General features: G+C 35.7%; 7 protein-coding genes and 1 long non-coding RNA gene across 9 annotated transcripts; 1 reads left to right on the forward strand and 7 right to left on the reverse strand.

Annotated features, from left to right (window-relative positions):
- Positions 1-3,535: 3,535 nt before the first annotated feature.
- LOC124200050 lies at positions 3,536-6,205 on the forward strand. Of its 2 annotated transcripts, none has more exons than XM_046596133.1 (10): positions 3,536-3,832; positions 3,901-4,032; positions 4,100-4,422; positions 4,491-4,676; positions 4,757-4,837; positions 4,902-4,946; positions 5,016-5,189; positions 5,253-5,624; positions 5,688-5,859; positions 5,925-6,205. In XM_046596133.1, the coding sequence occupies exons 3-8, from the start codon at positions 4,242-4,244 to the stop codon at positions 5,330-5,332; spliced, it is 747 nt and encodes a 248-aa protein (XP_046452089.1). In that variant the 5' UTR covers positions 3,536-3,832; positions 3,901-4,032; positions 4,100-4,241; the 3' UTR covers positions 5,333-5,624; positions 5,688-5,859; positions 5,925-6,205. The 2 variants fall into 2 exon arrangements, with proteins under 2 accessions (XP_046452089.1, XP_046452090.1); XM_046596134.1 differs by having other exon boundaries at positions 3,545-3,832; positions 4,757-4,831.
- LOC124200051 lies at positions 4,551-7,147 on the reverse strand. Its single transcript, XR_006877139.1, has 4 exons — positions 7,091-7,147; positions 6,792-6,871; positions 4,761-5,171; positions 4,551-4,680 (listed from the first exon to the last, which is right to left on the reverse strand). It is a non-coding gene; the product is annotated as an uncharacterized LOC124200051 (long non-coding RNA).
- A 3,038-nt stretch (positions 7,148-10,185) lies between these two features.
- Positions 10,186-14,600, reverse strand: LOC124199737 (adhesive plaque matrix protein-like). The gene is made up of 4 exons (XM_046595670.1): positions 14,544-14,600; positions 14,244-14,323; positions 13,539-13,570; positions 10,186-13,383 (listed from the first exon to the last, which is right to left on the reverse strand). Exons 2-4 carry the CDS (start codon positions 14,284-14,286, stop codon positions 10,612-10,614), a joined length of 2,847 nt encoding a protein of 948 aa, XP_046451626.1. The 5' UTR covers positions 14,287-14,323; positions 14,544-14,600; the 3' UTR covers positions 10,186-10,611.
- Positions 14,601-16,709: 2,109 nt separating this feature from the next.
- Positions 16,710-21,115, reverse strand: LOC124199738 (adhesive plaque matrix protein-like). Its single transcript, XM_046595671.1, has 4 exons — positions 21,059-21,115; positions 20,759-20,838; positions 20,054-20,085; positions 16,710-19,898 (listed from the first exon to the last, which is right to left on the reverse strand). The coding sequence occupies exons 2-4, from the start codon at positions 20,799-20,801 to the stop codon at positions 17,136-17,138; spliced, it is 2,838 nt and encodes a 945-aa protein (XP_046451627.1). The 5' UTR covers positions 20,802-20,838; positions 21,059-21,115; the 3' UTR covers positions 16,710-17,135.
- A 6,143-nt stretch (positions 21,116-27,258) lies between these two features.
- On the reverse strand, positions 27,259-31,557 carry LOC124199725 (adhesive plaque matrix protein-like). The gene is made up of 4 exons (XM_046595649.1): positions 31,489-31,557; positions 31,189-31,268; positions 30,484-30,515; positions 27,259-30,328 (listed from the first exon to the last, which is right to left on the reverse strand). The coding sequence occupies exons 2-4, from the start codon at positions 31,229-31,231 to the stop codon at positions 27,566-27,568; spliced, it is 2,838 nt and encodes a 945-aa protein (XP_046451605.1). The 5' UTR covers positions 31,232-31,268; positions 31,489-31,557; the 3' UTR covers positions 27,259-27,565.
- Positions 31,558-33,652: 2,095 nt separating this feature from the next.
- LOC124199749 (adhesive plaque matrix protein-like) lies at positions 33,653-38,064 on the reverse strand. Its single transcript, XM_046595683.1, has 4 exons — positions 37,996-38,064; positions 37,696-37,775; positions 36,991-37,022; positions 33,653-36,835 (listed from the first exon to the last, which is right to left on the reverse strand). The coding sequence occupies exons 2-4, from the start codon at positions 37,736-37,738 to the stop codon at positions 34,073-34,075; spliced, it is 2,838 nt and encodes a 945-aa protein (XP_046451639.1). The 5' UTR covers positions 37,739-37,775; positions 37,996-38,064; the 3' UTR covers positions 33,653-34,072.
- A 2,095-nt stretch (positions 38,065-40,159) lies between these two features.
- On the reverse strand, positions 40,160-44,571 carry LOC124199745 (adhesive plaque matrix protein-like). Its single transcript, XM_046595680.1, has 4 exons — positions 44,503-44,571; positions 44,203-44,282; positions 43,498-43,529; positions 40,160-43,342 (listed from the first exon to the last, which is right to left on the reverse strand). The coding sequence occupies exons 2-4, from the start codon at positions 44,243-44,245 to the stop codon at positions 40,580-40,582; spliced, it is 2,838 nt and encodes a 945-aa protein (XP_046451636.1). The 5' UTR covers positions 44,246-44,282; positions 44,503-44,571; the 3' UTR covers positions 40,160-40,579.
- Positions 44,572-46,666: 2,095 nt separating this feature from the next.
- Positions 46,667-52,760, reverse strand: LOC124199752 (adhesive plaque matrix protein-like). The gene is made up of 4 exons (XM_046595688.1): positions 52,693-52,760; positions 52,444-52,523; positions 50,005-50,036; positions 46,667-49,849 (listed from the first exon to the last, which is right to left on the reverse strand). Exons 2-4 carry the CDS (start codon positions 52,484-52,486, stop codon positions 47,087-47,089), a joined length of 2,838 nt encoding a protein of 945 aa, XP_046451644.1. The 5' UTR covers positions 52,487-52,523; positions 52,693-52,760; the 3' UTR covers positions 46,667-47,086.
- Between the last annotated feature and the right edge of the window lie 239 nt (positions 52,761-52,999).

A 52,999-nucleotide genomic window follows, 5' to 3' on the forward strand; every position in this document is an offset into this window, starting at 1 on the left:
CATGTCAACTTCATGCCTCGCTGACTTTTACTACCCTTGCTATCATCTCTCAACACAGCACGGAGTTTTGATCTTTCGTTTGATTGGCTGCTGACGACGATGATATGTGAGTATTGAACTGTTTGTTATCTTTTTTACAAGACTGATAAATTGTGTTATAGTTTGAATTTGAGTGTTGTCACTCAATATTTTTCGTCTTACTTTTTGTAAGTAGCGTTTTTTTTAATGAAGAGCCTCGACGGGTGTTCTCTTGTGTTAAATTATTAATAGAGTGTTTACACTCAACTTTTTTTCTGTTGGGTACCCACGACGGGTGTTTAATTTATATTTACAGCAGTAATTTTATTTAACATGTAAGTAATAGGATATCATTCTTTATAATTTTAAATTAAGGGACAAGAAGAGTGTGACGAATAGGCGTCAGAAACCATTTCGTAGATAAGGATGTGAATATTTTGGGTAATTTAGAATAGTTATCCAGAGCATGCGGTACGGCAAATATCTTTCCTTTTATACTGTTCACGTTCCAAAGATCTACCGTTTCAGACAACTTAGATCCCAGAAATGTTGAAAATCTCGTAGAATCGTAAGGTATTTTAAAAGCACTTTCTAGACAAGTAAACTTTCTAACGCCGATTCGTAGTACATCGCTATTAGCCTCTTTTAGAATATCAAAACAAACAACAACAGTACTATTCTGCAGCAAAAAAAACATTATTGGGAAATTTGTTTGATATGGTAAAACCGGGAAAAGTTACAGTTTTTTGGGGTTTCTTGCCACGCCCGATCTTAAAGTCTATTACTATACGGCTTTTAGAATTTTTGTTTTTAAATTTAGCTACCTCGAGCTCAAACATTTCCTCGCTGCTGACTATTTTTCCATTGGCGTGTATTGGTAACAAATACAAGAATCTCTCCATTAGTCTATTGCGAATTTGTTCGCAGACTTGGTTATCTTGTCTAACGCCATTCCTGGCAAAAATTTGAAATGATTCAAAAATCCACGCGCTAATTCTTTTTACCCCGACGCCAAAGACACACAAAATCTACGTCGTCCGGAACGTGTAATGTTGCGTGTGTCATGTAGTTTATCGGAATCTTGTTGTCCTTCAGATCTTGAATGTATGATTTAATATCCAGACGCGCTTCTTCCGTGTCTGGCTTTGGAACCGGCGTAATTTGGGATCCGCCTAATAAAATCATTGCTTTTTGCAGCTTCATAATGGTAGTCAGATCTTCCTCTTTCATTATTCCATGGAAGGCAGGGAATTGGTAATACATCAGAAGATTGCGATGTTCATGGTGTTTATACTTCTGGGAAGCAGACAGAGGCCTAAGTTTTCGGTCGAAGTCTGATGGTTTGCATTTCTGAAAAAGAAGTATTCTTTTGTCTATTCGGTGCATTTGGTTTGACGACAGCTTTCCTTCACCTCTTTCAGAACGGAAGCCTTGGATTCTTCTTCCATAACAACCAGCATAAACGGTGTGCATGGGGTCTAATGCAAAACCGCGCACCAAGGGAATTAGTTCGTAAAACGGACTGGGAAAAACGCTGTCTTTGCAGTGGTTGTCTTCGAAGTTGTTCTTTTTATCACTATAATAACTTAAAAAGTCTTCGTCTGTCCGTAATGGGGCGTCAAGGTCTTTAAACTGTATAGATTCAACCACAGTCTCCCCTAGTAACTTGGTTATTGTTTTTTCGCTTCCTTTTTGGATGCACCTTTCGCAACCCCAGTAACCATTACCCTTGCACTTCTTCAGATAGTATCTATAAAAAATATATCATCACATCAGAATTTCCGAGACATTTTATACTACCTCATTGGCGAATCACAACTCATACAGTACAGCGAACAGGTGAATTTTCGGCCAGAAGTTTCAGGGCCATTGTTGTTAGGGTCTAAACGATTTAACTCAGCCACAAAGTCACGACATAAGTCTTCCACTAAAGGCTTTTGCTTCCCATGAAAAAATCCGACTATACATGGCAGTCTAGTTTCTAGTATAATTTCATATTTTTCATCTTCTTTAGAAGCCGATTTGTTGATGGAGTGAATGTAACACAAAATCGGAATAACTTTCCCCTGTAAAGTATTTTTAAACACGAACACACCATCAATGTTACCGGCAATCTTGTAGTGTGGTAATACAGCCGGGACCAAATCCAACTCGTCGATATGACCACGAAGTTTATTTAAAGCTTTTTCAAATTGAAATTTTTCATTGTAGGCTTCAATCTGTAAAATTGATTTTAAATTAATAAAGATTTGATTCATTATTTAATTCGATATTAATTACTTTATCTGTCATTTCTGAGTGAATATATTCTGGATTTTGTTTGTAAATAGAAGCGAACATGATCAGTTCTGCGTTTTTATAGTATAGTCCTGGCGATTTTCCCAATAAAGCGCTCTCTAATCCAAAATGAACATATGTCCCAAAGCCTTCTAAAATTCGCGGAGCAGGCAAAGGAAATGGACGTTTTTTTCTTTTCTTTTTGTTTGTGTTAGTTTGTGATGCTGGTATGTCTTCGCCGAGTGATTTTTCAGAATCTTCTTCACTGGACGATTTTTCAGCATTGTCACTTTCTAACAAAGAATCCTCCTCCTCCTCCGTACCAGAAGAGACGGCTTCAGTCTCATCTCCAGATGAATTTTCAGACACGTAGTGATTAGACATATCATCGTCGGAGTCATCAATAGATGAACTCACAACTGCTTTCGTTGGGCGAAAGCAGTCTTTTGAAAGCAGAGCTTTGCCAGTCCACGGAAGAGAACTGTAGTCCGGCACTGGGTGGTTTTCTTTTAGAAGCGTCAAAAGACTAGTCAAAGCCATTTGCGTTTGATCAGTCAACACAGATCAATGTTGAAGTATGGTTTTCAAGGAAAATTTCGGTTCTGTGTTCGATTTCCCCCGATTAATTAATTTCACAAACAATTAGTACAGATCAAAATTACCTTGTTTCTGTGAGTTAGTTAGAAATGTTACAGTGGAACTGTCTACTTCTCCGGGATCGAGTAAAAGGTCGTCATCAGATTCAGTACTAGAGTTTAGAACATCTGGATTATCTGAATAACTTTCAAAGCGAGCCCGTTTAGTAGTAGGTGACGTAGTATAATCCGAAGAGCTGCAACTAGAACTTTTACTGGCTGTTGAGTAGGTTTCTAACTCCCCACGCGTTTCATCCTTTAAACAGATTCACAATTCTAATAAAATAACATATTTATCATAACAATCAAAAAGTAAATTTTACTTCAGATAAAGGCGTTGAATAACATGACGAATCGCCCCTAGCTTCGTTAAAAGTGTCTAGCTCAACTATTGTCCTTAAATTGAATTTTTTTATCAAATCACTTTTTTTAACTCCTCAAACTGATTGGATGGCACTCCTTGCTGTTGCCACTCTATAATCTTTTTTGCGACACTTACACGAAGTCGTTCTTTGTGATTTCTTGTTAGATCGCAAAATGTTTTTTTGTTTTGAAAATTTATGACTGCTAAAACTTTTTCCACTGTATAGTCACTGATTTGCTTTTTAAAAATTTTGGCTGTGACTCTAGTATCACTCATTGTCAAGCTTGACACTACTAGACTGAAACAAATATAGTTGCCAGACTGTTCAATTGTCAACTTCCCGCCTAAATCCAATCTGTCCCTCTATAGACGTTGTCACATTGACTAAGATGTTACCACATTGAGCCACATAACCGCTTTGTGGCTGTGTCAAAACTTGCACACGCCACCGCTATAACATTCTCCAGCTGTCATGGAGGATTTCGTGTACGTAGCATTCAGATTTCGTCTTTCTCAAATCCGAATCATCTCATTGCAGGTATTAATTTTTGCTCTATGTTTTATGATTGTCGCATATTTCAATTACTGATAACATGTGTGTATTAGACAACAGTTAGAAGTTGGACCTACAAGAAAAACCTAGCTCGTATGGATTCAAATATTCCCTGGAATTGTACTCCTCCACGTTTTATCTCTCGATTGGACTTAGAAATGGATGAAGATGGGCCTTCAACACTGGTAAAATGTTTATTATGTTATGAATGTGTAAATCTTTGTTTAGTGACATCTAACTTTTATACGACAGAATATTGGATTTCCAAAAGATGCTTGGTGTGGAAGTTATGATGGACTGGACTGCGATCAAACTGGCATCCCAAAATCATGGAAGTACTACGTTGTAAAAAAAACTAACCATTGAGGCCGGTGAGAAGATTCCAGAATTCTACATGATTCAACCACCATGGCTGTCTAATTGCAAGAAGTACTTTCTATATCCTGGAATTAATCTTGGAGACCCTCTTAACAATCCCCAAGCTTGGGGGGCTGAGCTGTTCAGCAAAAAAAATTTCCCAACGAGTAACTTTCTTGAATGGAAACTGGAGGCAGTTCTAAATCTACAAGACAAAAGTATGGTGTTTTATTTAAAACGTTTTCATCTACAGTGACATGCAATGATATGTTTTGCTTTATTTTAGAGTCTTATTCCAAAGCTCGTAAAAGGGTAAAAAGATTTACAGCAAATCCCAGCTTATTGTGGGAGGAATCTGGGAGCGAGCTGATTGTCAATGGAACCCGCGACGTTCGGCCAGTCAATTTCAGTGACTATGACTATGAAGTAACGAAGGTTCGTCGGTGGAAAAAAGGAGCGTCAAACAACAGAGGTTTCTATACAATATCTATATTAAGCTTCGCATAAACTTGACTAAATCTTTTTATTTCTATTGCTCAATTGAATAAACAGATACCCGAAACGAAGTCATCAGTGTCGCGGCCACAGCTGATGGATCCAATAACGGGATTAGTGAATTGACAGAAGGTAAAGGTATTATTCTCATTTTTGACGAGAATAATGTTTTGATTTTGACGCATCTTTTCTCATTATGCAGATCCTGAAACAGTCACGACACCTAATCCAGTTAAGGAAAAATCAGGTTAATGTGAACAAACAATTCAAAATACTTATTGACACTTATATTTTCCATTATTTTGATTTGTGACAGATTGTGAAAAATCCATGGCGTACGCTGATGATGATCCTTTTCTCTTGGCTTCAACGTGTCCAGATCCGCCGATGAACATCGTGAATCCACCACCAGTCACCATCAAACATCGTGACCAGTCATCCTCAATAAGCTCGGGCTCGTTGCAATTTTCTTCTGATGATTATAATAAAGGTAATAACACAATGATTATTTAAAAGCATATGTGATTGATCATGATTGTTGATTTTTTTTCAGGATTCAATGCTGGTTATTCCATTTGCAGTTTCTTCTGCCGTGGCAACTGCCACACCTTTTGCCACACCTTGTTCAAATAAAAAGAGAAGGAGGACGACGGATGTCTTTTGTGACGATGATGGTCGATTTAATTTCGAGACTGAATTCCGTGAAATGCAAGATCAATTGAAGCATGTTTATGCATTTGTTAAAAGAATGGAAGCAAAGGAGAACACTACACCCGTATCGAGTTATCACTCGGGTGTAGTGAAGAAGTACTTTGAATCAGTAAATGCGGATGGAAAAATTGTTTCGTTTATACCGTGTGATTCAACCGACTCTCTGCTGTCTTTGAATTCTCTTCTCAATTTTAACGAATTAATGATAAGTTTGGTGAGCAATTTCTTAAATAAAATTCTTTCTTATTTTCTAAAATATTTCGTGTCCATATTCTAGACTTTTGATCTTGTATCCAAATTCCAATCTTCATCAAAGGATATCGACGCATTCCTAAGATCGGTTTATTCTTCCCTCATTAGCGATTGCGCGAGTAATCTTATCCTATGGAAGGCGGATTCGAAACAACCGGGACAGGGGAACCTTTCTAATATCTTGACGGTCTTTGGCGGTAAAGACAATTTCTACTTAAAAAGTAAAACAAATTAATTATACCGTTCTTTTTTTTACTTTCAGTCGCCATCCATTATTTTTCAGACTCGCGCAACCTATCGAGGTTGATAGTGTCCGAGATCATCAACAAGATGCAAAATCTACGAAAAAATGTGGCGGCCAATTATCGAAAAATTAACGGTGTTGGACCACCCAAAAATGAGAAGACCCACGACAAAGAAAATGAGAAGCCGAATTACGTTTTGGGTCAGAATATTACAAAATTAGAAGGTTTGATGAATGCATTTAATTGCCATAAATTCCTATGTAATTGTTACCACCATTTTTATTTGCACGTTAATTGATCCGTTTTGTTCGGTTTTGTTTCATTTCTTTCTTAGTTAATTGACAATAGGGCTCTTTCGGATCTGTTTTATTTTGCCGATTTATCTGGCAACGCAGCATGGCGCCGTCTCTTGGTAGGGCGAGAACAGGGAGAAGAGGGAGAATGGGAGGGAGGAGTGCGTCCTCCCATTCTCCCTCTTCTCCGAGTCCGAAACGTTCGAAACGTTGGTCCCCTTTTTTTCGTACGCCCTCCTCCCTCCCATTGGTCCCATTCTCCCTCTTCTCCCCGTTCTCGCACTACAAAAGTGCACAGCCATGTTGCGTTGCCAGATAAATCGGCAAAAAAAAGATCCCAAAGAGCCCTATAATTGTTCAGAAGTATTTTTATTTAGTCGAATAATAACATAATTGGTCTTGAAATCAATCAATCAAAAGATAATTTTCAACACGAATTTTATAATTTTTAATTTCAAATAATGGAAATTGATTGAAAAATATTTGCCTATTTTTGTTTACTCATCAGAATTTAAATTAGCAAATATTCTTTAATAATTTATTTACTTAAAATTATAATCACTTATTTCGTACTTTAAAAAGGGTTCTTACCTAAAACCAAGATGGTGAAAACCAAAGGTCTGGCCGCGAACATTTTTACAGATTAGTCGAAGATAGATGATTATATAAATCTAAAAATAATTAACAATTAATATTTTACGGTAAAATAATCTGTACATTGACTTGAAAAATAGAAACTAGGCAAACTGAAAAATATCCATCTAAAATCACATTAATTCCTGGAACTTTCAGGAAGCAAATACTATACGATACCGATGTGGATAAACCAATACTTTAAAATAATAGCTGGAAAACAAAGAGTTGTTTTTTTCTACAAAATATAAAATTACCTTTAATTCTCTGTTTTGAACTACTCTTATTACACTGTACTGCTTTGAAGGTGTGGAAGTGATATGATTTCCTATCAACAATTTGAGTGACTCTTATACCACGTGAAATGAAAGTTTTCGTTTTAGTTGCGAACATTACGCAATACAAAAACCAAAGGGCTGGACTCCAACAAATTCACATGAATCGATGACTGCCGCAAGGTCCACCTGAAAAAGTTACTTGTTAAGTACAATGACATCCACTTCGTAAAGTATAATTTAGTATCAACTAACTTTTTTGTCCTCAGTGTATCATTCTTTCTTTTTGGGCCTAAACTACGCTGTTTTTAAATTATATTTAGTGACTTTAATTATTTTACGCCTTCCCAATTAAATGACCATAAATCATTTTAAGGAATTTACGAAAGAATTTCTATATCTATTTTGTAGCTTGAAGAGTAAATGTGCACTTCAATTGTTAATACGCAGAAACCTGTTTAGCCTGTTCGGTATAGAATTATTGTTAGAGGTCATAAAAAGAGGGTGTTTTTATGTAAAATATATTTATTCTCTTTTACCCAAGAAGGAAATTTTTTATTTGACGAGAGAAAGTTGACGAAAAGATTCGTGGTTTCAATGTTTTTCCTTGATGGCAGGCAGAGAGTTGAATTGGAAAAGCTAGCCTTTCCGTAGTTGACAACGCCCAAATAATTATTTTAATGAAAACTTTTGAAAATTATTTTGGTGTTCATAAAAAACTGGATAAATTAGCTATCTAAGGTTCTTCTTATTATCTAACTGGCGCAATATTTCATAAAATGCGCCTCATGATTATGTTGTCTTCTATTATCAATTATTAATCGAAGATAGAGACTTATTTCATGCACAAAATTAATTCTATGTGTTTTTATGTCATGTAAAAATTACCAATGTCGCAGGCACTGATGCATAATTCATCCTCGAAATTTAATTTTTTTCTTGGTTTCTGTTTTCTTTGTTGAGTTAGTTTTCGCCTAGTTTCTCGCCGTCTACTTCAAATTAACATTTTCATTGTCCTCTTCATCGTAGTTCTGATATTTTACAATATAAATAAATGCTGTTCCCTACTTGGAGAAATCTGCTAGATTCTCCAATTTAGATTATTCCAAAAGTTATCACAATTGGCTCCATAGGTTTGGCCCTTCTCGAATCTGTCGGCTTTTATTGCCGTGGATCCGTAGTAAATTCATTAAACCACATAGGCGTTCTCCAAAGATCGATTTTAATAGTCTCTTACTGATTCAAATAAATTTATAGCTGAATGAGAGCTTTGCGGTTTTGGTAGTGGTAGCGTAACTTTCTTCTTGTTGGAGAATGTAACTCGTTCATGTCTTATTGACAAGAAAATGGTATATGTGAGGGAGTTTGGTTCTGATTTTTTTTTACCTTATTGAATGTGATTGTTTCATAACCCTGTGAAAAACTGCAAAAGCAATGACGCAATTTTCAAACTAAACTGTTTTTCATTCTCCAAAATTTGTTTGGGTTTTATAGTTTCCGCATTGAACTTTGTAATATTTACATTGAAAACTATCAAACACCCATTTTGCTGATGTATTTTGGTAAAAAATCGAGTTTAGTTTTGATTCTGAATTAAAACAATGCAAACGGGGAAAACAACAGCAGAGTGCTTATCTAGTTGAATTTATTTCTATAAAATTTGGGAAGGTTTAGAAATACTTGTTTAGCCTCTCCAAGAAAGGATATATTTACACGCAAACACTTACAGTACTTACCTATAAAGTTTGAGAACGCGTGAGAGAACCTTATGGAATTAGGCAATTTTCTCGGCGCTCCCAAAAATGGAATTTCGTCGGAGAGAAAGATAAAGTTTTCATCTTCAAATAAATCACAGTTTAGAATCGCTTGTTAAACAAGTGAAGTTTGAAAATTCATCGCGGTACAATGTAACCCCTACTGTGATGGCCTTTAAGTTAAAAACGGTCAAAACTAGAAGGATGGGATGAGTTTTAAAATTGCTTTCTCTTATAACTCTTCCACTTCTACTATTATTTGATACCTATAATTAGTAAATCGTATAACTTTAAAGCATCTGTTCAAATGCCTAGAATAATATTTTCCTGAAAAATATTGAAAAAGCAAGATAAAAACAACTGGTGCATATAGTAAATACAGTCCCCTCCATAAGTATGGGATCACCCCGCGCCGTTCCATAAGGCGGCGTGTATTTTTCTAGTTGGTTTTTCGGGTGGTAAAAAGTGAAAAAATGACATAAATTCACAAAACTTGGAATTTATGTCATTTTACCTCTTTTGTTTTGTCTGAATTGTTTTTCAGATTTTTTCGTTCATGGGATAGGCCTCTAAAAGTGGCTCCGAAAGTATCGGATCACTCCGACGCCAACCATGTTATCTTATGACCCGAACTTGTTTTTCACATAGCTTTTTATATATTTAATTTTTAAGAAGGAATTTTTATTTTCAAACCGTGTATACACTACCCTTTCATAATTATCTATTTATCCCTTATATAATTATCTATCAGCTGGCGTAGGCAGGAAAATTAGTGTCGTTTTTATACGCCCCTTAAGTAAAAAAGGTAGCAGAGCGCCAGTGGTGTATAGAAACCACACTAATTTTCCTGCCTACGCCAGCTGATAGAGGTTGTAAACCGTAAATGACGTCTTCTGCAGTCTCTGATTTCAGAAACTCGGGAAACGAATAAATCTGGGAAAATTCGAAAAAAATTCGGATCATTATGCAAAACTCACAGTTAGTTTATGAAAGGGTAGTGTATACACGGTTTGAAAATAAAAATTCCTTCTTAAAAATTAAATATATAAAAAGCTATGTGAAAAACAAGTTCGGGTCATAAGATAACATGGTTGGCGTCGGAGTGATCCGATACTTTCGGAGCCACTTTTAGAGGCCTATCCCATGAACGAAAAAATCTGAAAAAAATTCAGACAAAACAAAAGAGGTAAAATGACATAAATTCCAAGTTTTGTGAATTAATGTCATTTTTTCACTTTTTACCACCCGAAAAACCAACTAGAAAAATACACGCCGCCTTATGGAACGGCGCGGGGTGATCCCATACTTATGGAGGGGACTGTATGTAGTGTAAAATATTTGTATTTAAAATCTGAAACAATGTACATCGATGCAGTGAAATTTATAAGTATACATTTTGAGATTCCTCTTGAAAAATTGCATAACATATACAAAATGAGACAGTTTTCCTTTAAAAATAAACTTTTGTGTGGCTGCTGATGCTATTTAGAACTTTTAATTTAAAATATTTCTGAATATTCGCCTGGCGAAAGCCAGATTGGCGTTGTTCCCAAGTCACATTAAACTATTGTAGATTTTAAATAGATCAGCTGCGCATCAACATCATTTTTTGCATAAAAATAGTACACACAAATATGTAGAGAAAATTAAGTAAGTAAAATCACTTTTGGTTAATATAAGGAACACAAGAAACACCTTTATTTTGTAATATATCTGTCTTTTTTACCGTATTATCTCTGTGATAGTGATTCAGTTGTATGCCTCAAAATCACGCTCTTCTTTAGTATTAGTTGACCGGTAATCTTCATCAGATTTTGTTAAAGTTTTGCTGACTGCAGAGTTCGGATATTGTTTGTTTTCATATTTATCCTCGTCGTTTTGTTGTTCGCCAGAGGAGATCACAAAAAGTTTCTCGTTTAAATCGTAGAGACCTGTTGCTTTGGAGCAATCGAATTCATACCACCAAACACAGACGAAATGTTCCTGACTAAAAATAGTTCCGTTTGGACAGAGGAAGCTCCATTGACGATCCCCTAAACAAATATGGAAAACTTGACAACGGGCAGATACATCGGCATAATAGCCTGGCAGACGTTGCTCTGAACAATTAAATTGATTGTTTGGAAGTTCAGAAAAGATGGGATAATCGGTTCCAGGCTCTCCCGGAATCGCAGAGTAATCTCCCTCACTTTCAGATCCATCGTGGTCGCCAGTTTTATAGTTCTCTGCGATAGCTGCAAAAGATTTGGATGAGTCAGCTTTTTCGTTTGGTTTAGAGTTGTAAGTGGAAAGATAATCAGCAGGTGATTCAATGGGTTGGGTTTTATAATTTGACTTATTTCCCGTGCTGATTGTTGGATAATTTGTGGAACTTGAGCTTTTTTCAATAGACGAATACTCAGTCAAAACTGGGTTGGCTGAAGATGGCCTAACATCAACTGATAGATACTGGTCTGTACTGGTACCAGATTGATAACTAGGGGAATTTCCTTGCTTCTGATAGGAATTCTCATGTTCCACTGGGTCGGAAATGACATAAACTCGATCGTTTGACTTATCCACAGAACTTGGACCAGTATTGGCATAACTAACATAAGGTGTTTCACCAGGAACAAGCACTGAAGTTGGTTTCGTGTTGTAAGCCTTAGCAGGATATTGATTACTGTCGCTTTGTCCTTGAGTAGTTGAAATTGGACTCTGCTCATAAGAAGTAGGGCTGGTGTATCCCCTTTGTGTTAAATGTGTAGATGTCGCCAATGAGGAATGGGTGGTGGATTCCTCATACCTAGATGTAGTACTGTAATAGGATGTTGTTCTCTCTTGGGGAGGAATTTTATATGTTTTAGTTGTGGTTTTGGTTGTAGACTCAGTTGAGTATTTCAACGGCGCCGTGGCCTTAGTCAAAAGAACTGATGGTGACTCGGTTTGAGGATAAGACTTTAATTCTTGTGTGGAATACGGCGATTTGGTCACTGGAGAAATAGACGCAGACTTTGGTTGGTAAGGTTTTGAAGTAGGAACGTAATTTGGAACATTTTGTTTCTTAGTATCTTCGGTATGTGGTAAAAGAGACTCGATTTCTCTGTAGAATCCTGGGGCAGAATAACCTGGAATTTTCAACGGTTTGCTTTCACTGGTGTTAGATTCTTTATTCTTTTTGTAAGGTTCACTTGAGGGTTTTTCTTCCGAGCTAAAAGAAGGAAGACTCGGGGAATTAAATTTCTTCTTATTTTCAGTGTCCGGAGAAGAATCAACTTCCTTGTGGGAGAGGGAGGCAGAAGGAACTGAAACCTTTGGTTCACTTTCGTCCACATGCGACACTTGTGATAGCTTTTTGTCATAAGATTCTTTTGAAGGTTTTTGTTCCTGTGTGCCATGAGAACTACTTGAAACGTAAGATGGGGCATCAAGTTTCTTCTTTTCTTCGTAATCTGACAGAGACTCGGCTTTCTTGTAGGACTGAGGAATAGGATAAACTGTTGTTTTCGATTTTTCTTTCTCTACATTTGAAACATCATGTGGTTTACTCGTTGAAGGTTTATCTCTCACGGTTTTGTATTGTGGTGTGGAATAAAGAGATTTGGGGATATCTTCTTTCTTCTTGTTTTCGGTAGCGGGCGAAGATTTCACATATTTCGATGATGGGGTTTCAGAATAACCTGAATACTTTAACTTGATTTTGTCCACATTATATTCTTTCTTTTCAGTATAAGAATGTTCTTTCTGTGCATAAGATTCACTTACTTCAGCTGCGGAGGATGGTGTTGTAATCTCTGATTTTGTGGGTGTCTTCAAATAAATTTCGGTTGATGGGTAGGCTTTTGTTTCCTTATAGGTAGAAGAAACAGTAGGTTTTGAAATGGATGGTTGGGTCGTCTGGTATTTTAACGTTTCTCCTTTTGAATATGAATTATGTTCTGGATAGCTCGCAGAATCAGATACGTACGCAGATGCATAAATCGTTGATTTTAAAGGGGAAATGTAGACTGGAACGGTTTCTAGCAACTTGACAACAGAGACATTAGAAACTGCAGACTGAGATTGACTTTTGTGGTGTTGATTATCCGTGGGAAGCTTTTTTCCATATTGGTGGAGTTTCGTAAGTTGAGCTTGCTGGACAGGATAGGGTGATTTTGCAGGATTGATATTTTGTTGATACGTTACTGTCGATTTAGGGTTTACGGATATGGTCGGATTTGTCTTTAATGCGGGATTCGCTGCCTTTGTGTTTTGCAGTGATGGAGGAATTGATTTTCCACTCTGGAAGGACGTTTCAGGGAAATTGGAGTAATGGTTAGGTATTTGAAGGGAATTTGGCCCAACACCAAATACTACTATTCCAGGTCTCGGGGCAGCTGGGCGAACAGGCAATTGTCTTTGTGCCGAAGCTGTTGAATAAACGTTCGAGGGAGTGTGATAATTGTTGTGTGGAACGTGTAGTTGTGGTAGTTGTTGAGTTGGCAAATTTTGATTCTGATAGGCTTGAACCGAAGGTATAATCCGACGACCTTTTCCTCTTTTCTACATTTGGTAACAAATTTAGACGCGAATTAATACATATTAATAAACTTAAATATTTGTATTCGGTTTATAATGCAAATTATTTTTGTTACTACTAATTATTTATTTTTGTTCATTGATTTCTAAATAAGTAGGACCTGAAATATAAAACTTACGTGTGAAATGGCGTCTGTGATGTCAAGTATTCCTGAAATTTTAAATATGTATAAATGTAAAAATTGTTTCTTGACTCAATATAAAATACTTCAATAAAAAGTAAAATGGTAGATAAACTTAATCAATGTATTTATGAACTCAATCTCATTTGTGTTCCGTTTGAAAATAAATCATTACTTCAGATTGTTAAACCATTATAGGGCTCTTTGGGATCTGTTTTCTTTTGCCGTTTATCTGGCAACGCAGCATGGCTGTGCACTTTTGTAGCGCGAGAACAAGGAGAAGAAGGAGAATGGGACGAATGGAGGAGATGAGGAAACGTTGGTCCCCTTTTTTTCGTACGCCCTCCTCCCTCCCATTCGTCCAATTCTCCCTCTTCTCCCCGTTCTCGCGCTACAAAAGTGCGCAGCCATGTTGCGTTGCCAGATAAAACGGCAAAAGAAAACAGATCCCAAAGAGCCCTATAATTGTTCAGAAGTATTTTTATTTAGTTGAATAATAACATAATTGGTCTTGAAATCAATCAATCAAAAGATAATTTTTAACACGAATTTTATCATTTTAAATTTCAAATAATGGAAATTGATTGAAAAATATTTGCTATTTTTGTTTACTCATCAGCATTTAAATTAGCAAATATTCTTTAATAATTTATTTACTTAAAATTATAATCACTTATTTTGTACTTTAAAAAGGGTTCTTACCTAAAACCAAGATGGTGAAAACCAAAGGTCTGGCCGCGAACATTTTTACAGATTAGTCGAAGATAGATGATTATATAAATCTAAAAATAATTAAACAATGAATGTTTTACGGTAAAATAATCTGTACATTGACTTGAAAAATAGAAACTAGGCAAACTGAAAAATATCTATCTAAAATCACATTAATTCCTGGAACTTTGAGGAAGCAAATACTATTCGATACCGATGTGGATAAACCAATACTTTAAAATAATAGCTGGAAAACAAAGAGTTGTTTTTTTCTAAAAAATATAAAATTACCTTTAATTCTCTGTTTTGAACTACTCTTATTACACTGTACTGCTTTGAAGGTGTGGAAGTGATATGATTTCCTATCAACAATTTGAGTGACTCTTATACCACGTGAAATGAAAGTTTTCGTTTTAGTTGCGAACATTACGCAATACAAAAACCAAAGGGCTGGACTCCAACAAATTCACATGAATCGATGACTGCCGCAAGGTCCACCTGAAAAAGTTACTTGTTAAGTACAATGACATCCACTTCGTAAAGTATAATTTAGTATCAACTAACTTTTTTGTCCTCAGTGTATCATTCTTTCTTTTTGGGCCTAAACTACGCTGTGTTTAAATTATATTTAGTGACTTTAATTATTTTACGCCTTCCCAATTAAATGACCATAAATCATTTTAAGGAATTTACGAAAGAATTTCTATATCTATTTTGTAGCTTGAAGAGTAAATGTGCACTTCAATTGTTAATACGCAGAAACCTGTTTAGCCTGTTCGGTATAGAATTATTGTTAGAGGTCATAAAAAGAGGGTGTTTTTATGTAAAATATATTTATTCTCTTTAACCCAAGAAGGAAATTTTTTATTTGACGAGAGAAAGTTGACGAAAAGATTCGTGGTTTCAATGTTTTTCACTGATGGCAGGCAGAGAGTTGAATTGGAAAAGCTAGCCTTTCCATAGTTGACAACGCCCAAATAATTATTTTAATGAAAACTTTTGAAAAATTATTTTGGTGTTCAACTCAATTGAAGATTATAAAAATCTGGATAAATTAGCTATCTAAGGTTCTTCTTATTATCTAACTGGCGCAATATTTCATAAAATGCGCCTCATGATTATGTTGTCTTCTATTATCAATTATTAATCGAAGATAAAGACTTATTTCATGCACAAAATTAATTCTATGTGTTTTTATGTCATGTAAAAATTACCAATGTCGCAGGCACTGATGCATAATTCATCCTCGAAATTTAATTTTTTTCTTGGTTTCTGTTTTCTTTGTTGAGTTAGTTTTTGTCTAGTTTCTCGCCGTCTTCTTCAAATTAACATTTTCATTGTCCTCTTCATCTTACTTGTGATATTTTACAATATATATAAATGCCGTTCCCTACTTGGAGAAATCTGCTAGATTCTCCAATTTAGATTATTCCAAAAGTTATCACAATTGGCTCCATAGGTTTGGCCCTTCTCGAATCTGTCGGCTTTTATTGCCGTGGATCCGTAGTAAATTCATTAAACCACATAGGCGTTCTCCAAAGATCGATTTTAATAGTCTCTTACTGATTCAAATAAATTTATAGCTGAATGAGAGCTTTGCGGTTTTGGTAGTGGTAGCGTAACTTTCTTCTTGTTGGAGAATGTAACTCGTTCATGTCTTATTGACAAGAAAATGGTATATGTGAGGGAGTTTGGTTCTGATTTTTTTACCTTATTGAATGTGATTGTTTAATAACCCTGTGAAAAACTGCAAAAGCAATGACGCAATTTTCAAACTAAACTGTTTTTCATTCTCCAAAATTTGTTTGGGTTTTATAGTTTCCGCATTGAACTTTGTAATATTTACATTGAAAACTATCAAACACCCATTTTGCTGATGTATTTTGGTAAAAAATCGAGTTTAGTTTTGATTCTGAATTAAAACAATGCAAACGGGGAAAACAACAGCAGAGTGCTTCTCTAGTTGAATTTATTTCTATAAAATTTGGGAAGGTTTAGAAATACTTGTTTAGCCTCTCCAAGAAAGGATATATTTACACGCAAACACTTACAGTACTTACCTATAAAGTTTGAGAACGCGTGAGAGAACCTTATGGAATTAGGCAATTTTCTCGGCGCTCCCAAAAATGGAATTTCGTCGGAGAGAAAGATAAAGTTTTCATCTTCAAATAAATCACAGTTTAGAATCGCTTGTTAAACAAGTGAAGTTTGAAAATTCATCGCGGTACAATGTAACCCCTACTGTGATGGCCTTTAAGTTAGAAACGGTTAAAACTAGAAGGATGGGATGAGTTTTAAAATTGCTTTCTCTTAATACTCTTCCACTTCTACTATTATTTGATACCTATAATTAGTGAATCGTATAACTTTGAGGCATCTGTTCAAATGCCTAGAATAATATTTTCCTGGAAAATATTGAAAAAGCAAGAAAAACATAACTGGTGCATATAGTAAATATGTAGTGTAAAATATTTGTATTTAAAATCTGAAACAATGTACATCGATGCAGTGAAATTTATAAGTATACATTTTGAGATTCCTCTTGAAAAATTGCATAACATATACAAAATGAGACAGTTTTCCTTTAAAAATAAACTTTTGTGTGGCTGCTGATGCTATTTAGAACTTTTAATTTTAAATATTTCTGAATATTCGCCTGGCGAAAGCCAGATTGGCGTTGTTCCCAAGTCACATTAAACTATTGTAGATTTTAAATAGATCAGCTGCGCATCAACATCATTTTTTGCATAAAAATAGTACACACAAATATGTAGAGAAAATTAAGTAAGTAAAATCACTTTTGGTTAATATAAGGAACACAAGAAACACCTTTATTTTGTAATATATCTGTCTTTTTTACCGTATTATCTCTGTGATAGTGATTCAGTTGTATGCCTCAAAATCACGCTCTTCTTTAGTATTAGTTGACCGGTAATCTTCATCAGATTTTGTTAAAGTTTTGCTGACTGCAGAGTTCGGATATTGTTTGTTTTCATATTTATCCTCGTCGTTTTGTTGTTCGCCAGAGGAGATCACAAAAAGTTTCTCGTTTAAATCGTAGAGACCTGTTGCTTTGGAGCAATCGAATTCATACCACCAAACACAGACGAAATGTTCCTGACTAAAAATAGTTCCGTTTGGACAGAGGAAGCTCCATTGACGATCCCCTAAACAAATATGGAAAACTTGACAACGGGCAGATACATCGGCATAATAGCCTGGCAGACGTTGCTCTGAACAATTAAATTGATTGTTTGGAAGTTCAGAAAAGATGGGATAATCGGTTCCAGGCTCTCCCGGAATCGCAGAGTAATCTCCCTCACTTTCAGATCCATCGTGGTCGCCAGTTTTATAGTTCTCTGCGATAGCTGCAAAAGATTTGGATGAGTCAGCTTTTTCGTTTAGTTTAGAGTTGTAAGTGGAAAGATAATCAGCAGGTGATTCAATGGGTTGGGTTTTATAATTTGACTTATTTCCCGTGCTGATTGTTGGATAATTTGTGGAACTTGAGCTTTTTTCAATAGACGAATACTCAGTCAAAACTGGGTTGGCTGAAGACGGCCTAACATCAACTGATAGATACTGGTCTGTACTGGTACCAGATTGATAACTAGGGGAATTTCCTTGCTTCTGATAGGAATTCTCATGTTCCACTGGGTCGGAAATGACATAAACTCGATCGTTTGACTTATCCACAGAACTTGGACCAGTATTGGCATAACTAACATAAGGTGTTTCACCAGGAACAAGCACTGAAGTTGGTTTCGTGTTGTAAGCCTTAGCAGGATATTGATTACTGTCGCTTTGTCCTTGAGTAGTTGAAATTGGACTATGCTCATAAGAAATAGGGCTGGTATATCCCCTTTGTGTTAAATGTGTAGATGTCGCCAATGAGGAATGGGTGGTGGATTCCTCATACCTAGATGTAGTACTGTAATAGGATGATGTTCTCTCTTGGGGAGGAATTTTATATGTTTTAGTTGTGGTTTTGGTTGTAGACTCAGTTGAGTATTTCAACGGCGCCGTGGCCTTAGTCAAAAGAACTGATGGTGACTCGGTTTGAGGATAAGACTTTAATTCTTGTGTGGAATATGGCGATTTGGTCACTGGAGAAATAGACGCAGACTTTGGTTGGTAAGGTTTTGAAGTAGGAACGTAATTTGGAACATTTTGTTTTTTAGTATCTTCGGTATGTGGTAATAGAGACTCGATTTCTCTGTAGAATCCTGGGGCAGAATAACCTGGATTTTTGCTTTCACTGGTGTTAGATTCTTTATTCTTTTTGTAAGGTTCACTTGAGGGTTTTTCTTCCGAGCTAAAAGAAGGAAGACTCGGGGAATTAAATTTCTTCTTATTTTCAGTGTCCGGAGAAGAATCAACTTCCTTGTGGGAGAGGGAGGCAGAAGGAACTGAAACCTTTGGTTCACTTTCGTCCACATGCGACACTTGTGATAGCTTTTTGTCATAAGATTCTTTTGAAGGTTTTTGTTCCTGTGTGCCATGAGAACTACTTGAAACGTAAGATGGGGCATCAAGTTTCTTCTTTTCTTCGTAATCTGACAGAGACTCGGCTTTCTTGTAGGACTGAGGAATAGGATAAACTGTTGTTTTCGATTTTTCTTTCTCTACATTTGAAACATCATGTGGTTTACTCGTTGAAGGTTTATCTCTCACGGTTTTGTATTGTGGTGTGGAATAAAGAGATTTGGGGATATCTTCTTTCTTCTTGTTTTCGGTAGCGGGCGAAGATTTCACATATTTCGATGATGGGGTTTCAGAATAACCTGAATACTTTAACTTGATTTTGTCCACATTATATTCTTTCTTTTCAGTATAAGAATGTTCTTTCTGTGCATAAGATTCACTTACTTCAGCTGCGGAGGATGGTGTTGTAATCTCTGATTTTGTGGGTGTCTTCAAATAAATTTCGGTTGATGGGTAGGCTTTTGTTTCCTTATAGGTAGAAGAAACAGTAGGTTTTGAAATGGATGGTTGGGTCGTCTGGTATTTTAACGTTTCTCCTTTTGAATATGAATTATGTTCTGGATAGCTCGCAGAATCAGATACGTACGCAGATGCATAAATCGTTGATTTTAAAGGGGAAATGTAGACTGGAACGGTTTCTAGCAACTTGACAACAGAGACATTAGAAACTGCAGACTGAGATTGACTTTTGTGGTGTTGATTATCCGTGGGAAGCTTTTTTCCATATTGGTGGAGTTTCGTAAGTTGAGCTTGCTGGACAGGATAGGGTGATTTTGCAGGATTGATATTTTGTTGATACGTTACTGTCGATTTAGGGTTTACGGATATGGTCGGATTTGTCTTTAATGCGGGATTCGCTGCCTTTGTGTTTTGCAGTGATGGAGGAATTGATTTTCCACTCTGGAAGGACGTTTCAGGGAAATTGGAGTAATGGTTAGGTATTTGAAGGGAATTTGGCCCAACACCAAATACTACTATTCCAGGTCTCGGGGCAGCTGGGCGAACAGGCAATTGTCTTTGTGCCGAAGCTGTTGAATAAACGTTCGAGGGAGTGTGATAATTGTTGTGTGGAACGTGTAGTTGTGGTAGTTGTTGAGTTGGCAAATTTTGATTCTGATAGGCTTGAACCGAAGGTATAATCCGACGACCTTTTCCTCTTTTCTACATTTGGTAACAAATTTAGACGCGAATTAATACATATTAATAAACTTAAATATTTGTATTCGGTTTATAATGCAAATTATTTTTGTTACTACTAATTATTTATTTTTGTTCATTGATTTCTAAATAAGTAGGACCTGAAATATAAAACTTACGTGTGAAATGGCGTCTGTGATGTCAAGTATTCCTGAAATTTTAAATATGTATAAATGTAAAAATTGTTTCTTGACTCAATATAAAATACTTCAATAAAAAGTAAAATGGTAGATAAACTTAATCAATGTATTTATGAACTCAATCTCATTTGTGTTCCGTTTGAAAATAAATCATTACTTCAGATTGTTAAACCATTATAGGGCTCTTTGGGATCTGTTTTCTTTTGCCGTTTATCTGGCAACGCAGCATGGCTGTGCACTTTTGTAGCGCGAGAACAAGGAGAAGAAGGAGAATGGGACGAATGGAGGAGATGAGGAAACGTTGGTCCCCTTTTTTTCGTACGCCCTCCTCCCTCCCATTCGTCCAATTCTCCCTCTTCTCCCCGTTCTCGCGCTACAAAAGTGCGCAGCCATGTTGCGTTGCCAGATAAAACGGCAAAAGAAAACAGATCCCAAAGAGCCCTATAATTGTTCAGAAGTATTTTTATTTAGTTGAATAATAACATAATTGGTCTTGAAATCAATCAATCAAAAGATAATTTTTAACACGAATTTTATCATTTTAAATTTCAAATAATGGAAATTGATTGAAAAATATTTGCTATTTTTGTTTACTCATCAGCATTTAAATTAGCAAATATTCTTTAATAATTTATTTACTTAAAATTATAATCACTTATTTTGTACTTTAAAAAGGGTTCTTACCTAAAACCAAGATGGTGAAAACCAAAGGTCTGGCCGCGAACATTTTTACAGATTAGTCGAAGATAGATGATTATATAAATCTAAAAATAATTAAACAATGAATGTTTTACGGTAAAATAATCTGTACATTGACTTGAAAAATAGAAACTAGGCAAACTGAAAAATATCTATCTAAAATCACATTAATTCCTGGAACTTTGAGGAAGCAAATACTATTCGATACCGATGTGGATAAACCAATACTTTAAAATAATAGCTGGAAAACAAAGAGTTGTTTTTTTCTAAAAAATATAAAATTACCTTTAATTCTCTGTTTTGAACTACTCTTATTACACTGTACTGCTTTGAAGGTGTGGAAGTGATATGATTTCCTATCAACAATTTGAGTGACTCTTATACCACGTGAAATGAAAGTTTTCGTTTTAGTTGCGAACATTACGCAATACAAAAACCAAAGGGCTGGACTCCAACAAATTCACATGAATCGATGACTGCCGCAAGGTCCACCTGAAAAAGTTACTTGTTAAGTACAATGACATCCACTTCGTAAAGTATAATTTAGTATCAACTAACTTTTTTGTCCTCAGTGTATCATTCTTTCTTTTTGGGCCTAAACTACGCTGTGTTTAAATTATATTTAGTGACTTTAATTATTTTACGCCTTCCCAATTAAATGACCATAAATCATTTTAAGGAATTTACGAAAGAATTTCTATATCTATTTTGTAGCTTGAAGAGTAAATGTGCACTTCAATTGTTAATACGCAGAAACCTGTTTAGCCTGTTCGGTATAGAATTATTGTTAGAGGTCATAAAAAGAGGGTGTTTTTATGTAAAATATATTTATTCTCTTTAACCCAAGAAGGAAATTTTTTATTTGACGAGAGAAAGTTGACGAAAAGATTCGTGGTTTCAATGTTTTTCACTGATGGCAGGCAGAGAGTTGAATTGGAAAAGCTAGCCTTTCCATAGTTGACAACGCCCAAATAATTATTTTAATGAAAACTTTTGAAAAATTATTTTGGTGTTCAACTCAATTGAAGATTATAAAAATCTGGATAAATTAGCTATCTAAGGTTCTTCTTATTATCTAACTGGCGCAATATTTCATAAAATGCGCCTCATGATTATGTTGTCTTCTATTATCAATTATTAATCGAAGATAAAGACTTATTTCATGCACAAAATTAATTCTATGTGTTTTTATGTCATGTAAAAATTACCAATGTCGCAGGCACTGATGCATAATTCATCCTCGAAATTTAATTTTTTTCTTGGTTTCTGTTTTCTTTGTTGAGTTAGTTTTTGTCTAGTTTCTCGCCGTCTTCTTCAAATTAACATTTTCATTGTCCTCTTCATCTTAGTTGTGATATTTTACAATATATATAAATGCCGTTCCCTACTTGGAGAAATCTGCTAGATTCTCCAATTTAGATTATTCCAAAAGTTATCACAATTGGCTCCATAGGTTTGGCCCTTCTCGAATCTGTCGGCTTTTATTGTCGTGGATCCGTAGTAAATTCATTAAACCACATAGGCGTTCTCCAAAGATCGATTTTAATAGTCTCTTACTGATTCAAATAAATTTATAGCTGAATGAGAGCTTTGCGGTTTTGGTAGTGGTAGCGTAACTTTCTTCTTGTTGGAGAATGTAACTCGTTCATGTCTTATTGACAAGAAAATGGTATATGTGAGGGAGTTTGGTTCTGATTGTTTTACCTTATTGAATGTGATTGTTTAATAACCCTGTGAAAAACTGCAAAAGCAATGACGTAATTTTCAAACTAAACTGTTTTTCATTCTCCAAAATTTGTTTGGGTTTTATAGTTTCCGCATTGAACTTTGTAATATTTACATTGAAAACTATCAAACACCCATTTTGCTGATGTATTTTGGTAAAAAATCGAGTTTAGTTTTGATTCTGAATAAAAACAATGCAAACGGGGAAAACAACAGCAGAGTGCTTCTCTAGTTGAATTTATTTCTATAAAATTTGGGAAGGTTTAGAAATACTTGTTTAGCCTCTTGTAACGGTTGCTTGACCGTTCACTTAGCGACAGCCTCGACACACTCCTTAATAGGTAGTAGCTGGCAACCCGCACGCCAGATGCACGTGATCAACACATATCTGGATCGTCTGGAAACTGACCTCCAGTCTGTGCCCGCAAGGCACAGCCACGTCAGCAACCCACCACTACTTAAGCGGAGCCCACCTGAGACTCCGGGGAGACTATACGATGTACACTGTTACTGTATGTAACATCTAGACCTGTGTCTCGTCAATACAAGCTGTTCTCCCATACTTTGAGTTCGTCCATTTACTCATTGTAACTACCTGTTACATTTGGTGAACGTGCCTGCGCGAAGCTGACATCTTCAACATCTTTCAGCCCGAACCTTCCATCATCTTCGAGACAGCTCTAATCACAGACCAACCGGTCAGGCCTTTGGCTCGACATCGCAGACGCCTTCCTCATTGCGTCTTCAGTCTCCGCAACAACGTGAGTTAAGAACAATCTAGCTGACATCACACCACATTGTTCTGATGCTGTAGCCCTGAATTATACCACACCACTTAGCAAAAAAAAAAACTACCAACTCAAACCATACACCACCTATTACCCATTGATTCATCATAGCCTCAACTATCGACGTTCTTCCTACAACCAAAACCCAACCTATCTAATTTTCCAATAATGGCGGACGCCCTACAAGACCTTATCACGGCACTAAACCGACGTGAAGACATCCAGGCCATCTCATTCTTCGGCGGTAACGCCACAGACCAATACATATCATCATGGCTCTCCGAAGCAGAAGCAGTCGCCACCATCCACAATTGGAATGACGACGTTAAGAAACAAAATTTCGCCTCAAGACTCAAAGGCCCCGCCCTTAAATGGCATTCCCAGCGCACCCGCGCTCACCCGAACGAAGCCTACGCAGCTTGGAAGCAAGCAATCAAGGACCATTTCAAACATCCAGCCGCCAGAGACAAACAAATACAAAAGCTTGAAAATCTAACTCAGAAACCAAACCAGCCTGTTAGAATGTTTATCGACAAGATCAACAGCACGTACAACGCTATCTACGAAGACACGGGTAACAACAATTTATCAATAAAAAACGATCTACTCGTTAAGATCCTCCTACGAGGAATACTAAAACCAATAAAAACTCTTATGGTTTTAAACCAAATGCTACCGGAAGTCACCACTTGGGATGACGCGCAAAGAGCGGCATTACGATGTGAAATTACTCTGTACAAAACGCAGACAAGCAATGGAGTACTAGAACTACCTACCTTCACCAGTTCTAATATTGATGCACTATCAGCTACGACCCTACAACAACAACAACAAATCAAGGAATTACAATCAAAACTTAACAAAATAAATTTTGTTGGAGAAGTACAAGAACCAACTGATGACACCATACATAACACGGTACCCAACCGACGCGGACGACCCCCGAATTCTCAATTTAAATTTTAAAACCATGCAATTCTCCTTGCGTAGTATTACTTAGTAGATCCCCTCTAAAATGATCAAACTTATCTTTTAACTAAACCATCCTTAATTTTTAGTCTTTTTTTGAGCACTTAAAGCTACTAATTCAAATATATTAATTAATAAGTCTGCTTCCCTCTCCTATTAAAAACCCCTTTTTGAAGTCAAGAAGAAAACATACATTACAATGGCGTTCTATCTTAACCCTTTTCAACGTATCCCTTATGAAAGAAACTGATAGTGAAGCTACAAAATTCTCGAGTGTTGACCCAACGTGTGGCGAAACTCTCATTATCGTGTAAACTCCGACCAGGCACACTCAAGACATATTTTACCCTTAGAGAAGATTTTGTGCTTCTACCTAAGGCAAATCTGGAAAATAGTGCATTGCCAATAAGTATCGTTTCTCAAAAGAAGAAGTGGGATATTTAGGACATATCGTATCCTAAGGAGGAATCGAAGTTATTTAATCCGTAACCAACTACAGAAGATATTTACAAATTCACCAACAAGACCCATGGTTCCCAGCTTACAAAAAGCAAAGTACCATGGACACGGGGAACTGAGGAGCAGACGTGCTACGATGGCTACTGCCGTCACCTTAGGAAAACCAGGGCGCCCATGAGGAATCTGTTATTGATTCATGAGGAATCTGTTATTGATTCATGAGAACATTCTGTTGCGTATGCCTCTATAAACACATGACCAAGTAAACTAGAACTGAGTGGACCCCTACTCAGCAACTAGATATATTTTGCAAGGAAATCTACATGGACGGCATGGCGCAAAGAAAGGAACTTGTCGACAGTGAGCAAGACAGTAGTCCCGGTGAAACTACATAAGAGATACTTCTGTTTGTTGTCCAAGCATGTACGCATATTGCAAACTGTTAATTTATGCTGAACAAACGCCATAACAAACGTGCACAGCCCTACTGCCATCCATACCGATTGACACACATTTTGTTGACGGTTGGAAATATTTAGCAGCAGGGGCCCCGTTTTAAAACGCCTACTTGAAAATGGATGTATCTTGATGGATATAGAGTATGCGACACACTGTGTTCGCTATTCAAAAAAAAAATGTATCGGCCTAATCTTCAAAACAAAAGTTCACTGGCAAATAACACTGAACTAAGACGATTTGACTGACAACATTATCAACTATCGAGATACACATTTTTTCAAACTTCAGTAATGACAGAAACGAGCTAAACCAAGCCATTTAAGCAGTTACATGCCACCACCCACTATAAGACCACCGGATTATAATACTTCTGATGTATGTGTACAACTAACCCTATTATCACGGGACGGAACGTGATACAATTAATGGGGTGAACAACTAAATTACGTAGAGTCAACGTCCACAAAACTTTACATTCCAGTACAAGAATTTAACCTTTCTTTCTTCTCAAGGCTTTACGGCCTTAGAGCAAAAAATAATGAAGGCCTCTTGTGAGGATTGTTAGTGATTGCCAACTAAACTTGTCCTCATAAAACCATGGTATGAGACAATTTATTAGCAAAAACAAAAAAAAATACGCGATTGCACAAGCAAAACTGAACCACTATTACAATCGTTTACTGAAGAATTACTCTTCGAGTAACACGACGCCGTGCTTCTTAAAGTCTACATGTGCAGATCGGAAAATGAACTTGAGGTAAACGCTCATAGTAATTGAAAATTTTCCGATCCCAAATTATTGATGTATCAAATTGACGAAGACTACGAAATGTTGCAGTACACTGAAATCTCCTCAACCAAAGGAACCTTATTGTAAACCGAATCTCACTAATAGATGCAAAATTAACAAAGGAGTTAAACGAACGATCCATTCAAAAGATATATCAGAAAGTGAAACTGGACTTGAAAAAACTTTCTAAAATCCCCGAGGCTACAACAGTAAAGAAGCCTACGAAAAGGAAATCGTCTGTTCAAAGAATTCAAAATACGGATTCGTCTTTTTCAAATAAGGGAGGAATGAGAGTAGACTTCTCCGCTATTAACAAATTCGCATACTAACTTCGGTAAAGGTTAATAGGGTTTTCATTAAAAGAAATTAACATTATTCTTTAACTAACACGAAATATTCATTTCCTTCAAATAAGGGAGGAATGTAACGGTTGCTTGACCGTTCACTTAGCGACAGCCTCGACACACTCCTTAATAGGTAGTAGCTGGCAACCCGCACGCCAGATGCACGTGATCAACACATATCTGGATCGTCTGGAAACTGACCTCCAGTCTGTGCCCGCAAGGCACAGCCACGTCAGCAACCCACCACTACTTAAGCGGAGCCCACCTGAGACTCCGGGGAGACTATACGATGTACACTGTTACTGTATGTAACATCTAGACCTGTGTCTCGTCAATACAAGCTGTTCTCCCATACTTTGAGTTCGTCCATTTACTCATTGTAACTACCTGTTACACTCTCCAAGAAAGGATATATTTACACGCAAACACTTACAGTACTTACCTATAAAGTTTTAGAACGCGTGAGAGAACCTTATGGAATTAGGCAATTTTCTCGGCGCTCCCAAAAATGGAATTTCGTCGGAGAGAAAGATAAAGTTTTCATCTTCAAATAAATCACAGTTTAGAATCGCTTGTTAAACAAGTGAAGTTTGAAAATTAATCGCGGTACAATGTAACCCCTACTGTGATGGCCTTTAAGTTAGAAACGGTCAAAACTAGAAAGATGGGATGAGTTTTAAAATTGCTTTCTCTTATAACTCTTCCACTTCTACTATTATTTGATGCCTATAATTAGTAAATCGTATAACTTTAAGGCATCTGTTCAAATGCCTAGAATAATATTTTCCTGGAAAATATTGAAAAAGCAAGATAAACACAACTGGTGCATATAGTAAATATGTAGTGTAAAATATTTGTATTTAAAATCTGAAACAATGTACATCGATGCAGTGAAATTTATAAGTATACATTTTGAGATGAAAAATTGCATAATATATACAAAATGAGACAGTTTTCCTTTAAAAATAAACTTTTGTGTGGCTGCTGATGCTATTTAGAACTTTTGATTTAAAATATTTCTGAATATTCGCCTGGCGAAAGCCAGATTGGCGTTGTTCCCAAGTCACATTAAAATATTGTAGATTTTAAATAGATCAGCTGCGCATCAACATCATTTTTTGCATAAAAATAGTACACACAAATATGTAGAGAAAATTAAGTAAGTAAAATCACTTTTGGTTAACATAAGGAACACAAGAAACACCTTTATTTTGTAATATATCTGTCTTTTTTACCGTATTATTTCTGTGATAGTGATTCAGTTGTATGCCTCAAAATCACGCTCTTCTTTAGTATTAGTTGACCGGTAATCTTCATCAGATTTTGTTAAAGTTTTGCTGACTGCAGAGTTCGGATATTGTTTGTTTTCATATTTATCCTCGTCGTTTTGTTGTTCGCCAGAGGAGATCACAAAAAGTTTCTCGTTTAAATCGTAGAGACCTGTTGCTTTGGAGCAATCGAATTCATACCACCAAACACAGACGAAATGTTCCTGACTAAAAATAGTTCCGTTTGGACAGAGGAAGCTCCATTGACGATCCCCTAAACAAATATGGAAAACTTGACAACGGGCAGATACATCGGCATAATAGCCTGGCAGACGTTGCTCTGAACAATTAAATTGATTGTTTGGAAGTTCAGAAAAGATGGGATAATCGGTTCCAGGCTCTCCCGGAATCGCAGAGTAATCTCCCTCACTTTCAGATCCATCGTGGTCGCCAGTTTTATAGTTCTCTGCGATAGCTGCAAAAGATTTGGATGAGTCAGCTTTTTCGTTTAGTTTAGAGTTGTAAGTGGAAAGATAATCAGCAGGTGATTCAATGGGTTGGGTTTTATAATTTGACTTATTTCCCGTGCTGATTGTTGGATAATTTGTGGAACTTGAGCTTTTTTCAATAGACGAATACTCAGTCAAAACTGGGTTGGCTGAAGACGGCCTAACATCAACTGATAGATACTGGTCTGTACTGGTACCAGATTGATAACTAGGGGAATTTCCTTGCTTCTGATAGGAATTCTCATGTTCCACTGGGTCGGAAATGACATAAACTCGATCGTTTGACTTATCCACAGAACTTGGACCAGTATTGGCATAACTAACATAAGGTGTTTCACCAGGAACAAGCACTGAAGTTGGTTTCGTGTTGTAAGCCTTAGCAGGATATTGATTACTGTTGCTTTGTCCTTGAGTAGTTGAAATTGGACTCTGCTCATAAGAAGTAGGGCTGGTGTATCCCCTTTGTGTTAAATGTGTAGATGTCGCCAATGAGGAATGGGTGGTGGATTCCTCATACCTAGATGTAGTACTGTAATAGGATGATGTTCTCTCTTGGGGAGGAATTTTATATGTTTTAGTTGTGGTTTTAGTTGTAGACTCAGTTGAGTATTTCAACGGCGCCGTGGCCTTAGTCAAAAGAACTGATGGTGACTCGGTTTGAGGATAAGACTTTAATTCTTGTGTGGAATATGGCGATTTGGTCACTGGAGAAATAGACGCAGACTTTGGTTGGTAAGGTTTTGAAGTAGGAACGTAATTTGGAACATTTTGTTTTTTAGTATCTTCGGTATGTGGTAATAGAGACTCGATTTCTCTGTAGAATCCTGGGGCAGAATAACCTGGATTTTTGCTTTCACTGGTGTTAGATTCTTTATTCTTTTTGTAAGGTTCACTTGAGGGTTTTTCTTCCGAGCTAAAAGAAGGAAGACTCGGGGAATTAAATTTCTTCTTATTTTCAGTGTCCGGAGAAGAATCAACTTCCTTGTGGGAGAGGGAGGCAGAAGGAACTGAAACCTTTGGTTCACTTTCGTCCACATGCGACACTTGTGATAGCTTTTTGTCATAAGATTCTTTTGAAGGTTTTTGTTCCTGTGTGCCATGAGAACTACTTGAAACGTAAGATGGGGCATCAAGTTTCTTCTTTTCTTCGTAATCTGACAGAGACTCGGCTTTCTTGTAGGACTGAGGAATAGGATAAACTGTTGTTTTCGATTTTTCTTTCTCTACATTTAAAACATCATGTGGTTTACTCGTTGAAGGTTTATCACTCACGGTTTTGTATTGTGGTGTGGAATAAAGAGATTTGGGGATATCTTCTTTCTTCTTGTTTTCGGTAGCGGGCGAAGATTTCACATATTTCGATGATGGGGTTTCAGAATAACCTGAATACTTTAACTTGATTTTGTCCACATTATATTCTTTCTTTTCAGTATAAGAATGTTCTTTCTGTGCATAAGATTCACTTACTTCAGCTGCGGAGGATGGTGTTGTAATCTCTGATTTTGTGGGTGTCTTCAAATAAATTTCGGTTGATGGGTAGGCTTTTGTTTCCTTATAGGTAGAAGAAACAGTAGGTTTTGAAATGGATGGTTGGGTCGTCTGGTATTTTAACGTTTCTCCTTTTGAATATGAATTATGTTCTGGATAGCTCGCAGAATCAGATACGTACGCAGATGCATAAATCGTTGATTTTAAAGGGGAAATGTAGACTGGAACGGTTTCTGGCAACTTGACAACAGAGACATTAGAAACTGCAGACTGAGATTGACTTTTGTGGTGTTGATTATCCGTGGGAAGCTTTTTTCCATATTGGTGGGGTTTCGTAAGTTGAGCTTGCTGGACAGGATAGGGTGATTTTGCAGGATCGATATTTTGTTGATACGTTACTGTCGATTTAGGGTTTACGGATATGGTCGGATTTGTCTTTAATGCGGGATTCGCTGCCTTTGTGTTTTGCATTGATGGAGGAATTGATTTTCCACTCTGGAAGGACGTTTCAGGGAAATTGGAGTAATGGTTAGGTATTTGAAGGGAATTTGGCCCAACACCAAATACTACTATTCCAGGTCTCGGGGCAGCTGGGCGAACAGGCAATTGTCTTTGTGCCGAAGCTGTTGAATAAACGTTCGAGGGAGTGTGATAATTGTTGTGTGGAACGTGTAGTTGTGGTAGTTGTTGAGTTGGCAAATTTTGATTCTGATAGGCTTGAACCGAAGGTATAATCCGACGACCTTTTCCTCTTTTCTACATTTGGTAACAAATTTAGACGCGAATTAATACATATTAATAAACTTAAATATTTTTATTCGGTTTAAAATGCAAATTATTTTTGTTACTACTAATTATTTATTTTTGTTCATTGATTTCTAAATAAGTAGGACCTGAAATATAAAACTTACGTGTGAAATGGCGTCTGTGATGTCAAGTATTCCTGAAATTTTAAATATGTATAAATGTAAAAATTGTTTCTTGACTCAATATAAAATACTTCAATAAAAAGTAAAATGGTAGATAAACTTAATCAATGTATTTATGAACTCAATCTCATTTGTGTTCCGTTTGAAAATAAATCATTACTTCAGATTGGTAAACCATTATAGGGCTCTTTGGGATCTGTTTTCTTTTGCCGTTTATCTGGCAACACAGCATGGCTGTGCACTTTTGTAGCGCGAGAACGAGGAGAAGAAGGAGAATGGGACGAATGGGGGAGATGAGGAAACGTTGGTCCCCTTTTTTTCGTACGCCCTCCTCCCTCCCATTCGCCCCATTCTCCCTCTTCTCCCCGTTCTCGCGCTACAAAAGTGCACAGCCATGTTGCGTTGCCAGATAAAACGGCAAAAGAAAACAGATCCCAAAGAGCCCTATAATTGTTCAGAATTATTTTTATTTAGTTGAATAATAACATAATTGGTCTTGAAATCAATCAATCAAAAGATAATTTTTAACACGAATTTTATCATTTTAAATTTCAAATAATGGAAATTGATTGAAAAATATTTGCTATTTTTGTTTACTCATCAGCATTTAAATTAGCAAATATTCTTTAATAATTTATTTACTTAAAATTATAATCACTTATTTCGTACTTTAAAAAGGGTTCTTACCTAAAACCAAGATGGTGAAAACCAAAGGTCTGGCCGCGAACATTTTTACAGATTAGTCGAAGATAGATGATTATATAAATCTAAAAATAATTAAACAATGAATGTTTTACGGTAAAATAATCTGTACATTGACTTGAAAAATAGAAACTAGGCAAACTGAAAAATATCTATCTAAAATCACATTAATTCCTGGAACTTTGAGGAAGCAAATACTATTCGATACCGATGTGGATAAACCAATACTTTAAAATAATAGCTGGAAAACAAAGAGTTGTTTTTTTCTAAAAAATATAAAATTACCTTTAATTCTCTGTTTTGAACTACTCTTATTACACTGTACTGCTTTGAAGGTGTGGAAGTGATATGATTTCCTATCAACAATTTGAGTGACTCTTATACCACGTGAAATGAAAGTTTTCGTTTTAGTTGCGAACATTACGCAATACAAAAACCAAAGGGCTGGACTCCAACAAATTCACGTGAATCGATGACTGCCGCAAGGTCCACCTGAAAAAGTTACTTGTTAAGTACAATGACATCCACTTCGTAAAGTATAATTTAGTATCAACTAACTTTTTTGTCCTCAGTGTATCATTCTTTCTTTTTGGGCCTAAACTACGCTGTGTTTAAATTATATTTAGTGACTTTAATTATTTTACGCCTTCCCAATTAAATGACCATAAATCATTTTAAGGAATTTACGAAAGAATTTCTATATCTATTTTGTAGCTTGAAGAGTAAATGTGCACTTCAATTGTTAATACGCAGAAACCTGTTTAGCCTGTTCGGTATAGAATTATTGTTAGAGGTCATAAAAAGAGGGTGTTTTTATGTAAAATATATTTATTCTCTTTTACCCAAGAAGGAAATTTTTTATTTGACGAGAGAAAGTTGACGAAAAGATTCGTGGTTTCAATGTTTTTCCTTGATGGCAGGCAGAGAGTTGAATTGGAAAAGCTAGCCTTTCCATAGTTGACAACGCCCAAATAATTATTTTAATGAAAACTTTTGAAAAATTATTTTGGTGTTCAACTCAATTGAAGATTATAAAAATCTGGATAAATTAGCTATTTAAGGTTCTTCTTATTATCTAACTGGCGCAATATTTCATAAAATGCGCCTCATGATTATGTTGTCTTCTATTATCAATTATTAATCGAAGATAAAGACTTATTTCATGCACAAAATTAATTCTATGTGTTTTTATGTCATGTAAAAATTACCAATGTCGCAGGCACTGATGCATAATTCATCCTCGAAATTTAATTTTTTTCTTGGTTTCTGTTTTCTTTGTTGAGTTAGTTTTTGTCTAGTTTCTCGCCGTCTTCTTCAAATTAACATTTTCATTGTCCTCTTCATCTTAGTTGTGATATTTTACAATATATATAAATGCCGTTCCCTACTTGGAGAAATCTGCTAGATTCTCCAATTTAGATTATTCCAAAAGTTATCACAATTGGCTCCATAGGTTTGGCCCTTCTCGAATCTGTCGGCTTTTATTGTCGTGGATCCGTAGTAAATTCATTAAACCACATAGGCGTTCTCCAAAGATCGATTTTAATAGTCTCTTACTGATTCAAATAAATTTATAGCTGAATGAGAGCTTTGCGGTTTTGGTAGTGGTAGCGTAACTCCCTTCTTGTTGGAGAATGTAACTCGTTCATGTCTTATTGACAAGAAAATGGTATATGTGAGGGAGTTTGGTTCTGATTGTTTTACCTTATTGAATGTGATTGTTTAATAACCCTGTGAAAAACTGCAAAAGCAATGACGCAATTTTCAAACTAAACTGTTTTTCATTCTCCAAAATTTGTTTGGGTTTTATAGTTTCCGCATTGAACTTTGTAATATTTACATTGAAAACTATCAAACACCCATTTTGCTGATGTATTTTGGTAAAAAATCGAGTTTAGTTTTGATTCTGAATTAAAACAATGCAAACGGGGAAAACAACAGCAGAGTGCTTCTCTAGTTGAATTTATTTCTATAAAATTTGGGAAGGTTTAGAAATACTTGTTTAGCCTCTCCAAGAAAGGATATATCTACACGCAAACACTTACAGTACTTACCTATAAAGTTTTAGAACGCGTGAGAGAACCTTATGGAATTAGGCAATTTTCTCGGCGCTCCCAAAAATGGAATTTCGTCGGAGAGAAAGATAAAGTTTTCATCTTCAAATAAATCACAGTTTAGAATCGCTTGTTAAACAAGTGAAGTTTGAAAATTAATCGCGGTACAATGTAACCCCTACTGTGATGGCCTTTAAGTTAGAAACGGTCAAAACTAGAAAGATGGGATGAGTTTTAAAATTGCTTTCTCTTATAACTCTTCCACTTCTACTATTATTTGATGCCTATAATTAGTAAATCGTGTAACTTTAAGGCATCTGTTCAAATGCCTAGAATAATATTTTCCTGGAAAATATTGAAAAAGCAAGATAAACACAACTGGTGCATATAGTAAATATGTAGTGTAAAATATTTGTATTTAAAATCTGAAACAATGTACATCGATGCAGTGAAATTTATAAGTATACATTTTGAGATGAAAAATTGCATAACATATACAAAATGAGACAGTTTTCCTTTAAAAATAAACTTTTGTGTGGCTGCTGATGCTATTTAGAACTTTTAATTTAAAATATTTCTGAATATTCGCCTGGCGAAAGCCAGATTGGCGTTGTAACCAAGTCACATTAAAATATTGTAGATTTTAAATAGATCAGCTGCGCATCAACATCATTTTTTGCATAAAAATAGTACACACAAATATGTAGAGAAAATTAAGTAAGTAAATCACTTTTGGTTAACATAAGGAACACAAGAAACACCTTTATTTTGTAATATATCTGTCTTTTTTACCGTATTATTTCTGTGATAGTGATTCAGTTGTATGCCTCAAAATCACGCTCTTCTTTAGTATTAGTTGACCGGTAATCTTCATCAGATTTTGTTAAAGTTTTGCTGACTGCAGAGTTCGGATATTGTTTGTTTTCATATTTATCCTCGTCGTTTTGTTGTTCGCCAGAGGAGATCACAAAAAGTTTCTCGTTTAAATCGTAGAGACCTGTTGCTTTGGAGCAATCGAATTCATACCACCAAACACAGACGAAATGTTCCTGACTAAAAATAGTTCCGTTTGGACAGAGGAAGCTCCATTGACGATCCCCTAAACAAATATGGAAAACTTGACAACGGGCAGTTACATCGGCATAATAGCCTGGCAGACGTTGCTCTGAACAATTAAATTGATTGTTTGGAAGTTCAGAAAAGATGGGATAATCGGTTCCAGGCTCTCCCGGAATCGCAGAGTAATCTCCCTCACTTTCAGATCCATCGTGGTCGCCAGTTTTATAGTTCTCTGCGATAGCTGCAAAAGATTTGGATGAGTCAGCTTTTTCGTTTAGTTTAGAGTTGTAAGTGGAAAGATAATCAGCAGGTGATTCAATGGGTTGGGTTTTATAATTTGACTTATTTCCCGTGCTGATTGTTGGATAATTTGTGGAACTTGAGCTTTTTTCAATAGACGAATACTCAGTCAAAACTGGGTTGGCTGAAGACGGCCTAACATCAACTGATAGATACTGGTCTGTACTGGTACCAGATTGATAACTAGGAGAATTTCCTTGCTTCTGATAGGAATTCTCATGTTCCACTGGGTCGGAAATGACATAAACTCGATCGTTTGACTTATCCACAGAACTTGGACCAGTATTGGCATAACTAACATAAGGTGTTTCACCAGGAACAAGCACTGAAGTTGGTTTCATGTTGTAAGCCTTAGCAGGATATTGATTACTGTCGCTTTGTCCTTGAGTAGTTGAAATTGGACTCTGCTCATAAGAAGTAGGGCTGGTGTATCCCCTTTGTGTTAAATGTGTAGATGTCGCCAATGAGGAATGGGTGGTGGATTCCTCATACCTAGATGTAGTACTGTAATAGGATGATGTTCTCTCTTGGGGAGGAATTTTATATGTTTTAGTTGTGGTTTTAGTTGTAGACTCAGTTGAGTATTTCAACGGCGCCGTGGCCTTAGTCAAAAGAACTGATGGTGACTCGGTTTGAGGATAAGACTTTAATTCTTGTGTGGAATATGGCGATTTGGTCACTGGAGAAATAGACGCAGACTTTGGTTGGTAAGGTTTTGAAGTAGGAACGTAATTTGGAACATTTTGTTTTTTAGTATCTTCGGTATGTGGTAATAGAGACTCGATTTCTCTGTAGAATCCTGGGGCAGAATAACCTGGATTTTTGCTTTCACTGGTGTTAGATTCTTTATTCTTTTTGTAAGGTTCACTTGAGGGTTTTTCTTCCGAGCTAAAAGAAGGAAGACTCGGGGAATTAAATTTCTTCTTATTTTCAGTGTCCGGAGAAGAATCAACTTCCTTGTGGGAGAGGGAGGCAGAAGGAACTGAAACCTTTGGTTCACTTTCGTCCACATGCGACACTTGTGATAGCTTTTTGTCATAAGATTCTTTTGAAGGTTTTTGTTCCTGTGTGCCATGAGAACTACTTGAAACGTAAGATGGGGCATCAAGTTTCTTCTTTTCTTCGTAATCTGACAGAGACTCGGCTTTCTTGTAGGACTGAGGAATAGGATAAACTATTGTTTTCGATTTTTCTTTCTCTACATTTGAAACATCATGTGGTTTACTCGTTGAAGGTTTATCACTCACGGTTTTGTATTGTGGTGTGGAATAAAGAGATTTGGGGATATCTTCTTTCTTCTTGTTTTCGGTAGCGGGCGAAGATTTCACATATTTCGATGATGGGGTTTCAGAATAACCTGAATACTTTAACTTGATTTTGTCCACATTATATTCTTTCTTTTCAGTATAAGAATGTTCTTTCTGTGCATAAGATTCACTTACTTCAGCTGCGGAGGATGGTGTTGTAATCTCTGATTTTGTGGGTGTCTTCAAATAAATTTCGGTTGATGGGTAGGCTTTTGTTTCCTTATAGGTAGAAGAAACAGTAGGTTTTGAAATGGATGGTTGGGTCGTCTGGTATTTTAACGTTTCTCCTTTTGAATATGAATTATGTTCTGGATAGCTCGCAGAATCAGATACGTACGCAGATGCATAAATCGTTGATTTTAAAGGGGAAATGTAGACTGGAACGGTTTCTGGCAACTTGACAACAGAGACATTAGAAACTGCAGACTGAGATTGACTTTTGTGGTGTTGATTATCCGTGGGAAGCTTTTTTCCATATTGGTGGGGTTTCGTAAGTTGAGCTTGCTGGACAGGATAGGGTGATTTTGCAGGATCGATATTTTGTTGATACGTTACTGTCGATTTAGGGTTTACGGATATGGTCGGATTTGTCTTTAATGCGGGATTCGCTGCCTTTGTGTTTTGCATTGATGGAGGAATTGATTTTCCACTCTGGAAGGACGTTTCAGGGAAATTGGAGTAATGGTTAGGTATTTGAAGGGAATTTGGCCCAACACCAAATACTACTATTCCAGGTCTCGGGGCAGCTGGGCGAACAGGCAATTGTCTTTGTGCCGAAGCTGTTGAATAAACGTTCGAGGGAGTGTGATAATTGTTGTGTGGAACGTGTAGTTGTGGTAGTTGTTGAGTTGGCAAATTTTGATTCTGATAGGCTTGAACCGAAGGTATAATCCGACGACCTTTTCCTCTTTTCTACATTTGGTAACAAATTTAGACGCGAATTAATACATATTAATAAACTTAAATATTTTTATTCGGTTTAAAATGCAAATTATTTTTGTTACTACTAATTATTTATTTTTGTTCATTGATTTCTAAATAAGTAGGACCTGAAATATAAAACTTACGTGTGAAATGGCGTCTGTGATGTCAAGTATTCCTGAAATTTTAAATATGTATAAATGTAAAAATTGTTTCTTGACTCAATATAAAATACTTCAATAAAAAGTAAAATGGTAGATAAACTTAATCAATGTATTTATGAACTCAATCTCATTTGTGTTCCGTTTGAAAATAAATCATTACTTCAGATTGGTAAACCATTATAGGGCTCTTTGGGATCTGTTTTCTTTTGCCGTTTATCTGGCAACACAGCATGGCTGTGCACTTTTGTAGCGCGAGAACGAGGAGAAGAAGGAGAATGGGACGAATGGGGGAGATGAGGAAACGTTGGTCCCCTTTTTTTCGTACGCCCTCCTCCCTCCCATTCGCCCCATTCTCCCTCTTCTCCCCGTTCTCGCGCTACAAAAGTGCACAGCCATGTTGCGTTGCCAGATAAAACGGCAAAAGAAAACAGATCCCAAAGAGCCCTATAATTGTTCAGAATTATTTTTATTTAGTTGAATAATAACATAATTGGTCTTGAAATCAATCAATCAAAAGATAATTTTTAACACGAATTTTATCATTTTAAATTTCAAATAATGGAAATTGATTGAAAAATATTTGCTATTTTTGTTTACTCATCAGCATTTAAATTAGCAAATATTCTTTAATAATTTATTTACTTAAAATTATAATCACTTATTTCGTACTTTAAAAAGGGTTCTTACCTAAAACCAAGATGGTGAAAACCAAAGGTCTGGCCGCGAACATTTTTACAGATTAGTCGAAGATAGATGATTATATAAATCTAAAAATAATTAAACAATGAATGTTTTACGGTAAAATAATCTGTACATTGACTTGAAAAATAGAAACTAGGCAAACTGAAAAATATCTATCTAAAATCACATTAATTCCTGGAACTTTGAGGAAGCAAATACTATTCGATACCGATGTGGATAAACCAATACTTTAAAATAATAGCTGGAAAACAAAGAGTTGTTTTTTTCTAAAAAATATAAAATTACCTTTAATTCTCTGTTTTGAACTACTCTTATTACACTGTACTGCTTTGAAGGTGTGGAAGTGATATGATTTCCTATCAACAATTTGAGTGACTCTTATACCACGTGAAATGAAAGTTTTCGTTTTAGTTGCGAACATTACGCAATACAAAAACCAAAGGGCTGGACTCCAACAAATTCACGTGAATCGATGACTGCCGCAAGGTCCACCTGAAAAAGTTACTTGTTAAGTACAATGACATCCACTTCGTAAAGTATAATTTAGTATCAACTAACTTTTTTGTCCTCAGTGTATCATTCTTTCTTTTTGGGCCTAAACTACGCTGTGTTTAAATTATATTTAGTGACTTTAATTATTTTACGCCTTCCCAATTAAATGACCATAAATCATTTTAAGGAATTTACGAAAGAATTTCTATATCTATTTTGTAGCTTGAAGAGTAAATGTGCACTTCAATTGTTAATACGCAGAAACCTGTTTAGCCTGTTCGGTATAGAATTATTGTTAGAGGTCATAAAAAGAGGGTGTTTTTATGTAAAATATATTTATTCTCTTTTACCCAAGAAGGAAATTTTTTATTTGACGAGAGAAAGTTGACGAAAAGATTCGTGGTTTCAATGTTTTTCCTTGATGGCAGGCAGAGAGTTGAATTGGAAAAGCTAGCCTTTCCATAGTTGACAACGCCCAAATAATTATTTTAATGAAAACTTTTGAAAAATTATTTTGGTGTTCAACTCAATTGAAGATTATAAAAATCTGGATAAATTAGCTATTTAAGGTTCTTCTTATTATCTAACTGGCGCAATATTTCATAAAATGCGCCTCATGATTATGTTGTCTTCTATTATCAATTATTAATCGAAGATAAAGACTTATTTCATGCACAAAATTAATTCTATGTGTTTTTATGTCATGTAAAAATTACCAATGTCGCAGGCACTGATGCATAATTCATCCTCGAAATTTAATTTTTTTCTTGGTTTCTGTTTTCTTTGTTGAGTTAGTTTTTGTCTAGTTTCTCGCCGTCTTCTTCAAATTAACATTTTCATTGTCCTCTTCATCTTAGTTGTGATATTTTACAATATATATAAATGCCGTTCCCTACTTGGAGAAATCTGCTAGATTCTCCAATTTAGATTATTCCAAAAGTTATCACAATTGGCTCCATAGGTTTGGCCCTTCTCGAATCTGTCGGCTTTTATTGTCGTGGATCCGTAGTAAATTCATTAAACCACATAGGCGTTCTCCAAAGATCGATTTTAATAGTCTCTTACTGATTCAAATAAATTTATAGCTGAATGAGAGCTTTGCGGTTTTGGTAGTGGTAGCGTAACTCCCTTCTTGTTGGAGAATGTAACTCGTTCATGTCTTATTGACAAGAAAATGGTATATGTGAGGGAGTTTGGTTCTGATTGTTTTACCTTATTGAATGTGATTGTTTAATAACCCTGTGAAAAACTGCAAAAGCAATGACGCAATTTTCAAACTAAACTGTTTTTCATTCTCCAAAATTTGTTTGGGTTTTATAGTTTCCGCATTGAACTTTGTAATATTTACATTGAAAACTATCAAACACCCATTTTGCTGATGTATTTTGGTAAAAAATCGAGTTTAGTTTTGATTCTGAATTAAAACAATGCAAACGGGGAAAACAACAGCAGAGTGCTTCTCTAGTTGAATTTATTTCTATAAAATTTGGGAAGGTTTAGAAATACTTGTTTAGCCTCTCCAAGAAAGGATATATCTACACGCAAACACTTACAGTACTTACCTATAAAGTTTTAGAACGCGTGAGAGAACCTTATGGAATTAGGCAATTTTCTCGGCGCTCCCAAAAATGGAATTTCGTCGGAGAGAAAGATAAAGTTTTCATCTTCAAATAAATCACAGTTTAGAATCGCTTGTTAAACAAGTGAAGTTTGAAAATTAATCGCGGTACAATGTAACCCCTACTGTGATGGCCTTTAAGTTAGAAACGGTCAAAACTAGAAAGATGGGATGAGTTTTAAAATTGCTTTCTCTTATAACTCTTCCACTTCTACTATTATTTGATGCCTATAATTAGTAAATCGTGTAACTTTAAGGCATCTGTTCAAATGCCTAGAATAATATTTTCCTGGAAAATATTGAAAAAGCAAGATAAACACAACTGGTGCATATAGTAAATATGTAGTGTAAAATATTTGTATTTAAAATCTGAAACAATGTACATCGATGCAGTGAAATTTATAAGTATACATTTTGAGATGAAAAATTGCATAACATATACAAAATGAGACAGTTTTCCTTTAAAAATAAACTTTTGTGTGGCTGCTGATGCTATTTAGAACTTTTAATTTAAAATATTTCTGAATATTCGCCTGGCGAAAGCCAGATTGGCGTTGTAACCAAGTCACATTAAAATATTGTAGATTTTAAATAGATCAGCTGCGCATCAACATCATTTTTTGCATAAAAATAGTACACACAAATATGTAGAGAAAATTAAGTAAGTAAATCACTTTTGGTTAACATAAGGAACACAAGAAACACCTTTATTTTGTAATATATCTGTCTTTTTTACCGTATTATTTCTGTGATAGTGATTCAGTTGTATGCCTCAAAATCACGCTCTTCTTTAGTATTAGTTGACCGGTAATCTTCATCAGATTTTGTTAAAGTTTTGCTGACTGCAGAGTTCGGATATTGTTTGTTTTCATATTTATCCTCGTCGTTTTGTTGTTCGCCAGAGGAGATCACAAAAAGTTTCTCGTTTAAATCGTAGAGACCTGTTGCTTTGGAGCAATCGAATTCATACCACCAAACACAGACGAAATGTTCCTGACTAAAAATAGTTCCGTTTGGACAGAGGAAGCTCCATTGACGATCCCCTAAACAAATATGGAAAACTTGACAACGGGCAGTTACATCGGCATAATAGCCTGGCAGACGTTGCTCTGAACAATTAAATTGATTGTTTGGAAGTTCAGAAAAGATGGGATAATCGGTTCCAGGCTCTCCCGGAATCGCAGAGTAATCTCCCTCACTTTCAGATCCATCGTGGTCGCCAGTTTTATAGTTCTCTGCGATAGCTGCAAAAGATTTGGATGAGTCAGCTTTTTCGTTTAGTTTAGAGTTGTAAGTGGAAAGATAATCAGCAGGTGATTCAATGGGTTGGGTTTTATAATTTGACTTATTTCCCGTGCTGATTGTTGGATAATTTGTGGAACTTGAGCTTTTTTCAATAGACGAATACTCAGTCAAAACTGGGTTGGCTGAAGACGGCCTAACATCAACTGATAGATACTGGTCTGTACTGGTACCAGATTGATAACTAGGAGAATTTCCTTGCTTCTGATAGGAATTCTCATGTTCCACTGGGTCGGAAATGACATAAACTCGATCGTTTGACTTATCCACAGAACTTGGACCAGTATTGGCATAACTAACATAAGGTGTTTCACCAGGAACAAGCACTGAAGTTGGTTTCATGTTGTAAGCCTTAGCAGGATATTGATTACTGTCGCTTTGTCCTTGAGTAGTTGAAATTGGACTCTGCTCATAAGAAGTAGGGCTGGTGTATCCCCTTTGTGTTAAATGTGTAGATGTCGCCAATGAGGAATGGGTGGTGGATTCCTCATACCTAGATGTAGTACTGTAATAGGATGATGTTCTCTCTTGGGGAGGAATTTTATATGTTTTAGTTGTGGTTTTAGTTGTAGACTCAGTTGAGTATTTCAACGGCGCCGTGGCCTTAGTCAAAAGAACTGATGGTGACTCGGTTTGAGGATAAGACTTTAATTCTTGTGTGGAATATGGCGATTTGGTCACTGGAGAAATAGACGCAGACTTTGGTTGGTAAGGTTTTGAAGTAGGAACGTAATTTGGAACATTTTGTTTTTTAGTATCTTCGGTATGTGGTAATAGAGACTCGATTTCTCTGTAGAATCCTGGGGCAGAATAACCTGGATTTTTGCTTTCACTGGTGTTAGATTCTTTATTCTTTTTGTAAGGTTCACTTGAGGGTTTTTCTTCCGAGCTAAAAGAAGGAAGACTCGGGGAATTAAATTTCTTCTTATTTTCAGTGTCCGGAGAAGAATCAACTTCCTTGTGGGAGAGGGAGGCAGAAGGAACTGAAACCTTTGGTTCACTTTCGTCCACATGCGACACTTGTGATAGCTTTTTGTCATAAGATTCTTTTGAAGGTTTTTGTTCCTGTGTGCCATGAGAACTACTTGAAACGTAAGATGGGGCATCAAGTTTCTTCTTTTCTTCGTAATCTGACAGAGACTCGGCTTTCTTGTAGGACTGAGGAATAGGATAAACTATTGTTTTCGATTTTTCTTTCTCTACATTTGAAACATCATGTGGTTTACTCGTTGAAGGTTTATCACTCACGGTTTTGTATTGTGGTGTGGAATAAAGAGATTTGGGGATATCTTCTTTCTTCTTGTTTTCGGTAGCGGGCGAAGATTTCACATATTTCGATGATGGGGTTTCAGAATAACCTGAATACTTTAACTTGATTTTGTCCACATTATATTCTTTCTTTTCAGTATAAGAATGTTCTTTCTGTGCATAAGATTCACTTACTTCAGCTGCGGAGGATGGTGTTGTAATCTCTGATTTTGTGGGTGTCTTCAAATAAATTTCGGTTGATGGGTAGGCTTTTGTTTCCTTATAGGTAGAAGAAACAGTAGGTTTTGAAATGGATGGTTGGGTCGTCTGGTATTTTAACGTTTCTCCTTTTGAATATGAATTATGTTCTGGATAGCTCGCAGAATCAGATACGTACGCAGATGCATAAATCGTTGATTTTAAAGGGGAAATGTAGACTGGAACGGTTTCTGGCAACTTGACAACAGAGACATTAGAAACTGCAGACTGAGATTGACTTTTGTGGTGTTGATTATCCGTGGGAAGCTTTTTTCCATATTGGTGGGGTTTCGTAAGTTGAGCTTGCTGGACAGGATAGGGTGATTTTGCAGGATCGATATTTTGTTGATACGTTACTGTCGATTTAGGGTTTACGGATATGGTCGGATTTGTCTTTAATGCGGGATTCGCTGCCTTTGTGTTTTGCATTGATGGAGGAATTGATTTTCCACTCTGGAAGGACGTTTCAGGGAAATTGGAGTAATGGTTAGGTATTTGAAGGGAATTTGGCCCAACACCAAATACTACTATTCCAGGTCTCGGGGCAGCTGGGCGAACAGGCAATTGTCTTTGTGCCGAAGCTGTTGAATAAACGTTCGAGGGAGTGTGATAATTGTTGTGTGGAACGTGTAGTTGTGGTAGTTGTTGAGTTGGCAAATTTTGATTCTGATAGGCTTGAACCGAAGGTATAATCCGACGACCTTTTCCTCTTTTCTACATTTGGTAACAAATTTAGACGCGAATTAATACATATTAATAAACTTAAATATTTTTATTCGGTTTAAAATGCAAATTATTTTTGTTACTACTAATTATTTATTTTTGTTCATTGATTTCTAAATAAGTAGGACCTGAAATATAAAACTTACGTGTGAAATGGCGTCTGTGATGTCAAGTATTCCTGAAATTTTAAATATGTATAAATGTAAAAATTGTTTCTTGACTCAATATAAAATACTTCAATAAAAAGTAAAATGGTAGATAAACTTAATCAATGTATTTATGAACTCAATCTCATTTGTGTTCCGTTTGAAAATAAATCATTACTTCAGATTGGTAAACCATTATAGGGCTCTTTGGGATCTGTTTTCTTTTGCCGTTTATCTGGCAACACAGCATGGCTGTGCACTTTTGTAGCGCGAGAACGAGGAGAAGAAGGAGAATGGGACGAATGGGGGAGATGAGGAAACGTTGGTCCCCTTTTTTTCGTACGCCCTCCTCCCTCCCATTCGCCCCATTCTCCCTCTTCTCCCCGTTCTCGCGCTACAAAAGTGCACAGCCATGTTGCGTTGCCAGATAAAACGGCAAAAGAAAACAGATCCCAAAGAGCCCTATAATTGTTCAGAATTATTTTTATTTAGTTGAATAATAACATAATTGGTCTTGAAATCAATCAATCAAAAGATAATTTTTAACACGAATTTTATCATTTTAAATTTCAAATAATGGAAATTGATTGAAAAATATTTGCTATTTTTGTTTACTCATCAGCATTTAAATTAGCAAATATTCTTTAATAATTTATTTACTTAAAATTATAATCACTTATTTCGTACTTTAAAAAGGGTTCTTACCTAAAACCAAGATGGTGAAAACCAAAGGTCTGGCCGCGAACATTTTTACAGATTAGTCGAAGATAGATGATTATATAAATCTAAAAATAATTAAACAATGAATGTTTTACGGTAAAATAATCTGTACATTGACTTGAAAAATAGAAACTAGGCAAACTGAAAAATATCTATCTAAAATCACATTAATTCCTGGAACTTTGAGGAAGCAAATACTATTCGATACCGATGTGGATAAACCAATACTTTAAAATAATAGCTGGAAAACAAAGAGTTGTTTTTTTCTAAAAAATATAAAATTACCTTTAATTCTCTGTTTTGAACTACTCTTATTACACTGTACTGCTTTGAAGGTGTGGAAGTGATATGATTTCCTATCAACAATTTGAGTGACTCTTATACCACGTGAAATGAAAGTTTTCGTTTTAGTTGCGAACATTACGCAATACAAAAACCAAAGGGCTGGACTCCAACAAATTCACATGAATCGATGACTGCCGCAAGGTCCACCTGAAAAAGTTACTTGTTAAGTACAATGACATCCACTTCGTAAAGTATAATTTAGTATCAACTAACTTTTTTGTCCTCAGTGTATCATTCTTTCTTTTTGGGCCTAAACTACGCTGTGTTTAAATTATATTTAGTGACTTTAATTATTTTACGCCTTCCCAATTAAATGACCATAAATCATTTTAAGGAATTTACGAAAGAATTTCTATATCTATTTTGTAGCTTGAAGAGTAAATGTGCACTTCAATTGTTAATACGCAGAAACCTGTTTAGCCTGTTCGGTATAGAATTATTGTTAGAGGTCATAAAAAGAGGGTGTTTTTATGTAAAATATATTTATTCTCTTTTACCCAAGAAGGAAATTTTTTATTTGACGAGAGAAAGTTGACGAAAAGATTCGTGGTTTCAATGTTTTTCCTTGATGGCAGGCAGAGAGTTGAATTGGAAAAGCTAGCCTTTCCATAGTTGACAACGCCCAAATAATTATTTTAATGAAAACTTTTGAAAAATTATTTTGGTGTTCAACTCAATTGAAGATTATAAAAATCTGGATAAATTAGCTATCTAAGGTTCTTCTTATTATCTAACTGGCGCAATATTTCATAAAATGCGCCTCATGATTATGTTGTCTTCTATTATCAATTATTAATCGAAGATAAAGACTTATTTCATGCACAAAATTAATTCTATGTGTTTTTATGTCATGTAAAAATTACCAATGTCGCAGGCACTGATGCATAATTCATCCTCGAAATTTAATTTTTTTCTTGGTTTCTGTTTTCTTTGTTGAGTTAGTTTTTGTCTAGTTTCTCGCCGTCTTCTTCAAATTAACATTTTCATTGTCCTCTTCATCTTAGTTGTGATATTTTACAATATATATAAATGCCGTTCCCTACTTGGAGAAATCTGCTAGATTCTCCAATTTAGATTATTCCAAAAGTTATCACAATTGGCTCCATAGGTTTGGCCCTTCTCGAATCTGTCGGCTTTTATTGTCGTGGATCCGTAGTAAATTCATTAAACCACATAGGCGTTCTCCAAAGATCGATTTTAATAGTCTCTTACTGATTCAAATAAATTTATAGCTGAATGAGAGCTTTGCGGTTTTGGTAGTGGTAGCGTAACTCCCTTCTTGTTGGAGAATGTAACTCGTTCATGTCTTATTGACAAGAAAATGGTATATGTGAGGGAGTTTGGTTCTGATTTTTTTACCTTATTGAATGTGATTGTTTAATAACCCTGTGAAAAACTGCAAAAGCAATGACGCAATTTTCAAACTAAACTGTTTTTCATTCTCCAAAATTTGTTTGGGTTTTATAGTTTCCGCATTGAACTTTGTAATATTTACATTGAAAACTATCAAACACCCATTTTGCTGATGTATTTTGGTAAAAAATCGAGTTTAGTTTTGATTCTGAATAAAAACAATGCAAACGGGGAAAACAACAGCAGAGTGCTTCTCTAGTTGAATTTATTTCTATAAAATTTGGGAAGGTTTAGAAATACTTGTTTAGCCTCTCCAAGAAAGGATATATCTACACGCAAACACTTACAGTACTTACCTATAAAGTTTTAGAACGCGTGAGAGAACCTTATGGAATTAGGCAATTTTCTCGGCGCTCCCAAAAATGGAATTTCGTCGGAGAGAAAGATAAAGTTTTCATCTTCAAATAAATCACAGTTTAGAATCGCTTGTTAAACAAGTGAAGTTTGAAAATTAATCGCGGTACAATGTAACCCCTACTGTGATGGCCTTTAAGTTAGAAACGGTCAAAACTAGAAAGATGGGATGAGTTTTAAAATTGCTTTCTCTTATAACTCTTCCACTTCTACTATTATTTGATGCCTATAATTAGTAAATCGTGTAACTTTAAGGCATCTGTTCAAATGCCTAGAATAATATTTTCCTGGAAAATATTGAAAAAGCAAGATAAACACAACTGGTGCATATAGTAAATATGTAGTGTAAAATATTTGTATTTAAAATCTGAAACAATGTACATCGATGCAGTGAAATTTATAAGTATACATTTTGAGATGAAAAATTGCATAACATATACAAAATGAGACAGTTTTCCTTTAAAAATAAACTTTTGTGTGGCTGCTGATGCTATTTAGAACTTTTAATTTAAAATATTTCTGAATATTCGCCTGGCGAAAGCCAGATTGGCGTTGTAACCAAGTCACATTAAAATATTGTAGATTTTAAATAGATCAGCTGCGCATCAACATCATTTTTTGCATAAAAATAGTACACACAAATATGTAGAGAAAATTAAGTAAGTAAATCACTTTTGGTTAACATAAGGAACACAAGAAACACCTTTATTTTGTAATATATCTGTCTTTTTTACCGTATTATTTCTGTGATAGTGATTCAGTTGTATGCCTCAAAATCACGCTCTTCTTTAGTATTAGTTGACCGGTAATCTTCATCAGATTTTGTTAAAGTTTTGCTGACTGCAGAGTTCGGATATTGTTTGTTTTCATATTTATCCTCGTCGTTTTGTTGTTCGCCAGAGGAGATCACAAAAAGTTTCTCGTTTAAATCGTAGAGACCTGTTGCTTTGGAGCAATCGAATTCATACCACCAAACACAGACGAAATGTTCCTGACTAAAAATAGTTCCGTTTGGACAGAGGAAGCTCCATTGACGATCCCCTAAACAAATATGGAAAACTTGACAACGGGCAGTTACATCGGCATAATAGCCTGGCAGACGTTGCTCTGAACAATTAAATTGATTGTTTGGAAGTTCAGAAAAGATGGGATAATCGGTTCCAGGCTCTCCCGGAATCGCAGAGTAATCTCCCTCACTTTCAGATCCATCGTGGTCGCCAGTTTTATAGTTCTCTGCGATAGCTGCAAAAGATTTGGATGAGTCAGCTTTTTCGTTTAGTTTAGAGTTGTAAGTGGAAAGATAATCAGCAGGTGATTCAATGGGTTGGGTTTTATAATTTGACTTATTTCCCGTGCTGATTGTTGGATAATTTGTGGAACTTGAGCTTTTTTCAATAGACGAATACTCAGTCAAAACTGGGTTGGCTGAAGACGGCCTAACATCAACTGATAGATACTGGTCTGTACTGGTACCAGATTGATAACTAGGAGAATTTCCTTGCTTCTGATAGGAATTCTCATGTTCCACTGGGTCGGAAATGACATAAACTCGATCGTTTGACTTATCCACAGAACTTGGACCAGTATTGGCATAACTAACATAAGGTGTTTCACCAGGAACAAGCACTGAAGTTGGTTTCATGTTGTAAGCCTTAGCAGGATATTGATTACTGTCGCTTTGTCCTTGAGTAGTTGAAATTGGACTCTGCTCATAAGAAGTAGGGCTGGTGTATCCCCTTTGTGTTAAATGTGTAGATGTCGCCAATGAGGAATGGGTGGTGGATTCCTCATACCTAGATGTAGTACTGTAATAGGATGATGTTCTCTCTTGGGGAGGAATTTTATATGTTTTAGTTGTGGTTTTAGTTGTAGACTCAGTTGAGTATTTCAACGGCGCCGTGGCCTTAGTCAAAAGAACTGATGGTGACTCGGTTTGAGGATAAGACTTTAATTCTTGTGTGGAATATGGCGATTTGGTCACTGGAGAAATAGACGCAGACTTTGGTTGGTAAGGTTTTGAAGTAGGAACGTAATTTGGAACATTTTGTTTTTTAGTATCTTCGGTATGTGGTAATAGAGACTCGATTTCTCTGTAGAATCCTGGGGCAGAATAACCTGGATTTTTGCTTTCACTGGTGTTAGATTCTTTATTCTTTTTGTAAGGTTCACTTGAGGGTTTTTCTTCCGAGCTAAAAGAAGGAAGACTCGGGGAATTAAATTTCTTCTTATTTTCAGTGTCCGGAGAAGAATCAACTTCCTTGTGGGAGAGGGAGGCAGAAGGAACTGAAACCTTTGGTTCACTTTCGTCCACATGCGACACTTGTGATAGCTTTTTGTCATAAGATTCTTTTGAAGGTTTTTGTTCCTGTGTGCCATGAGAACTACTTGAAACGTAAGATGGGGCATCAAGTTTCTTCTTTTCTTCGTAATCTGACAGAGACTCGGCTTTCTTGTAGGACTGAGGAATAGGATAAACTATTGTTTTCGATTTTTCTTTCTCTACATTTGAAACATCATGTGGTTTACTCGTTGAAGGTTTATCACTCACGGTTTTGTATTGTGGTGTGGAATAAAGAGATTTGGGGATATCTTCTTTCTTCTTGTTTTCGGTAGCGGGCGAAGATTTCACATATTTCGATGATGGGGTTTCAGAATAACCTGAATACTTTAACTTTATTTTGTCCACATTATATTCTTTCTTTTCAGTATAAGAATGTTCTTTCTGTGCATAACATTCACTTACTTCAGCTGCGGAGGATGGTGTTGTAATCTCTGATTTTGTGGGTGTCTTCAAATAAATTTCGGTTGATGGGTAGGCTTTTGTTTCCTTATAGGTAGAAGAAACAGTAGGTTTTGAAATGGATGGTTGGGTCGTCTGGTATTTTAACGTTTCTCCTTTTGAATATGAATTATGTTCTGGATAGCTCGCAGAATCAGATACGTACGCAGATGCATAAATCGTTGATTTTAAAGGGGAAATGTAGACTGGAACGGTTTCTGGCAACTTGACAACAGAGACATTAGAAACTGCAGACTTTGATTGACTTTTGTGGTGTTGATTATCCGTGGGAAGCTTTTTTCCATATTGGTGGGGTTTCGTAAGTTGAGCTTGCTGGACAGGATAGGGTGATTTTGCAGGATTGATATTTTGTTGATACGTTACTGTCGATTTAGGGTTTACGGATATGGTCGGATTTGTCTTTAATGCGGGATTCGCTGCCTTTGTGTTTTGCAGTGATGGAGGAATTGATTTTCCACTCTGGAAGGACGTTTCAGGGAAATTGGAGTAATGGTTAGGTATTTGAAGGGAATTTGGCCCAACACCAAATACTACTATTCCAGGTCTCGGGGCAGCTGGGCGAACAGGCAATTGTCTTTGTGCCGAAGCTGTTGAATAAACGTTCGAGGGAGTGTGATAATTGTTGTGTGGAACGTGTAGTTGTGGTAGTTGTTGAGTTGGCAAATTTTGATTCTGATAGGCTTGAACCGAAGGTATAATCCGACGACCTTTTCCTCTTTTCTACATTTGGTAACAAATTTAGACGCGAATTAATACATATTAATAAACTTAAATATTTTTATTCGGTTTATAATGCAAATTATTTTTGTTACTACTAATTATTTATTTTTGTTCATTGATTTCTAAATAAGTAGGACCTGAAATATAAAACTTACGTGTGAAATGGCGTCTGTGATGTCAAGTATTCCTGAAATTTTAAATATGTATAAATGTAAAAATTGTTTCTTGACTCAATAAAAAATACTTCAATAAAAAGTAAAATGGTAGATAAACTTAATCAATGTATTTATGAACTCAATCTCATTTGTGTTCCGTTTGAAAATAAATCATTACTTCAGATTGGTAAACCATTATAGGGCTCTTTGGGATCTGTTTTCTTTTGCCGTTTATCTGGCAACGCAGCATGGCTGTGCACTTTTGTAGCGCGAGAACGAGGAGAAGAAGGAGAATGGGACGAATGGGGGAGATGAGGAAACGTTGGTCCCCTTTTTTTCGTACGCCCTCCTCCCTCCCATTCGTCCCATCCCAGCCATGTTGCGTTGCCAGATAAAACGGCAAAAGAAAACAGATCCCAAAGAGCCCTATAATTGTTCAGAAGTATTTTTATTTAGTTGAATAATAACATAATTGGTCTTGAAATCAATCAATCAAAAGATAATTTTTAACACGAATTTTATAATCTTTAATTTCAAATGATGGAAATTTATTGAAAAATATTGGCCTTTTTATGTTTACTCATCAGTATTTAAATTTGCAAATATTCGTTAATAATTTATTTACTTAAAATTATAATCACTTATTTCGTACTTTCATGTGTTGTTGTTTATCGTTCTAAAATAAATCGCTACGTTTTTTGACAGATCTGCTGACAAGTGACAAGCTCAAACACACAAGAAAAGACTAAACAGCATCCCAGGCTTGGACTTTCTTTAATTTTAATGGGTAAACTAAGCTGAATTATACATTTCAAATTACTCTATAAAAAGCAGAATGTTCTAAACAACGATAATCCTGAACATTTCTAAGATTAGATAAGTAATTCTATGCTTAAATAATAAAAAACCCGCTTTCTACTATCCCCACAACGTTAAAAGGACCCGTTGGCGCACGATCCTAATTTAGCGGTTGTGCAACTCAGCATCCGGAACTTGTCTATTATGTAGCGTTCAAAGACTTTTTTTATTATTATTATAGTTTATACGAATTATAAAATAATTTTTCGTTAAATTAATCAATAGGAGAATTTTCTCAAAACATAATAAATTCATTATTGAAATTGATTTACGAATACTAACCTATCCCGTACGAAACGGCAAGCTGATTTTTAGCTTAATTACAGCTATCCATTTAGGGGGGTAAAGCTAGCTGCTTCTAGGGTAAAATTTTTAAAAAACAGCATGGAATTTCAGGGTTAAATTAAACTTATCGCGCTAAGCTAGCGTAGCAAGGTAATTTCAACCTATTTTTTATGTAAGACAAAACAGAAAAAGCGCGCGGCGCCAACTCATAGCTTTCTATTATAGCTAGCATACTTCAACTTATAACTCCTTTTTTTTTATATCGGGTCACCCATCCGAATGCTGATGATGTTCAAGGGCGCTGCGCTTCTTTCCTACTGGTCTCCGGTGATCCTGTTCGGCCATACTTAGATACTATATATTTACAAATATCAATGGCTATACATTGCTTAAATATAAACTAATTCCACGATACGCATTATTGATTTATTGTTTTCTGCGGCAGAGTAATCGAAAAGGTGCTGGCATAGGACGATATATATTTTTATATATTCTTAAATTTATGAATACAGTAAAATATACACTAAATTAATATATTTTCTGTTCATTTCTATTAATAATAACAATTATTTGTTTGTAAATTATTATTATTTTTACGCATAGCTGATTTTCATTTAACTTAAATCAGTTTAATAATATATTAAGTCGAACGACTAGCTTGAAATAGCTTTACGTACATAGGCTGGCCGTCACTAGCTATCACTGGTTAAATTATAGCTGAACGCAATTATAGAAAAATTTTATAAGTCGAAAGATTAGCTTGAAATAGCTTAACATACATAGGCTGGCCGTTACTAGCTATCCATGGTTAAGTTACAGCTGAACGCAATTAGATAAATTTTAAAAGTCGAACGACTAGCTTGAAATAGCTTTGCGTACATAGGCTGGCCGTTACTAGCTATCCAAGGTTAAATTACTGCTGAACGCAAGCAGTCTAGTATCAACAGGTTTAAGCTAGCTGGTAGAAACGAGGCTGCTCCCGTTCAGCTGTAATGTAACTTAAAGAAAGATAGTTATGACCAACCTACGTACGTAAAGCTATTTTTTAGCTAGTCGTTCAGAGACCCAGCTAAACAATTCGTACGGGATAGAGTGGTTCGAGGTTGCCATCTCGGATGTTTTTTTTCCAGTTTGGTGCAACCTCAAACCAAACGATAGGGAAACCAACACAGCCGAGAATAGACCAGGAGTCTATAGCTCTGGTAGCTCATTGGATATTATTAAATATTCTTTAAAAATGTATTTACTCAAAATTACCATTTCTTCTGTTTACTTTAGTTTCTAGAGAGCTCTTACCCAAAATTAAGATGGTGAAAATCAACGATCTGGCCACAATCATTTTCTCAGATTTGTCGAAGATGATTATTTAAATAAATCTAAGAACAATTGAACAAAGAATATTAGATATTTAAAAAATCTTTATAGTAGGCCTAATTTGATATATATATAACCAAACTAGGCAAACTGTAAAATATCGATCTAAAGTCATATTAACATAGAAATCAAATGTTCTTTGATATCAATATATAAACCAATAAAACATACCTATAATCCTCTTCTCTAAACTAATATTGTTACACTGTACTGCTTTGAAAGTGTGGAAGTGATATGACTTCCTATCAACAATTTGCGTGGCTCTTATACCACGCAAAATGAAAGTTTTTGTTTTAAATACGGATATCTGGCAACACAAACCGATAGAGCTGGGCTCCATCAAATTCAACTGTAAACGCTACGATTGTTCCGCCCATTTTGAACAACGAAAAGAACATGCTACACATGCTATACTTTCAGAATTGCGCAAATCATGTATTTTTTTTTAATTTTGATAAACGTAAATTAAATTGTATTC

The sequence above is a fragment of the Daphnia pulex genome, chromosome 8, assembly GCF_021134715.1.
Source record: "Daphnia pulex isolate KAP4 chromosome 8, ASM2113471v1".
Lineage (NCBI taxonomy): Eukaryota > Metazoa > Arthropoda > Branchiopoda > Diplostraca > Daphniidae > Daphnia > Daphnia pulex.

Excerpts from the sequence above, each read along its gene's own strand:
- LOC124199737 (XM_046595670.1), bottom strand. The coding sequence starts at position 14,286 with ATGTTCGCGGCCAGACCTTTGGTTTTCACCATCTTGGTTTTAG. Across the intron at positions 13,571-14,243 it reads TTTCACCATCTTGGTTTTAG|GAATACTTGACATCACAGAC; the intron begins GTAAGAACCCTT and ends TTAAAATTTCAG. Across the intron at positions 13,384-13,538 it reads TCACAGACGCCATTTCACAC|AAAAGAGGAAAAGGTCGTCG; the intron begins GTAAGTTTTATA and ends TACCAAATGTAG.
- LOC124199745 (XM_046595680.1), bottom strand. The coding sequence starts at position 44,245 with ATGTTCGCGGCCAGACCTTTGGTTTTCACCATCTTGGTTTTAG. Across the intron at positions 43,530-44,202 it reads TTTCACCATCTTGGTTTTAG|GAATACTTGACATCACAGAC; the intron begins GTAAGAACCCTT and ends TTAAAATTTCAG. Across the intron at positions 43,343-43,497 it reads TCACAGACGCCATTTCACAC|AAAAGAGGAAAAGGTCGTCG; the intron begins GTAAGTTTTATA and ends TACCAAATGTAG.
- LOC124199749 (XM_046595683.1), bottom strand. The coding sequence starts at position 37,738 with ATGTTCGCGGCCAGACCTTTGGTTTTCACCATCTTGGTTTTAG. Across the intron at positions 37,023-37,695 it reads TTTCACCATCTTGGTTTTAG|GAATACTTGACATCACAGAC; the intron begins GTAAGAACCCTT and ends TTAAAATTTCAG. Across the intron at positions 36,836-36,990 it reads TCACAGACGCCATTTCACAC|AAAAGAGGAAAAGGTCGTCG; the intron begins GTAAGTTTTATA and ends TACCAAATGTAG.
- LOC124199752 (XM_046595688.1), bottom strand. The coding sequence starts at position 52,486 with ATGATTGTGGCCAGATCGTTGATTTTCACCATCTTAATTTTGG. Across the intron at positions 50,037-52,443 it reads TTTCACCATCTTAATTTTGG|GAATACTTGACATCACAGAC; the intron begins GTAAGAGCTCTC and ends TTAAAATTTCAG. Across the intron at positions 49,850-50,004 it reads TCACAGACGCCATTTCACAC|AAAAGAGGAAAAGGTCGTCG; the intron begins GTAAGTTTTATA and ends TACCAAATGTAG.
- LOC124199738 (XM_046595671.1), bottom strand. The coding sequence starts at position 20,801 with ATGTTCGCGGCCAGACCTTTGGTTTTCACCATCTTGGTTTTAG. Across the intron at positions 20,086-20,758 it reads TTTCACCATCTTGGTTTTAG|GAATACTTGACATCACAGAC; the intron begins GTAAGAACCCTT and ends TTAAAATTTCAG. Across the intron at positions 19,899-20,053 it reads TCACAGACGCCATTTCACAC|AAAAGAGGAAAAGGTCGTCG; the intron begins GTAAGTTTTATA and ends TACCAAATGTAG.
- LOC124200050 (XM_046596133.1), top strand. The coding sequence starts at position 4,242 with ATGATTCAACCACCATGGCTGTCTAATTGCAAGAAGTACTTTCTATAT. Across the intron at positions 4,423-4,490 it reads TCTAAATCTACAAGACAAAA|AGTCTTATTCCAAAGCTCGT; the intron begins GTATGGTGTTTT and ends GCTTTATTTTAG. Across the intron at positions 4,947-5,015 it reads TCCAGTTAAGGAAAAATCAG|ATTGTGAAAAATCCATGGCG; the intron begins GTTAATGTGAAC and ends GATTTGTGACAG.
- LOC124199725 (XM_046595649.1), bottom strand. The coding sequence starts at position 31,231 with ATGTTCGCGGCCAGACCTTTGGTTTTCACCATCTTGGTTTTAG. Across the intron at positions 30,516-31,188 it reads TTTCACCATCTTGGTTTTAG|GAATACTTGACATCACAGAC; the intron begins GTAAGAACCCTT and ends TTAAAATTTCAG. Across the intron at positions 30,329-30,483 it reads TCACAGACGCCATTTCACAC|AAAAGAGGAAAAGGTCGTCG; the intron begins GTAAGTTTTATA and ends TACCAAATGTAG.